The sequence below is a fragment of the Oncorhynchus kisutch genome, linkage group LG28, assembly GCF_002021735.2.
Source record: "Oncorhynchus kisutch isolate 150728-3 linkage group LG28, Okis_V2, whole genome shotgun sequence".
Lineage (NCBI taxonomy): Eukaryota > Metazoa > Chordata > Actinopteri > Salmoniformes > Salmonidae > Oncorhynchus > Oncorhynchus kisutch.
In genome coordinates, this window is record NC_034201.2 from 27,174,876 (window position 1) to 27,235,823 (window position 60,948).

At 42.1% G+C, this 60,948-nt stretch overlaps 2 protein-coding genes across 4 annotated transcripts; one reads left to right on the forward strand and one right to left on the reverse strand.

The window, feature by feature from the left end:
- Nucleotides 1-28,947: 28,947 nt before the first annotated feature.
- On the reverse strand, nucleotides 28,948-41,009 carry LOC109872817 (E3 ubiquitin-protein ligase rififylin-like). Its single transcript, XM_031807960.1, has 6 exons — nucleotides 40,837-41,009; nucleotides 37,376-37,554; nucleotides 36,517-36,654; nucleotides 33,899-34,216; nucleotides 33,388-33,598; nucleotides 28,948-31,271 (listed from the first exon to the last, which is right to left on the reverse strand). The coding sequence occupies exons 2-6, from the start codon at nucleotides 37,544-37,546 to the stop codon at nucleotides 31,090-31,092; spliced, it is 1,020 nt and encodes a 339-aa protein (XP_031663820.1). The 5' UTR covers nucleotides 37,547-37,554; nucleotides 40,837-41,009; the 3' UTR covers nucleotides 28,948-31,089.
- On the forward strand, nucleotides 40,824-48,097 carry rfc2 (replication factor C (activator 1) 2). 3 transcript variants are annotated; one of them, XM_031807959.1, is made up of 11 exons: nucleotides 40,824-40,929; nucleotides 41,861-41,930; nucleotides 42,035-42,076; nucleotides 42,202-42,308; nucleotides 42,461-42,562; nucleotides 42,648-42,748; nucleotides 43,016-43,173; nucleotides 43,426-43,491; nucleotides 43,591-43,671; nucleotides 47,324-47,437; nucleotides 47,594-48,097. In XM_031807959.1, the coding sequence occupies exons 1-11, from the start codon at nucleotides 40,901-40,903 to the stop codon at nucleotides 47,702-47,704; spliced, it is 981 nt and encodes a 326-aa protein (XP_031663819.1). In that variant the 5' UTR covers nucleotides 40,824-40,900; the 3' UTR covers nucleotides 47,705-48,097. The 3 variants fall into 3 exon arrangements, with proteins under 3 accessions (XP_031663819.1, XP_020319757.1, XP_031663818.1); XM_020464168.2 differs by lacking the exon at nucleotides 40,824-40,929 and adding an exon at nucleotides 40,977-41,207; XM_031807958.1 differs by lacking the exon at nucleotides 40,824-40,929 and adding an exon at nucleotides 41,243-41,425.
- Nucleotides 48,098-60,948: the final 12,851 nt, after the last annotated feature.

Sequence of the window (60,948 nt, forward strand, 5' to 3'; positions counted from 1 at the left end):
CCCGCCAGAGTGGGAGAGATCGAGAGGTATGGAGGTGGGGGGTTTTATGACACCTCACGCCCATTGTAAATCTTAAAGCAGCAGACAAAATCCCTTTGTTCTCTCACTGTGGAGGAATTGAATGAATGATTGGCCTATGGAGAACCTACCTCCGAACAGTAACATGCAATAAATTAACTTTCACACAATATGTTTCGTCAGCCAAAATGGGAGTAATGACGATAGATGGCATATGAAAATGAATGTCGTTTTTGTTATGTTATTAAAAGTTAAATGATGACGTTATAACGAAAATATTGTAACTTGGAAGAGTTTTCACAATATACACCTGATGTTTGCATAATGTACTTTGTGTGAAAATGTCCAGATCAAATAGGAAGTTTTTGTAAAGATGAAATGTCATGTTAGTTGTCTAAATTGGATCTGAGTAAAATCCAGACCTTGCCTCGTAACTAGTTACGCCCAGAGAACTTGCCATAAAGGCAGAAACGCCAATTTCTGACCCGAGGGTACAAAACATGCGAGTTAATCATTAACGTTATGACAAGGTGACCACGAGCTGCAGTCAAGGTCTGATTATTTGTAACCCCAAAACATGGTTGAAGAAGACAAAGGAACCTTTTAACAATCTATGCTATGGATGAGTAGCTGTGTCTAAGACGGTGAATTCAAGCAGGACCACCCTGTTATTCTCTCCAAGGTATCGTGTGTCTACACTGCTTTCATTCCCATGCTGGAACCACCTATATGGCTGATTAGCTGTCCTCAGAAGACCCCTCTTTCAGAACAAGGGCGAAGAAACAGGCCACTAAGACAAAGGACACTGACATCGTGAGGACAATCAGAGAGTTAGACCCAGTAACCAAAGAAGTGCCGTCATCAGAGGAGAAGGCGAACCCGGTCCACGAAGAGATACCCCATCAGAGACCTTCGACACGTAATTACATCATTATATTCTGACCCATAAGAGCGCCAGTTCAGGGCAAGGTTAGGGCTAAACTAAACATAGTTTTAAAATGTACCCAAGTGTGCTTTTCTCTCTTTTGAAATCACCATTTTGTGTAAGATGTGTCATATTGTGTTGGCCTGCTAGGGACCTGTTTCATTGTACTAAGTTCTAATCAATAGCCCAGACTGTGTGTTTGTGTATCTTATATTATCATTTTAGCTTGTTAGTAAATAAATAATCAACTCAATTGGTGTGCTACGGACTTATTTAATGGGACTCGCGTTTGTGCAGATTCCCAGATTATGAGACGTTCAGAATGAGACTGTAGAGGAAATTAATTAATTAGCGGCTGTTGTAAAATTGATATTCTGATATTCTTTGAGTTAATTTGGGAAATAGAAACTCAATAAAGCCAAACTTTCCCATGGTGCCGTAGTTTACTGAGTTAATAATTACCTGATTCATTTAACCATGTAATTATAAACAGTTAATCATTCGATGAACAGCAGTCGTCACAATCAATCCAACGTCACTACGTGGTTTACAAACATTGGAGTAAAACAAGCTAATATTTTGGGTTCTGATGGGGTATGACAGTTGAACTAAGCTCATGAGGCATTTATAAGTTATATTCTTCAAGAATCAATGGGTAGCCTACACAGTATATCATTAATTTAAAAGTCAAAACATTGATGTAGCAACTAAGGATTCTAGCTAGAATGGAAATTTTAAAAATCCTACATCTACACTCCATAAATTCACAGTGTCCGAATATTTTGTAATTTTTTAGGAGTAGCAGTTGGAACCATAACTTTTTTTAAGCCTAGAAAAATGTGACATTCTAATTGGTTGACACCCATGGTAGCCACTAGGATTTCAAAGGTTAATCTTTTCACCACCCCATTACCCATCTGCCAGCTGTCATACTCTCAAACACTAAAACACAACTGTACTCACAGCAGAGCACAATGCTGCCCTCACAAAAGACCTACTGTCTCGTCATAATAGGTGGAATTAGTTACAAGACAGGTAATTGGTCAGATTCATGAGGTAGACATAAGAACAATGTACTATTCTATACCAAAGCTTGGTGAAACAAGGCTATAATGTTGTATCAGAGCTTAGCTTTAGGGTGCATACATGAATATGAATGAAGAGAATCGATAGTAGCCCAGTCATTTAACTTCTTTCAGTAAAATTAAAACTACTTGGTTGGAGATTCAAAGCCAGATTTGCACAATTAGCGCTGACCACATTTTGTCCAGGTTTCAGAAGATGAAGGTTTCACACAGTTTCAAGGAAAAACAATTTCAAACCAAGAACATACAGGAAATATTTTGACAAAGGCTAATTGATCTGTTCAGAACCTATTTAGGAAGACTGCTCCACCCAGAGACAAAGTTTAAACAAGATAGTTTCCATCTTGGCTCAGTGAAAACTCAATACCGGTATACTGACTTGAAAAAAACATATTACTTTTACATTGTGTCTCCAGACAGACCTGCCTTTTACAACATTTGTGGTGTCTTTCCCCTGGCACTTATTTTCATTAAGGACGAGCGTATTTGTGTAGCGTCTCGCTCTAAATGCTTTGCACATAAGTCATCAATTTTCCTAATGAGTGACAGGCCACAAAAGCGTCCAATTCTTTTGCTTGGAAAACACATCTGTCTTCTCAATCAAACCTGGTGTGGTACCACAGTGACCTGTATGCCTTTAGGGGCAGATGAAGTAGAGAGATGGTGAATATGCCTATTTCAACCACAGGCCAAGACGACATGGTGTTTGCGGTCTTCTGTTGGCTTCTGCCCTGAAATAGAGCAAACCTGGCAGTAGCTGCACGCGTTTGGCCTCCTTAGAACTATGAACAGAATGCAGGATGCCAAGGAAAGCAAATATTTTGGGAAATTTGAACAGAAATTGTCAGAAGGAGTCTGGGCTCTAGATGCAGCAGACTCCATTAAATAGTCTCCCTCTTGTTACTAGAGAAATCAGACATGGGAGGGAAAAAATCTTAAAATGTGAGACTTATACCAGCACAGTGTGGAATATAGGCCTACAGCCTCCTTCTTCTTCCCCTTTGCTACAAACTCAGTTTAGGTAAAGGAGGAGGCAAAACATCTCAGCCCAAGAGGTCTCTACTAAGCAAACAGACACTCACTCTCATGTCCCACTAGGACCTGAGGGATGGAAACATACGTATGTGGCAGCAGGAGTTAATGCGTCCATAGTTTCCCAGACTAAACTGTTCGGGAAACAGGTTGTGCATACTGTATATTATGACTACATTTTGTGACATTTTTGTTTGTTTTGGTCTTCGGCAAGTTTTTTTTTGCTTGTTCGTGCACAAATGTTTCTCGCGGCATTCTCAAGTCTACGGCCCTTCGTCGGTGATTGGTCAACAGTAGGGATTCTTCAACAAAGTGTTTCTTGTCATTCAATGTGAGACGAATAATTTATGTACATTTCTTCACTTAAGAAATACTTCCCCAAACATCTTAGTTAGATTTAAAATTGCACGACTAAGATCTCATCTGCAGAAGCGGGAAAAATACCTGGAAGGGGTGCTTCCGCCTCACTTGTCACCGCCTCTGGGGCCGCCTCTTTACTCAAGGGCAGTGTCTTTACGGGACACAAACACACACACACAGTCCCGTCTCTCATGCCTGAACAGACAGCAGATATTTATATCACAGCCACGGGAATACATTTAGAGCATGAGCCTGGCTTGTCGACTCCCTAGAGGGGCTAGACGTGTGAGCTGTAAGCTCTTGAGCAGTGCACAGCAAAATAGTTCTTGAGAACAACCTAAAAGAAAGAAACAGTGTAGACAGCTGACTGAGCATGCCCGTGCATAGATTATAAAAGTATTCCGATAATTATCCTAATTTCTAAAGTGTAGTCTTGCCCACAATGATAAAAAATAAGCCACTTCCCACCATCAATGTTGAGACTATCAGTAAACCACAGCTATAAACCCTATAGACCTATATTGCTATTCAAATAAAGTCAATTGATTGGACATGATTTGGAAAGGCACACACCTGTCTATATAAAGTTCCCAGAGCATGTCAGAGCAAAATCCAAGCCATGAGGTCGAAGGAATTGTCCGTAGAGCTCAGAGATTTGTTTCGAGGCACAGATCTGGGGAAGAGTACAAAAACATGTATGCAGCATTGAAGTTCCCCAAGAACACAGTGGCCTCCATCATCCTTAAATGGAAGAAGTTTGGAACCACCAAGACTCTTCCTAGAGCTGGACTGCTTGGCCAAACTGAGCAATCGAGGGAGAAGGGCCTTGGTCAGGGAGGTGACCAAGAACCCAATGGTCACTCTGACAGAGCTCTAGAGTTCCTCTGTGGAGATGGGAGAACCTTCTAGAAGGACAACCATCTCTGCAGCACTCCACCAATCAGGAATTTATGGTAGAGTGGCCAGACGGAAGCCACTCCTCAGTAAAAGGCACATGACAGCCCGCTTTGAGTTTTCCAAAAGGCACCGAAAGACTCTCAGACCATGAGAAATGAGATTCTCTGGTCTGATGAAACCAAGATTGAAGTCTTTGGCCTGAATGCCAAGTGTCACGTCTGAATCATGGTGGTAGCAGCATTATGCCATAGTGATGTTTTTCAGCGGCAAGGACTGGGAGACTAGTCAGGTTCGAGGGAAAGATGAGCAGAGCAAAGTACAGAGAGATCCTTGATGAAAACTTGCTCCAGAGCGCTCAGGAGCTCAGAATGGGGCGAAGGTTCACCTTCCAACAGGACAACGACCCTAAGCACACAGCCAAGACAATGCAGGAGTGGCTTCGGGACAAGTCTCTAAATGTCCTTGAGTGGGCCAGCCAGAGCCCGGATTTGAACCCGATCAAACATCTCTAGAGAGACCTGAAAAAAACTTTGCAGCGACCCTCCCCATCCAACCTGACAGAGCTTGAGAGGATCTGCAGTGAAGAATGGGAGAAACTCCCCAAATACAGATGTGCCAAGCTTGTAGCGTCATACGCAATAATGCTTGATGATGTAATCGCTGCTACAGGTGTTTCAACAAAGTACTGAGTAAAGGTTTGACTACTTATCTAAATGTGATACTTCAGTTTTTTAAAATAAATTAGCAAACATTTATAAAAACCTGTTTTTGCTTTGTCATTATGGGGAATTGTGTGTAACGTAACAAAATGTGGAAAAAGTCAAGGGGTCTGGATACTTTCCGAAGGCACTGTACATGTACGTAAGGGTAAAAGTGTCTAGGCAATCAGGATATATAATAACCAGAGTAGCAGCAGCATGTGTAAAGAGTGTGAAAGTGTGTCAATATGCATGTGTGTGTGTCTGTATTGCTGTGTCAGTATGGTATGTGTGTGTGAGTAGAGTCCAGTGAGTGTGCATTCAGCCAGTGCAAGAGAGTCCATGCAACAACAAAAAAAGCGGGTCAATGGAAACAGTCCGGAAAGCCATTTGATTAATTGTTCAGCAGTCTTATGGCTTGGGGGTAAAAGCTGTTCAGGAGCCTTTTGGTCCCAGACTTGGCACTCCAGTACCACGTGCCCTGCGGTAGCAGAGAGAACAGTCTATTTGTATTTGCATTTATTATGGATCCCCATTAGCTGCTGCCAAAGCAGAGGGTAGTGCGGGCCGTACGCACTACCCTCTGTAGCTCCTTGTGGTTGGCCAAGCAGTTGCCATACCATGCGGTGATGCAGCCAGTCAAGAGGCTCTCAATGGTGCAGGTGTATAACTTTTAGAGGATTTGAGGGCCCATGCCAAATCTTTTCAGTCTCCTGAGGGGGAAGAGGTGTTGTCGTGCCCTCTTCACGACTGTGTTGGTGTGTTTGGGCCATGATGTGTCCTTAGTGATGTGGACACCGAGGAACTTCAACCTCTCGACCGGCTCCACTACAGCCCAGTCGATGTGAATGGGGGGGTGCTCAGCCCTCCATTTCCTGTAGTCCATAATCAGCTATTTTGTCTTGCTGACGTTGAGGGAGAGGTTGTTGCACTGGCATCACACTGCCAGGTCTCTGACCTCCTCCCTGTAGGCTGTCTCATCATCGTCGGTGATCAGGCCAACCACAGTTGTGTCATCGGCAAACGTAATGATTGTGTTGGAGTCATGCACGGCCACGCAGTCGTGGGTGTACAGGGAGTACAGGAGGGGACTAAGCATGCACTCATGAGGGGGCCCCCTTGTTGGCGGTTGTGTTGTTCTCTACCCTCACCACTTACGGTCGGCCCATCAGGAAGTCCAGGATCCAGGTGGAGAGGGAAGTGTTTAATCCCAGGGTGCTTAGCTTAGTGATGAGGGCACTGTGGTGTTGAACGCTGAGCTGTAGTCAAGCTGTAGACAGCATTCTCAGGTTCCTTTTGTCCAGGTGGGAAAGGGCAGTGTGGAGTAGATTGGTTGGGGATGATATGATTTTCACAGATCTCAGGTATGTGTCATTTTAACTGACTTGTCCGAAAGGGCCGTACACATTCAAAGGCAACTGCTGCAGTTGAGAAATATATATTTGAACATTTATGCTGGTGCTAATGCTTTTCACAAGAATGGAGAGTAGCTTGTTGTTGGCCAATCATAAGTCATCAAAGCGGCAATAGGCTACAGTCATAGAGACTCCATGTGTGGCAAAAGTTAGAATACCAGCAGCATACCACCTTGCATCCCACTGCTGGCTTGCTACTGATGCTTAGCAGGGTAAGCCCTGGCTGGTCCTGGGATGGGAGACCAGATGCTGCTGGAAGTAGTGTTGGAGGGCCAGTAGGAGGCACTCTTTCCTTTAGTCTAAAAAAAGATCTCAATGCCCCAGGACAGTGATTGGGGACATTGCCCTTTGGGGCTGTCTTTCAGCTCGGACGTTAAACGGGTGTCCTGACTCTCTTTGGTAACTAAATGATCCCAAGGCATTTATTGTAGGGGTGTTAACCTTGGTGTCCTGGCTAAATTCCCAGTCTGGCCCTCATTCCATCATGGCCACCTAATCATCCCCAGCTTCCAATTGGTTTACTCACCTCCTCTCCCCTGTCACTATTCCCCCTGTTGTTGCTGTAAATGAGAATGTGTTCTCAGTCAACTTACATGTTAAAATAAAAAAGGTGATATCTAATAGATGGAATGAGAAGGGTAGGCTAAAACGACCAATAGCTAATAGGTAGGCTGTTACTTAATACTCTGAATGGAGTTGTTATCTGTAACTGTAGAATGAGGAAGTGCATGCACTGTAGCCTAACTAGCTTCTCCCGGTTTGATGCAGTCAAGACAGGTACTACCTAATCATATTTGATGATAAATAACCTAGATATTGCAGCTATTAGTCCACTCTAGTGTGAGTCGGCTTGGTTGGTTGCTGTCCCTGCTCACAGTATTGCCCCTCCCCCACCTGCTAGAGCTGCACCTCTCTCCTCAACCTGGTCTCAGAGCATTTTGAATTATTCTTTCCTTAATCCATGACACTGCATTTAGCATGATATCTTACATTTTGTATGGTATGTATTAATTTGTGTATCTCCAGCACCCATTTTGTATGATATGTTACAAATTACAATTCATATTATATGTTACTAATTTTAAAAAAGTATAAAAGTAGTAAGTAGTTGAAAAGTTACTAGTTTGCTAAAATGATAAAGTCCATGATGAGATTCGAACTTGCAACCTTTAGGTGGCAAGACGTCCGCATTATACACCCACCAATCACCCTTCTTTCGTTTTTGCCTTAAGTAACCATCTGTCTCATGTAACCACACCAGACGTAACATAGCATACTAATTTGAGTGTCCCGGATTTACATGTACTATGTTATGTCTGCTCTCCCTCATCTTGCGCTTTATCAGCTCCAGTTAATAAAGTAGCTTACTTTAACCCTCCAGTTAATAAAGTAGCTTACTTTAACCCTCCAGTTAATAAAGTAACTTACTTCAACCCTCCAGTTAATAAAGTAGCTTACTTTAACCCTCCAGTTAATAAAGTAGCTTACTTTAACCCTCCAGTTAATAAAGTAACTTACTTCAACCCTCCAGTTAATAAAGTAACTTACTTCAACCCTCCAGTTAATTAACCCTCCAGTTTATTAACCCTCCAGTTAATAAAGTAGCTTACTTTAACCCTCCAGTTAATAAAGTAGCTTACTTTAACCCTCCAGTTAATAAAGTAACTTACTTCAACCCTCCAGTTAATTAACCCTCCAGTTTATTAACCCTCCAGTTAATAAAGTAGCTTACTTTAACCCTCCAGTTAATAAAGTAGCTTACTTTAACCCTCCAGTTAATAAAGTAACTTACTTTAACCCTCCAGTTAATTAACACTCCAGTTAATAAAGTAGCTTACTTTAACCCTCCAGTTAATTAACCCTCCAGTTTATTAACCCTCCAGTTAATTAACACTCCAGTTAATAAAGTAGCTTACTTTAACCCTCCAGTTAATAAAGTAGCTTACTTTAACCCTCCAGTTAATAAAGTAACTTACTTGAACCCTCCAGTTAATTAACCCTCCAGTTTATTAACCCTCCAGTTAATTAACACTCCAGTTAATAAAGTAGCTTACTTTAACCCTCCAGTTAATAAAGTAGCTTACTTTAACCCTCCAGTTAATTAACCCTCCAGTTTATTAACCCTCCAGTTAATAAAGTAGCTTACTTTAACCCTTCAGTTAATTAACCCTCCAGTTTATTAACCCTCCAGTTAATTAACCCTCCAGTTAATGAAGTAGATTACTTTAACCCTCCAGTTAATAAAGTAGATTACTTTAACCCTCCAGTTAATAAAGTAGCTTACTTTAACCCTCCAGTTAATAAAGTAGATTACTTTAACCCTCCAGTTAATAAAGTAGCTTACTTTAACCCTCCAGTTAATAAAGTAGCTTACTTTAACCCTCCAGTTAATAAAGTAGCTTAGTTTAACCCTCCAGTTAATAAAGTAGATTACTTTAACCCTCCAGTTAATAAAGTAGATTACTTTAACCCTCCAGTTAATAAAGTAGCTTACTTTAACCCTCCAGTTAATAAAGTAGCTTACTTTAACCCTCCAGTTAATAAAGTAGCTTAATTTAACCCTCCAGTTAATTAACCCTCCTGTTTATTAACCCTCCAGTTAATTAACCCTTCAGTTAATAAAGTAGCTTACTTTAACCCTCCAGTTAATTAACCCTCCAGTGTATTAACCCTCCAGTTAATAAAGTAGCTTACTTTAACCCTTCAGTTAAATAACCCTCCAGTTTATTAACCCTCCAGTTAATTAACCCTCCAGTTAATAAAGTAGCTTACTTTAACCCTCCAGTTAATAAAGTAGCTTACTTCAACCCTCCAGTTAATAAAGTAGCTTACTTTAACCCTCCAGTTAATACAGTAGCTTACTTTAACCCTCAGTTAGTTAACCCTCCAGTTAATTAACCCTCCAGTTAATTAACCCTCCAGTTAATAAAGTAGCTTACTTTAACCCTCCAGTTAATAAATTAGCTTACTTTAACCCTCCAGTTAATTAACCCTCCAATTTATTAACCCTCCAGTTTATTAACCTTCCAGTTAATAAAGTAGCTTACTTTAACCCTCCAGTTAATTAACCCTTCAGTTAATAAAGTAGCTTACTTTAACCCTCCAGTTAATTAACCCTCCAGTTTATTAACCCTCCAGTTAATAAAGTAGATGACTTTAACCCTCCAGTTAATAAAGTAGCTTACTTTAACCCTCCAGTTAATAAAGTAGCATAAATCAACATTTATGCATATTGAGTTTGGGTGAGAAAGTCCCAGGTACATTTCGTTCCAACTTTTTGGACCCGTGAAGACCTCTAGTGTGGAGTGCAGTAGAGATTGCGTCATCTGTGGATTTGTTGGGGCACTCGTCCTATTGTTTTATTCAGCTTGGGGCCCAGCAGGGGATAAAGATGGGAGCAGAGGTGAGAACAGGGGTTGTGGAGACAGGGGGGCTTATATTAGCCCCAGCTGAAGGAAAGGCCACTGGCACATGAGACTAACTGCTGGAGGACAAGAGAAGCCTGACGCGACAGTGGCAGATTAAGATATACTGTATCACCCGCCTCTTCCTCCCATTTACTCTCTCCTTCTCCCTCCCCCTCTGCTCTGGTTCTCCCTTTTTCTCCCCCTCCTAACCCTATCACCTCCCTCCCCGGCTTGGGTTACCAGCAAGGCAGGCATGCCAAACAAGTCCTATTAATACAGTGTGGACGGACAGAGGGGCCAGGTGGCATCTCCATGACCGGCAGTGAGTGGCTGGTTTTGACTAGATGGTATACAGCTTACAATTCTGTATGTCAGAATTGACTTTTCAGGTAAGGAGAGGAGAACGGGTAAGGAGAACATACACAGCAGGATAGAAAAATTAGGTTAAGGTTAGGAAAAGGGTAAGGGTTAGGTACAACAACAAAAAATTGGACATTGGACAACTGTATGTCATCGAGACATGACCGGAGTGGCTGGGCCAGGGCGTGGCAGGCAGCAGGGCCCACTAAGGGGGCAGATGGTAACAGGGGGGCCAGATATGTGTCACAGAGGACACGCACAGCTCAGGCCAGACGGACTGTCACTGGGATGTGACATTTATGAGAGAGTTGTAAATGGGTATAGGCCTAGACTCACATGAAGCGGGGAGACACAAACACAAGTCCACAGCCCAATATCAACTCCATCTCAATGTGTTGTCCAAACTAACAGATTCATTCAAATTAGAAAGCTAAATATCAATCATGTAAAGCTCAGTTCACATGGATTAATTTTCAACTGATAAAATTGTGCAAAATCAAACTCAATCTATCAATTCAAAAACTTTCAGATCATGTGATGAATGTTTTATATTATCTACACATAGAAAGACTGATGGACACACATGCACACACTGTACACACACACACCAATGCACAGAGTACAGTAGAACCAGTGTCTGTTTCCTACCCCTACTACAGTGTTCCTCTCAATGATGTCTTTGACTTGAGCCTCGGCGCCATCACCCCTGCTCTCACGTTTTTTTCCTTGGAGCTACAGGCTCCAACACACCGCTCCAGGTTCCCAATGTCCTGTCACTCAAAGAGGTATTTCTCTCCCACGTCCTCTCTCTTTTTCGTCCCTTCCTAAACGCTGTCCCTTTTTCTCACCTTCCTTCCTCTCCTAATGCTGTCCCATTTGTTCCCCCTCTACCAGTGATTTGCATAAACACCAGGCCCTCACTAGCATAAAGTTCTGATCCTTCTCCTCCGTATTGAAAATAGGGGGTACAATGAGGAAAAAGAAAACATAAACTGTGGTCAAAAGTATGTGGACACTGCTCGTCGAAAATCTCATTCCAAAATCATGGGCATTAATAGTGAGTTGGTCCCCCCATTGCTGCTATAACAGCCTTCACTCTTCTGGGAAGACTTTCCACTAGATGTTGGAACATTGCTATGGGGACTTGCTTCCATTCAGCCACAAGAGCATTAGTGAGGTCAGGCACTGATGTTGGGCGATTAGGGCTGGCTCGCAGTCGGCATTAAAATTCCTCCCAAAGGGGTTTGATGGAGTTGAGGTCAGGACTCTGTGCTGGCCTGTCAAGTTCTTCCACACCGATCTCGACAAAACATTTCTGCATGGACCTCGCTTTGGGCTTCCGAGCCATTGGACTCTGGCACAGTGGAAACACGTTCTCTGGAATGATGGATCACTCTTCACTATCCGGCAGTCCGATGGATGAATCTGGGTTTGACGGATGCCAGGAGAACGCTACCTGTAACCAATGCATAGTGCCAACTGTAAAGTTTGGTGTAGGAGGAATAATGATCTGGGGCTGTTTTTCATGGTTTGGGCTATGCCCCTTAGTTCCAGTGAAGGGAAATCTTAACGTTACAGCATACAATGACATTCTAGACGATTCTGTGCTTCTAACTTTGTGGCAACAGTTTGTGGAAGGCCCTATCCTGTTTCAGCATGACAATGCCCCCATGCACAAAGCGAGGTCCATACAGAAATGGTTTATCAAGATCGGTGTGGAAGAACTTGACTGGCCTGCACAGAGACCTGACCTCAACCCCATCGAACCCTTTGGGATGAATTGGAATGCTGACTGTGAGCCAGGCCTAATAACCCAACCTCACTAGTGCTCTTGTGGCTAAATGGAAGCAAGTCCCAGCAGCAATGTTCCAACATATAGTGGAAAGCCTTCCCAGAAGAGAGGAGGCTGTTATAGCAGCAAAGAGAGAACAACTCCAAATGAATGCCCATGATTTTGGGATTAGATGTTTGATGAGCAGGTGTCCACATACTTTTGGTCATGTAGTGTAACTTAGTTAAAGTAACTTAGTTAAAGATATTTACCTAAACAACTTATGGTGCTCTTAGTTATTGTGTATGGTTCAAATCTTACATTTCTGACCAACTATCATTTGTGTGGGGGTTTAAAAACACTGATGCCAAGAAAGGTCATTTAAACATAAAACCACAGCCTTGCAGGTCACTACAACTGGACATGTGATTGGAACAATTATTTCTCTTTTTATTAAGTGGCCCCTTTTTATAGGTCTATTGAAAACAAAAAGGTTCTATTCAGTTGGAGCCAGCAGAAATGGGGCATTTATGCTGCAGGGGGCATGTAAAATCATAAACTTGTGTTTCTCTTTTAATTGTTCTAAATACTGGGGACTAGAGTGGGCATTTAAGGGAGAACGGAGGCGCAAACATCGGAAACAGACCTGGGGCTATGTTTCGCCATGCTGTTTGCTACATATCCCATGAGAAAATGTTGCATTTTGATGTCTCCACACAGAGGCTGGAGCTGCATCAAGTGGTCTCAGAGGGCCAGTGGGAAAATGACCTCTCTGTAGGCCAATCAAAGGTTGATTGAGATGAGGACCATATACAATATTTTTCCTGCCTTGAAGGGTACATTCAACCCCCCTGATTCATTGTTTTACTTAAAACCAACCTCTTAGCCTTAGGACAAATATAAATTCAAATGCAGCATATTGTATCATTATTCGCAATTTCTCAACAACAAAACAATTAAACTCCTTGATAATATTGGTGATATTAAAATTGACAGTAGGATTTCAAAATCGACCCAGCAACAACCTTTATTTGTTTTATCCTTTCTGCCCATCTCATCCATCAACCTTCTCCTCCTTCTGTATCACTCCATCCATCCACAGGCTGACAAGGGCCTGTGCCATTTAACCCTGCTCTGCAAGACCAAATAGCTCACCACACCAGAGAAAGCAGGAAGCATAATATTTACATCAACAATGACCCTCTGTGCCCAACAAGGTAACCATGTCGGCATTAGACTACCCAAAAACCAATCACCCATTTGAAAAATAATGTTCAAGATGAAAAGGTTGTAGTCTTTGGAAGAACTCGCTTCAGCTCCATTTGAAATCCTTCAAGAAAAACATTGGGGGAAAAGCTGAGCTGTCAAGTCTGCAAGTAATTATACAGAGGGTCCGAGAGAAAAAAAAAGGCCCCTCCGCTTTATATGCAAGGAAAGAGGCCTGAACAAAAACACCACTGTTTTTATGACGTCCCCTTGTAGGTTTCTCCGCCCCTCGACATATAAGCCTCCATATACTTGACCCCCAACAGAGAGAGGAGCTCTCATACCCTGAGGAGGAGCCCTCATACACTGCTTATGGTGGCAGGAACCGAATCTCCAAGATATGGTGATAAGTAATCAGCTCCTTGACAAAGCCACTTCTGTATTGGTGGGGAAAAGAAAGGAAACATCCTCCTTCTCTCTATCTTCAGAGTGCTGCAATTCCAAACAGCAGGGAGTGTGTTTAATCAGAGGGAGAGCAGCGAGAGGAAAAGAAAACACAACCTTTCCTAAACCTGAGAAAAATGGGGGGATGGCGGCACCACTTTAGATGTTATGAATAGGACATTGATCCACCAAATGGGGCTGAGAGGAGGGGATCGAATGTACGCAAACGGCCTAGGAGTGTTTTCATAAATTATTACTCTACGAATCATAATAATGCCAGGCAGAGTTGATTTAAGAGTAGGGTGTGTTTCTTCTTTCTCCTCAGCATGTTCCCTATGTGCCTGGTTAGACATGTTTCAGAGGCTTCTCTATAGCGTGGCTTTCGTCTTGGCCCTGATGCTGGCTGGGGCTGAATTGGCTAGCTGACTTGGCTGGTTCTCTCACCCAGTGTGTGCCGCAGCCATAATGCTCTCTATGGCTCATTGACTCCTGGGGAGTGAGGGCTGACACACACACACACACACACACACACACACACACACACACACACACACACACACACACACACACACACACACGCCAGTGAGCGCTTGCGCATCTCAAAGGCCATGTTTCTGTCAGCACCACTGGTATATTAAAGTAGACCCAGCAGAACAGGCATGGTAGTGAGACCGTGCCCCTCTGGTCATCCAACTCCCAGGACACAACTAATCTTAGACGTTTCTTGGAGCTCCATTTGATGTGCCATCATCACCTGAGTGATTTTGACCGTACCTCCACCTACCCCAAGAGAGCATTGGCACCCATGGGCTGTGTAACTAAAAGCATAGGCCAACAATTACTTCTGATGTTGCTGTAGGTTTGGGAGTGTTTTTAACCCACTGCATCCTCTTCATCTTTAAGTACATACAAACTGTCAAGTGTGTCAAGCCCCTAACGTCATCGTCTCAGCTCGGTGTGGTCTACCTCACCCAGAGAGTAAATGGTATCACAGTTTCTGATAATATCTTCGTTGTTGCTGGGTGGCTCCGTTGGTCCTGCCTCTCTGCAGACTCCATGGCAGCGCTATCTTATCTGGTTGGCCTTCCTCTATGGATCCTCATTGAGTTCCATCGTCTCCTCCTCAGGAACAAACTACAGCTCAGGCATAGAGCTGATCCCTTTGTGTTGACCTTATCGGCTTGTTCCATCTGAAGGCGCTATCTGCTCAGAGTTTGCACGAAGGCCTGTGTACACAAACATAACTGCAATGGGCTTGTACTGTCTAGACATGCAATGGGCTTGCATTGTGGTAGGTCGAAAACTTCAGTAGGCATTTGAGCATCTTCATTCTTAAAACCTTTTTACACTGTTCTGTGTAGGGTGCCGTCTTTCGGATGGGACGTTAAACGGGGGTCCTGACTCTCTGAGGTCATTAAAGATCCCATGGCACTTATCGTAAGAGTAGGGGTGTTAACCCCGGTGTCCTGGCTAAATTCCCAAGCTGTCCCTCATACCATCATGGCCACCTAATCATCCCCAGCTTACAATTTGCTCATTCATCCCCCTCCTCTCCCCTGTAACTATTCCCCAGGTCGTTGCTGTAAATGAGAATGTGTTCTCAGTCAACTTACCTGATAAAAAAATATATATATAAATAAATAACTTGAATGTAAGCACAATGAGTGGATAAAACATGCTTGATAGACTGACCAACCCTTTGACAGGGTGTCAGCCTGGAGAGAACTACTGTATCAAGACAAAAACACACTGCTCTTTGCTGCCAACCGTTGGCACGAAAAAAGAAGACAAAAAGAGGACAAAACTTTGGGACCGAGTTATATGGATGTGGTGAGAGTTCAGACGCACTCTCCAGCGGGCTTAACATACAAACCCTCAGTGTATCTAACTCATATGATTGGCAGTCTGCTTCTCAACTTAAAGGGGAACTTATTAGGGGACTAATTGACTTTGACAAATCTTGGATGATAGGTTGATAGGTTAGATGGAGCGTCTCAAAAGTTTGAAAAGGAACGTAGCCAGCGGTTGGGTATACATAGGCACTGAGCCTTTTGCACAGGAGGAAGTCTTCAGAGAAAGGGGGGGTGACAGGTGAAAACTGCCTTTGTACAACATTACATTAGGTTATTTTATCATCTTAAACTAGAATGTGTATTTACAGGAAAATATATCAAAATATGGAGAATATCAGAAGTGAAATCATCTGAAAAGGAGCACATTCTGAATGTTGCTGATACTGATATTGTGGGTGTGCAGTTATGCCTTTAATGTGGACAGGGTGAGAGGGCACAAAAAGTGGAGGGGTACGCATTTTACCTTCGTATGATGCCAACAAAGAAAACTAAACCGCTCCATTCATTCAGCAAGCCTAAAATATCCAGTATTTATTTTGAATCAATTGCAATTATGACCCCAAGGAAAACAGGGTTAAGTTTACCTCAGCTTCAAAACCTTGGGTAGGATAAGCATTTTCTTCAGCCCTCTGCAAAACAGCCTCAGGGAACCCCAAGGAACTGAAGAGGGGCTTGTCTGACTGGGTTTACAACGATGACCTCCAATGCTGTGCTTTGCGTGAGTGAGAGTGTCCAGTTTATAAAGGCAGCATTATATGGTCTGACCTTTGCTGAATGTGTCAGAAAGGACATCGTCACACACCATACATGACTGTAGAGCAACCTAAATGAGAGGTTTCACACCCGCACTGGCTAATGTAATGGATGCAAATATATTCACACCAGACTAAAAACTCTCCACGCACAAAATACCTAAATCCAAGCCTTTCAAGTCCCAAAGACGAGAGTACAAAGCCTAGTGTTCTGTCTTTATCACTCAAAGACAAGCACTTCAGATACTTTAGAGGAAATGTTAATGGTTAATGACTTCCCAAATCCTAACTAATTCCCCAAACCCTACCTCAACAACACTCCTCAGCCATTCATTACTCAATATATATTCTCAATAAATATAATGTAGTCATCAACCCCAAATAATTACTCTAAACCCATTACTTGGAAGTGATATTTCAGATTCCATCCTGTATCTTCATAAATGAACAATAACAAGTCCAAATATTGCACTTTCAATACAAGGTAAATGGATACTCTTAGCAAAAAGGGTTCCAAAAGGGTTCTTTGGCTGTCCCCGTAGGAGAACCCTTTTTGGTTCCAGGTAGAATCCTTTTGGGTTCCATGTAGAACCAAAAATAGTTATTCAGAAGGTTCTCCTATGGGGACAGCTGAAGAATCCTTTTAGGTTCTAAATATATATTTTTTTCAAGGGGGTAGATTCAGTGCAATCCACAGCACTTTAGATGCTGACTGAATCACGCTCAAAACATGTTTTATTTTATTACAGACTATACTGTAAACATAATTACTCAACAGCATTCATGGATTCTAAACAAATGTGGTTGCTCACCCTCTAGCATAAACAAATCTTAAAATAACATAACTTTGCAATTGGACAAACTTTTGAAAGTCATAGTAAAAGGAATTTGGATGTCCTGATTCAAATATAAGCCTGCACTCATTCATTTAAAGTCAAGAGGACAGGATCACAGAGGGAATGACAACTAAAACGAGAGGCAGAGTACATACCTGTGGACCAGAGCAGTAGTCTCGGTCTTGCATCTGTGTATGATGGAAATACATAAATACCCACACCCATTCCACATTTAGCCAGAAGTGCACAATTTACACAGCAACAACCACGTTTAAATTATTGCTACTGATTTTCTTACTGGGGCTCAAAAGGAACCGGGCATGCCCTGCAAACACAAACTTCCAAATTAACACCTAAAATTACAAATGCTCGAGCTGCTGCCTTTGATGATGTGTTAGACGAGTAGCTGTCTTTTCTACTTGCAATATGAAGATGGCCATTTTGTGTGTACTGAACATGACCAGAATAGTTGAAATATGAAGCATAATAGCCAGCGATAGCATTAGCACCAGACACTTAGTCTGCAAAGCCTCAAACAGCCAGAGCATGGAATGGCGACATCAGCAAAACGGCATCAACCAAAGCCACTCAACCCATCTGTCACGTTCTGACCTTAGTTCTTTTATTTTGTCTTTGTTTTAGTATGGCCAGGGCGTGAGTTGGGTGGGTTGTCTATGTTCCTTTTTCTATGTTTGGGGATTTCTGTGTTTGGCCTGGTATGGTTCTCAATCAGAGGCAGCTGTTTATCATTGTCCCTGATTGAGAACCATATTTAGGTAGCCTGGTTTCACTTTTGAGTTGTGTGTGATTATTTTCCGTGTCAGTGTTTGTTACCACACGGGACCGGTTTGTTTGTGTCACTTTGTTATCTTGTATTTTTGTAGTGTTCAGTATGTCTTATTAAAATGGACACTTACAATGCTGCAAATTGGTCCGACCTCTCTTACTCCTCATCAGAGGAAGACGACGAACGTTACATCATCTTAACTTAGATTTTTTTTTATCTCACAAAGCTAACTCTGACTGATGCTTCTCAATTGCACAACATTGACCGAAACCACTATTTCTAAAGGGCATCTGGTTTGGATTAATTGTATTTGACCATAAAATAATGTCAGTTATTGTGGGTTGAAAACTAAATCAAAACACATGCCAATACAAAAAGGATGAAACGTTCAACATGACTGGATAGACAATGTAGGAACCACCAAATTATTTGGAACAATTGCATATTTGTTCCCCTTTATTAAAGCATTTTGCACCAGATATTTTTTTTTAATCTGACAATTAAATCCATTTGAAACCCATTTTAACACAATGTGAAGAAATCAAAGGGGGTGAATACTTATGATAGGCTCTGTCATTGATATTGACAATGTACGAAATATAAACATGCTCGATTGAATACTATGGAAAAACAAATTTATTGTGCCCTGTAAATGGAAATGTTAGGGAAGGAGGTCCTTCCTTTTCTAACATTTCCATTTACAGGGCACAATAAATTTGTTTTTCCATAGTATTCAATCGAGCATGTTTATATTTCGTACATTGTCAATATCACGATCTTGTCACAATCTTGGAAATGAGCAGACCAAGGCACAGCGTGAGTGTAGTTCCACATAATTAAGACAAAATAACAAAACATACAAAGGCCATAGTACCCAAACACACTAACAACCAATCCATATCCCACAAAACACAGGTGGGGAAATAGCTACCTAAATATGATCCCCAATCAGAGGCAACGATAAACAGCTGCCTCTAATTGGGAACCACATTATCACCAACATAGAAATAGATATACTAGATCACCCCCTAGTCACGCCCTGACCATAGAGAACCAAGGGCTCTCTATGGTCAGGGCGTGACAGCAACTGCACTGGGTGTGGGCCACACCATTGAAAAGGCCTGAAAACCTACAGAAAGGTAAACTGTAGTACGCAGTAATGACAGAAAATGAACCAAGTTAAGACCTAGATGTGATAAAGCCTGAAAATGATTTGCAAAGCATGATCTTTTAGCCATATACAATCCCATCAAAACATGTTTTAGAACGTTTTGCAACAGAAAACAAAAATAAGCCTTTCTTATTGAACAGATAGGCGTACACAACTTCCCGGCTTGTTTTTCTGTCAGGTCAGGTGTTCTCCGCTGGGAATGATCTAATTGTAGTTAGTGTTGTTGTGGATGTAACAGTCAGAGAGGAGAGTTGCTCAGAGAGGCGGCAAGGAGTGTGAAAGTAGACAAAAATGCGCTTGTATGAAAGGACTACTCCAATCACGTGTTACAGGGTGGAATCCCAAAATAATTCTAAAGTGATTAAAAACTAAATGTGCAAGACATTTTATAGAGAAAGGGATAAGTAACATAGTTTTTAGCCAATGTTTGCAATGATGATGAAAGAAATAACATTAAATTGCTAATTAGATTGCGAGGCTGTCTTGCTTGTGTTTGATATGCTGCCTAGATAGCTGCATGTAACTCCCCACTTGAGTATTGCACTGGGGCAAAAAACTATCTGCGAGTTTGTACAAACATGATGACCATGTCTTTTGTGTACAACATGAAGTTTATAGGCTGCACCAGACAAAGTGTTCATTGCTGATCAAGGAGGGGGAAGCTGCAGTGTAACACTGAGCAGCAGGTACGTAGGCAGCAGCTACGTGAAAAAAACCCTGCAAATGTCTTTAGCCATGGCAAATCGGGTTTACAGAAAATCCGGAACCACAGCCAATCCGTACATAATAATGGGTTGCCTCCAACCTGCACCAATGACTATAGACCTAGACATTGAAAAATGAGTGTCTCTAGCCAATTAGACTAAATTGACTAACTCCTTTAGCAGTAAAAACATGGTTTCCCTTCCAATCATAATACAGAGTAATTGGAATGGCTCTGCGTCCGCTATAATGAGCGAGCTATCTCGTGATCATCTACCACTTTAAACAGACACCGGGTGGGAGAGTTTCTCTGCCTCACTTGTGGTTAAAAGCCAAACACTGTTTAGCTGAGGGTCTCCGACAAAGATCTTTGGTGAGGCACACTCGCTAAACACACATGCAAGGCTCACTCCTGGACAATGATGGTAGGCGGAAACCACATTGCCTGCAGAGTACCCGGCAAGCATGCCCCACGGTCAGCTAAGCAGAACAGGTGAACATTTAGGATAGATCTCGGGTGTAATTTGGCTTCTTCCCCTTCTTTCCTACTCCATCTACACACATCTGAAAACACAGGTAAAAGCAATATGGCAGACACCCTACAGGAATTTACGTTCACTTGTCCATTTCTTTCACACCAGTCTAAATAAAGGAAACAAGATGAAGGGATGAAGGTAGGGAGCCACTTAGACTATTCAGATGCACCTTTCAAGTTCCTCCATTGAATTCCTCAGTGCTTGGGGAGCGGGCACCGCAAAGGCAAAACTGTGTGGCAGGAAACAGAGGCAGTAAAAGCAGTCCTTGTGAAAGGACTAGCCCTAGGCTATAGGATTTGGTAAGGTGAAGGGCTAAATAACCGTAGACATGGCTTGCACTCTACACTGCACGCACAGCTTACCTCAAAGAACCACCTAGGCTCTTTAGGTTGGTCAGTGTTGAAAGAAAATATCCACCGGACCACCGTCAAATCAAGCTCACAGCTCTTTCCAAAACCTGATATGATCTTAGAAATAGGCCCACAAGTAAATTATAGTCAGCTTGAAGCAATTCCTCGATTATGGCTTCTGAAACCATAATGCTAGGCATAGAATCCAAATATGGTCATAAGCAAAGAGATTGATTTAATATTGCTGTCTGCATAATGAAACAGAAAATCTATCATTTTAACATTCATTTACTGAACAACTCCTAAAAGCTACTCCTGGTGCAGCTGAAACTGCAACGCCCATGCCCCTTCCCATCTGAGAATCTGTCTTTTTCAGCCATCTATTTCCCTTTGAGGGGTGGAAAATCCACTTGTCACTTAAATCTCACTGGATTGACTGCTTCAATTTGACTCTTTTATACTCTTGCTTTTGCCTGTCGTTTTTTCCAGTTAACGTTACAACCACGGAAATGTTTGCAATGAACTGTCATGAACCTGGTAATTGCTGAATTGGCTCAATGGAATACATCGTCTTTCTTGTTGCATTTCTAAGAACGGTAAAGCTTCATAAGGGATTTAACACACTCTTGACATTTATATCACAAGATATAAAGATACATCATTTTGATGTTCAAACGTGTTGATTTTTAAATCGAGGGTATCTGCTTTTAACACACTTGTTGAATTATGCAATAGAAACGTGACAACAGTAAAAAATGAAGCAGTATAGACAGAGCAGGTGAGTGTTTGTAGGGTAGACCGAGCAGGTGAGTGCTGGTAGGGTAAACAGAGCAGGTGAGTGCTTGTAGGGTAGACCGAGCAGGTGAGTGCAGGTAGGGTAGACCGAGCAGGTGAGTGCAGGTAGGGTAGACCGAGCAGGTGAGTGCTGGTAGGGTAGACAGAGCAGGTGAGTGCTGGCAGGGTAGACAGAGCAGGTGAGTACTGGCAGGGTAGACAGAGCAGGTGAGTACTGGCAGGGTAGACAGAGCAGGTGATGGCGGGCAGGGTGGACAGAGCAGGTGAGTGCTGGCAGGGTAGACAGAGCAGGTGAGTGCTGGTAGGGTAGACAGAGCAGGTGAGTGCTGGTAGGGTAGACAGAGCAGGTGAGTGCTGGTAGGGTAGACAGAGCAGGTGAGTGCTAGTAGGGTAGACAGCAGGTGAGTGCTGGCAGGTTAGACAGAGCAGGTGAATTCTGGTAGGGTAGACAGAACAGGTGAGTTCTGGTAGGGTAGACAGCAGGTGAGTGCTGGTAGGGTAGACAGAGCAGGTGAGTTCTGGTAGGGTAGACAGAGCAGGTGAGTGCTAGTAGGGTAGACAGAGCAGGTGAGTGCTGGCAGGGTAGACAGAGCAGGTGAATTCTGGTAGGGTAGACAGAACAGGTGAGTTCTGGTAGGGTAGACAGAGCAAGTGAGTGCTGGTAGGGTAGACAGAGCAGGTGAGTGCTGACAGGGTAGACAGAGCAAGTGAGTGCTGGTAGGGTAGACAGAACAGGTGTTTGGTGGTTGCAGCCCTGTTCCACCCTTTTATGTTGATGTGTTAATATATGCAAATACACCCGGTGTATTTTTGTACAATAGTTCAGTCAATATCTGATGAATTACAACAATTCTAAAAGTTTGGAGTATCTACGTCCAGTTTCTAACTGCTGCATTTATTTTAGTTGTTTTTAAAGCCTTAACAATTTCAATGTCCGTTGCTACTTAGTTTGTCAATGGTATCAAGACATTTAAACAAAGAGAAGTATATCAACTCCCTTGTAAAACCAGCATGTTATGGTATTCCAACTGGCTTCCATGAAATGTCCTTCAATACAGGTTTCCCCAGGAATGCTTTATCTGAAAGTTGCTTGAATCACTGGAAAATATGTTTATTCAGACAAGACAATGGTATGTTTTGGAGAGGCTTTACCTCTTGAATATATCTCAATAAACAACAATGGCCCTTGAAAATATTGTAACAAGATTAACACAAACACATTTTTTTATTATTAAGACATTTCACTGTGTCCCAACTGCAGTTGGATTTAGTGTACAGAATAGCTTTGTAAATGTTGGTACATGATGAACAAAAACTCTTGAAATCAAAGTGAACATATTTACATAATGTAGTAAGGCTTGTGTGAGTCTTCGGTGTTGACTTTAAGTTCTCCTTACACCATCACCTGCAACAGAATGTGAGTCCAAAATTTAGCTTCAGACATTGCTCCTCTCTCTCTCACTCTCTCTCCTGGCAGGCAAACAGGGCAGATCCCACCTTGTGATACAGGGAGGATACCTCAGCAGAACTGGAGTGTCCTAATGCTCTGTAGAACGCCCAGAGCATGTAGGCAACATGATTCCCAAATTACACTCAGAAGCCTTTGATCTTGAGAGAGCGCTGCCATTTGAAGATGAGAGTCTGGAGTTTGGATCCTTGCATAGGCAAATATTTATGTACCTCTGGAAAAAAACAGGTTCTGACAAATCACACTCAAGTTTTGGTTGGTCATCCATTTGGGAACAGATGACTGCAATATCTCTGTGAGCTGCCTGTGGATATAATATTGCATCTTCCAATTCCACATGAAAACATGACTATACAAATATGCTAGATGATTGCATTGTCTTAGATGGGCACTGATGGCACTGCCTATCTTATTAAAACAAAGTGAAAAGGGCAACTATCTGAACTGGATACAGATAGTTAGCAATGTATGTGGCAAACATCAATCAATGCTTTGAATCTGTTCATATAGCGCCCTCCTGTGGCTAGCACAGAAATACAAGGTTACCATCCGGCCTTTTTATGTGAGTAAAGCACATGCTGGATTAAAAAAAGTCCCGACAGGCCTGATGGAAACAGAAAATGTGTCCGTAAACGTTCCAAATGTCGACAAAACAAAATACACTAGACAAGGTGGGCTCCCCGTGTTGGTAAAATTAATTATGTGAGAATTTTTCAAATGGTGGTGGAAATGTCTTTATGCGCAATGGACTTCTGTGGGCAAATGTTCACCTTTGACGGCCACTGGCACGCTGGAGAAGTGTGCTCTTCACAGATTAATCCCAGTTTTAACTGTACCGGACAGATGGCAGACAGTGTAGTGTGTATGGCGTCATGTGGGCAAGCGGTTTGCTGATGTTAATGTTGTGAACAGAGTGCCCCATGGTGGCGGTGGGGTTATGGTATGGGCAGACATAAGCTATGGACAACGAAACCGATGGCAATTTGAATACACAGAGATACCATGACGAGATCCTGAGGCCCATTGTCATGCCACTCATCTGTTGCCATCACCTCATGTTTCAGCATGATAATGCACGCAAAGATCTGTACACAATTCCTGGAAATGAAAATGTCCCAGCTCTTCCATGGCCTGCATACTCAGACATGTCACCCATTGAGCATGTTTGGGATGCTCTGGATCAACGTGTACGACAGCGCGTTCCAGTTCCAGCCAATATCCATCAACTTCACACGGCCATTGAAGACGAGTGGGACAACATGCCACAGGCCACAATCAACATCCTGATCACCTCTATGTGAAGGAAATGTGTTGTGCTGCATGAGGCATATCGTGCTCACACCAGATACTGACTGGTTTTCTGATCTAAGCCCCTAACCTTTTAAGGTATATGTGACCAACAGACACATATCTGTATTCCCAGTCATGTGAAATCCATAGATTAGGGCCTAATGAATTTATTTCAATTGACGGACTTCCATATATGAACTGTAACTCAGTAAAATATTTGAAATTGTTGCTTGTTGCGTTGAGTGTATTTGGGATTTGATTAAATCATGGTGAATCAAATCATGTGAATCAAAATAATATTTTGTGAAACACAGTCATTTTCATAGACTTCCTTTGGGATTATGTGGCTGCAAAACTTGTTTTGTAGATACTTCAAATTGATTTGGACATTTCATTTATGGGACATTGAAACTCAATAGATGCTAGTCAGCCTGCAAAGTAACTTCTAAGGTAAGATAAATATGACTAAACTAGAAAAGGTACATTTCCCGAAGAAAATCTGTGTGCTTGCCTGTCTAAAGATATTTGTTCAAATGTAGAATTCAAGCTGAAAAGAAAGTGAAATGGTTCGTCATAGTAAGAATAGGTCTGATTACTTAAGTATATACTCAGTGGCCAGTTTATTAGGTACAACAGACTAGTACTAAGTTGTACCCCCCTTTGCCTCCAGAACAGGCGGAAATTCTTTGGGGCATGGAAACCTAACGTGTGCCAGGAAAACATTCCCCACACCATTACACCACCGCCACCAGCCTGTACCGGCTGAACCAGGCAGGACGGGGCCATGGACTCATGCTGCTTATGCCAAATCCTGACTCTGCCATCAGCATGACATAAGCCTGTAATGCTGGAACCGGGACGCAACAGGAACCGGGATTCGTCGGACCAGGTCAATTTTTTCCACTCCAAAATTGTCCAATGTTGGTGATCGCATGCCAACTGAAGCTGCTTCTTGTTTTTAGATGAGGAGTAGAACCCAGTATGGTCGTCTGCTGCAATAGCCCATCCGTGACAAGGACTGGCGAGTTGTGCGTTCCAAAATGCCGTTCTGCACACCACGGTTGTACTGCGCCGTTATTTGCCTGTTTGTGGCCCGACTATTAGCTTGCACGATTCTTGCCATTCTCCTTCGACCTCTCATCAATGAGCTGTTTTTGCCCACCACACTCAAAGTTGCATAGGTCACTAATTCTTCCAATTCTAATCGAATCGAAGAGTAACAGAATGCCTCGATGCCTGTCTGCCTGCTTTATATAGCAAGCCACGGCCACGTGATACAGTCTGTAGGGGCGAACCATTTTTGTGAACAGGGTGGTGTACCTAATAAACAGCCACTGAGTGTATTTCAGCTAGCAAAGTTTTAGGCAATTAACTGTGCCTAAAACTCAGCTGAGACAGGCTTTCAAACTGTGGTCCCTGTGTCTGTCATTCTAAAACCATTATAACATCTCTTGGCACTGGTGGGCCTTCTCCAGGTTGGACCACTTCCTTCTTGATCCCGCCATCGCCCAAGAGGTCCTGCATCTGCTGGCCCAGGCGGTGGAAAGGGCTCTGAGAAGGATATAGAAAAGTTATGTTAACACTTACCTCATTTTTTTCAAACCTTTTTAAATGTGTTTGCAGTCTTGCCAAAACACCGTTTTATATCTTAGTTAGATATCTAGTAAGTTGAAACGAAATTCTGCAAGGTGGGACGCGAAGCAAAAATATTTTGCGTGACAGGATCAAGCTCGCGAGGCTGAAGCAGTGTCTTGGCTAGTTAGCTAGCTATCTAGCAAATGAGCAAATTATGCACAAAAATGTGTATACATTGTAACCAGTGAGCAATACATTTTGGTTTATGAAACAACCCTATGAATATGGTATAAAGTTGAGCAAATAATAGTTGTGTTAAAATGTTGACATCACATGTAACGTTATGTTAACTAGGGAACGTTAACTCGCTGCTGGCAAGACAGCCTCCCATCCACCTCTTTACCGGAGTACCTGCCATTAGCCGCTCGCGGGGATCCAAAAACTGCTGAATTCTGGTCGACAGTCCATTTCCTGACATAATGTTGTCGAAAGATGATTGCAAATTTCAATTGCACTAGCTAGCTATGATAATGTAATGAGCCTGGGTTTATAAGCGCGAAAATCGACCTTGCCGCACGAGCATGCTTTTGCGGCACAGTCGATAGCCGCATTACAATAATAAATTATATGAATAATGTGTGTTGCTAGTTAGCTTGCGTTAACAGATTTCCCGTGGCGAACGTAGTTCAATCGAACGTTTGCTACTTTGCGTTACGACTTTTACACGTTTCCCCAAAACGTTCAGGTCGTTACAATACTTTGAGGTACGTTCTCTACGTTTGGCGGGTGTGTCCTTTTAGCAATGAGTGACGTTTTAAAGGGCAGCGGTGCATTTTAGAACCCACAACCCAACCAAAGTGGTCCTTCAGAACAGCACCGTTCGTACTATTTCCCCTTTTGCACAATTCTTATTTTTCATGTTTGTCATTGGCATAACAGTCTATGGACATAGATACGCCTACTGTACACATTTAGTTTGTAAGTCTGTTGGAGTACTTTGACATTTTTATATTGATACAAATATAAACAAAACATGTGCACAAGAACATCAATAGCATAATACATTTTCAAAAATACGTTTTTCTGAAAAATAAATGCTATTAGCTTCCGTTATATTTTAAGAACTGATCCAGCATTTAGCCAATACCACTGAACACATTTTTTTAATGTTTAAACTACAAAAGGCAATAGTCCATGCTAGTAATTTGACAAATGTACAACACACTCAAACATATTTAAAATTATACTGTGGCATGGGACTATTTTATAAAATTTCACAGTTTAAGATAAAGTTAAATCCTCAGCGTATACCAAACACAAACAAAGAATTTCACACATACGTGTCACGGTCGTTCGTATAATTAAGGGACCAAGGCGCAGCGTGCATAGAGTTCCACATGTTTAATTAAAGAAACTCACCAAAACAATTTAGAACCAAAACGAAACGTGAAGTCAAATGCAGTGCACACTGGCTACTACACACAAACAAGATCCCACAAAAGCCCAGTGGAAAAAGGCTGCCTAAATATGATCCCCAGAGACAATGATAAACAGCTGCCTCTGATTGGGAACCATACCCGGCCAACATAGATATATAATAACCTAGATAACACACTCTAGTTACACCCTGACCTAACCAACATAGAGAATAAAAGGAGATATATAATAACCTAGATAATCCACTCTAGTTACACCCTGACCTAACCAACATAGAGAATAAAAGGCTATCTATGGTCAGGGCGTGATAGTACCCCTCCCCAAAGGACCCTCCCCAAACCTGACTCAATAGGGGAGGGTCCGGGTGGGCATCTAACGTCGGGGGCGGCTCCGGTGCAGGGCGAAGTACCCACTCCGCTCGCGGAAACGTCCGCTTCGGTGGCAGCTCTGGTCCCGCGCCAGAGGAACCGGACCGTGGGTCGTCGCCGGAGGAACCGGACCGTGGGTCGTCGCCAGGGACTCCGGACCGTGGATCATCATTGGAGGCTCCGGACCGGGAACCCTCGCTGGAGGCTCTGGACCGGGAACCCTTGCAGGAGGCTCCGGACCGCGAACCCTCGCTGGAGGCTCCGGACCGGGAACCCTCACTGGAGGCTCCGGACTGGGAACCCTCGCTGGAGGCTCCTGCCTTGGCACGGGACTGGACACTGTGCCTTGACTGGATATCGGCTCAGAGGAAGGCTCCAGCCTTGGAGATGGAGGTTCCGGACCGTGAACCGTCGCAGGAGGTTCCGGACCGTGGACTGTCTCAGGAGGTTCTGGACCGTGGACTGTCGCCGGAAGCTCTGGACTGGGGAGGCGCATTTATTTTGTGAAGTGTTCTTTGGCTTTCAAGCCTCCCCCTTTTTCCTCCATACATAATAACGGTCATTATGGCTAAACAGTTCTATTTTTTTTTCATCAGACTGGAGGACATTTCTCCAAAAGTACGATCTTCGTCCCCATGTGCAGTTGCAAACCGTAGTCTGGCTTTTTTAATGGCGGGTTTGGAGCAGTGGCTCCTTTCTTGCTGAGTGGCCTTTCAGGTTATGTCGATATAAGACTCGTTTTATAGATACTTTTGTACCGGTTTCCTCCAGCATCTTCACAAGGTCCTTTGCTATTGTTATTATTCTGGGAATGATTTGCACTTTTCGCACCAAAGTACATTCATCTCTAGGAGACAGAACACGTCTCCTTCCTGAGCGGTATGGCGGCTGCATGGTCCCATGGTGTTAATACTTGCGTACTATTGTTTGTACAGATGAACGTGGTACCTTCAGGCATTTGGAAATTGCTCCCAAGGATGAACCAGACTTGTGGAGGTCTACAATTTTATTTCTGAGGTCTTGGCTGATTTCTTTTGATTTTCCCATGATGTCAAGCAGAGGCACTGAGTTTGAAGGTAGGCCTTGAAATACATTCACAGGTACACCTCCAATTGACTCAAATGATGTAAATTAGCCTATCGGAAGCCATGACGTCCTTTTCTGGAATTTTCCAAGCTGTTTAAAGGCACTTCTGACCCACTGGAATTGTGATACTGTGAATTATAAGTGAAATAATCTGTCTGTAAACAATTGTTGGAAAAATTACTTGTGTCATGCACAAAGTAGATGTCCTAACTGACTTGCCAAAACTATGGTTTAACAAAAAAATTGTGGAGTGGTTGAAAAACGAGTTGTGACTCCAACATCATACGTGTATGTAAACTTCAGACTTCAACTGCACACACCACTTTCCCGTTTTTATCAGTTTTATTTTTCAAACAAGTTCTTTTTTTCCATTTCACTTGACCAATTTGGACTATTTTGTGTATGTCCATTACATGAAATCAAAAAATAAAATTCCATTTCAATTCCAAGTTGTAATGCAACAAAATAGGAAAACGCCAAGGGGGATGAATACTTTTGCAAGGCACTGTATGTTATCATTTGTGCAGAAAACACTCCTCAGAAAGAAGGAGTGACTTGACTGACAACCTGGCTTGTATAAACTGATATCCAGGATAAAAACGAGAAGATTGTAAAAAAAAAAAAAGATCCAGTTGTCTCATGACACTGACATATCTTATTTCACCTGCTCTCTGCAAATTACACATGAGATTGTTAATATTGTTGCATGATATTATAATAGTTATTGACAACAGGCATATCAAACAGACTGGTGTAAAAATCTATTTGCGATATTGGCAGTCACAGTAAGAAATGGTTTTGTTATTGTAGCTAAACAACTTAAAACCAGTACATTCATTTCAGACAGACTGGGTATCTGGGATGAACTGAGTCTATCCCAGCGGACATGAATTCACTAAAACAGACATTAATTAGTTTAAGTGCATTTTCCTTATATGAGCAGTTTTATGGTACATTCATTACCTATAAAACAAGATGTACAGTAGAAAGACCATTTAAAAGTGAACCGTTATGTTTCTCTATGATTTTAAAACAACATGTTCCATAAATGTTAGTTGCAGAGAGGGCTGGCAAACCATTTCAATTACAGGAAATTAGACAAATGCATTCCAATTAACATTTAAAAAAAATCTATCTCAATAAATTTACTGAATTGCCTAGTTGGAATAGAATGAACCCCTCCTAAAAAACACTCAACACAAACAAAAGTACATTTTCAGAAAACATATGTTTTGATAAACTAGAAGTTAACATAATACATCAACTTGTCATTAGGAAACGAGTGCATTCAGTGCACTGCGTAGTCAATGAGCATTCCATTCTGGGGCACTTGCTGATAAGAGGGGGATGGTGAGAGCCTTAGAATGTAGACATGCTGCCAAACGAGGTCAGCTCTATTTATTTACCTCAAATCTAATTTGGGGTAAGGTCACAGAACCAACCTCAAACAGCAGCAAACAATTGACAACATCTAGAGAATTTGTATAAATGCATATCTACCGTACTGTGCATGGTTTACATTTCAGAAAATGTTCCCATTGTGGCTCATTTACAGAACTGTATATTAACTGTCAAGTCTGATCAACTGATAAAATATCAACAAGTTAATGGGTATTTTGACCATAAAAGGGCAAATGAACCCAAGCTGTATGCCTCCTTGACCCTCAAGTACTTTCGGTGAGCTACATGCAGACAATTGCATTTAAAGGGCTGTTTCCACTCCTAGGATGCTATGTTCAACCACCACACATCTCTGTGTCTGAAGGATCGCCAATAAGACAAATAAGGCCTGGGTTCTATGCTTAGCAAGTGCACTGCAACCTAAAGATAGCTCTGGACCACAAAACCAATTAACAGATCAGCTGGGTTGCAGGTACTGAAGTCAGAGTGTGTCATTTGGAGGATCTTAGCACTTCATATATTCTGTGCGCCACTTATTGCACCAATTACACAACTACTGCATTGCCTGCATTAAATATCCACACCGTCATATCCAAGCCTGCTTTTTCCAAGCCTTGCTTGAGGCGATAAGGTTGGAAATAAACTGTTTTGAGGTTTTCCAAATTTTGGTCTCTTACATTACCGCCGCTTATTCGCATTGTCAAAATGGGGCCCTGAGTGTTGTTCACCATTGGTCAAATAGCACCATTCTGGCCACTCTCTCTGTTTTGCTATTGATATGAACAACAGAGTAAAACTAGTTCAATAACAAAGTTATTGTACTGAAATCTTGAGTTCTTGTAAGACGCTGAAAGATCAGAAACAATAGGTTCCGGTGGAGTAGAAAAACTGAGAACCCAGAAAAGTGGAGTCAGGTTATTTCTCTGGAACACCAGTATGAAGAAGACTGTTTGAATGAGTGAGTGTGCACATTTATATAGTGTATTCTTGTAAGCTATGCGATCACTGAGCAGTGGTGGCAGCAATGCCATTTTGTCCATTGTGTCCCTCGCTGTGGCAATGCATCAGGACCTGAAGACATGCACCGCCCGTACCACGTACTGCCTACAGATGGGGCACTCGCTCATGCGTTTGCCGCACTTGCTGCAGGTGACCATGTGGCCGCATTCCAGCAGAACACAGTCAATGGGAGAGTCCATGCAGATCCGACAGAGGTTCTCCTCCTGGCTCTTGGGAGCCGCAGGGTCTATGGTACAACGACAGGGGAAAGAGGAGAGAAGAGAGGTCTCTAATTAAGTGTATTCTAAATAACTACTTGGGTCATCTTTCATTGTTTCATATTTGTCAGGTTGCCCATAAAAGGATACATTTAAGCAGTGGGAACAAATATTTCCATTTGGATTAGTGGATGATTTAGGTGATCTTCAAGTACTTCTCAAAATGCTTTTGAGCATGCTTCTCTTGTCTTTAGAACTTGATACAATACCCTTACCTTTACTTCTTGTATTTGAAACTGGAAAAATGAAAAAAAGAATTGAACTGAATTGAACTAATATATATATACACAGTGCCTTGCGAAAGTATTCGGCCCCCTTGAACTTTGCGACCTTTTGCCACATTTCAGGCTTCAAACAAAGATATAAAACTATTTTTTTGCGAAGAATCAACAACAAGTGGGACACAATCATGAAGTGGAACGACATTTATTGGATATTTCAAACTTTTTTAACAAATCAAAAACTGAAAAATTGGGCGTGCAAAATTATTCAGCCCCCTTAAGTTAATACTTTGTAGCGCCACCTCTTGCTGCGATTACAGCTGTAAGTCGCTTGGGGTATGTCTCTATCAGTTTTGCACATCGAGAGACTGACATTTTTTCCCATTCCTCCTTGCAAAACAGCTCGAGCTCAGTGAGGTTGGATGGAGAGCATTTGTGAACAGCAGTTTTCAGTTCTTTCCACAGATTCTCGATTGGATTCAGGTCTGGACTTTGACTTGGCCATTCTAACACCTGGATATGTTTATTTTTGAACCATTCCATTGTAGATTTAGCTTTATGTTTTGGATCATTGTCTTGTTGGAAGACAAATCTCCGTCCCAGTCTCAGGTCTTTTGCAGACTCCATCAGGTTTTCTTCCAGAATGGTCCTGTATTTGGCTCCATCCATCTTCCCATCAATTTTAACCATCTTCCCTGTCCCTGCTGAAGAAAAGCAGGCCCAAACCATGATGCTGCCACCACCATGTTTGACAGTGGGGATGGTGTGTTCAGGGTGATGAGCTGTGTTGCTTTTACGCCAAACATAACATTTTGCATTGTTGCCAAAAAGTTCAATTTTGGTTTCATCTGACCAGAGCACCTTCTTCCACATGTTTGGTGTGTCTCCCAGGTGGCGTTTGGCAAACTTTAAACGACACTTTTTATGGATATCTTTAAGAAATGGCTTTCTTCTTGCCACTCTTCCATAAAAAGGCCAGATTTGTGCAATATACGACTGATTGTTGTCCTATGGACAGAGTCTCCCACCTCAGCTGTAGATCTCTGCAGTTCATCCAGAGTGATCATGGGCCTCTTGGCTGCATCTCTGATCAGTCTTCTCCTTGTATGAGCTGAAAGTTTAGAGGGACGGCCAGGTCTTGGTAGATTTGCAGTGGTCTGATACTCCTTCCATTTCAATATTACCGCTTGCACAGTGCTCCTTGGGATGTTTAAAGCTTGGGAAATCTTTTTGCATCCAAATCCGGCTTTAAACTTCTTCACAACAGTATCTCGGACCTGCCTGGTGTGTTCTTTGTTCTTCATGATGCTCTCTGCGCTTTTAACGGACCTCTGAGACTATCACAGTGCAGGTGCATTTATACGGAGACTTGATTACACACAGGTGGATTGTATTTATCATCATTAGTCATTTAGGTCAACATTGGATCATTCAGAGATCCTCACTGAACTTCTGGAGAGAGTTTGCTGCACTGAAAGTAAAGGGGCTGAATAATTTTGCACGCCCAATTTTTCAGTTTTTGAAATGTTAAAAAAGTTTGAAATATCCAATAAATGTCGTTCCACTTCATGATTGTGTCCCACTTGTTGTTGATTCTTCACAAAAAAATACAGTTTTATATCTTTATGTTTGAAGCCTGAAATGTGGCAAAAGGTCGCAAAGTTCAAGGGGGCCGAATACTTTCGCAAGGCACTGTATATATATATATATTTTTTTTTTACGGGCTAAAATTCCATACCAGTCATCCCCAGATATAATATATGCCATTTAGCAGACATTTGGAGTAGTCTACAGTTCCCTGGGATTGCTAGCGCCACGCTATTACCAACGTAGCCTAACAGGACCACACACTGGAAATGCTCACCTTGGTTCTGGAGGTCCTTCTGGTTGTTGTAGAGGCGGGTGACCCTCTCCATCAGCTCCCACTTCTCGCAGCAGCCCTTGTAGTTGACAAAGTTGCGGGCCAAGATCTCCTTCAGCTGGCGCACGCTCAGGCCCTCGATGTCCTCAACGCAGCTCAGGTCAGACAGAGAGGCCCTCCGGCCGGGGATCAGGGTCTCCTCGTTGTCTGATGACTGCAGCAACAGGACAATCATGGAGGTGGGTAAAAATAATAATGTATATTTTGTCTGGTCTGTTTTTTGGGGTTTGGCCAGTATGTATTTTGTCTTGTCTTTGTCAACAACAGTGGTTTGCTAAACAAAAAACAACAACCTTTATGAATTTTATTTTGTCTGGTCTACGTGTATTTTGTCTGGTCTTTGAGTCTGTCTCTGCTGCTGTCTGACATTGATTATCCCCTTGGTGGTGATAGGTATCCATTTATCTAACAGCTACTGATTAATCAATCCCAAAACCTTGAACTTAGCAGTTACCTCTTCACCTTCGTCCTCCTCTTCTTCATCATCCTCCTCATCATCATCAGATATCTGCTCTGACTCTGGCTCTGCCTCAGGGGCTGATTGTTCTGGCCTCAATGTGTCGGGGCTGATAGGGCCCTGTGTCTGGGGAGGGGATGGTGTGCCTGGGGAAGGGACGTTGTTGTGAGCCCTGGGCTGGGAGGACACGGTCTCACTGCTGGTGCTGGTGCTGGGGGTCTGCTGGCCCAAGACCAGCTCAACCAGCTCCTCCTTTTCCCGGCACGTCTGGGTGGGCACCTCATGCAGGTGGAGGTAGTCGCGCAGCTGCCGCACCTAGTTTTTGGGGTTATTGTTGAATTCCATCTAACACCATTTAGATATTCCCTATTCGTCTGTATAATTACAACAACAAAAAAACTCCATTACTATGCACCTATAATGCAGTTACTAAAACATCATGTCATCTTGACATCTTAGTACAATGTCTAACTAATGTAATTAGTGTTATTACACAGATATACAAATAACAGAATGAAATGTGTTATTGCTTTAGCTTTCTCTTGACTTAGCTACAATATACACTACTCAAAAAAAATAAAGGGAACACTAAAATAACACATCCTAGATCTGAATGAATGAAATATTCTTATTAAATACTTTTTTCTTTACATAGTTGAATGTGCTAACAACAAAATCACACAAATTATCAATGGAAATCAAATGTATCAACCCATGGAGGTCTGGATTTGGAGTCACACTCAAAATTAAAGTGGAAAACCACACTACAGGCTGATCCAACTTTGATGTAATGTCCTTAAAACAAGTCAAAATGAGGCTCAGTAGTGTGTGTGGCCTCCCCGTGCCTGTATGACCTCCCTACAACGCCTGGGCATGCTCCTGATGAGGTGGCGGATGGTCTCCTGAGGGATCTCCTCCCAGACCTGGACTAAAGCATCTGCCAACTCCTGGACAGTCTGTGGTTTAACGTGGCGTTGATGGATGGAGCGAGACATGATGTCCCAGATGTGCTCAATTGGATTCAGGTCTGGGGAACGGGCGGGTCAGTCCATAGCATCAATACCTTCCTCTTGCAGGAACTGCTGACACACTCCAGCCACATGAGGTCTAGCATTGTCTTGCATTGTCTTGCATTAGGAGGAACCCAGGGCCAACCGCACCAGCATATGGTCTCACAAGGGATCTGAGGATCTCATCTCGGTACCTAATGGCAGTCAGGCTACCTCTGGCGAGCACATGAAGGGCTGTGCGGCCCCCCCAAAGAAATGCCACCCCACACCATGACTGACCCACCGCCAAACCGGTCATGCTGGAGGATGTTGCAGGCAGCAGAACGTTCTCCACGGAGTCTCCAGACTCAGTCACATCTGTCACGTGCTCATTGTGAACCTGCTTTCATCTGTGAAGAGCACAGGGCGCCAGTGGCGAATTTGCCAATCTTGGTGTTCTCTGGCAAATGCCAAACGTCCTGCACGGTGTGGGGCTGTAAGCACAACCCCCACCTGTGGACGTCGGGCCCTCATACCACCCTCATGGAGTCTGTTTCTGACCGTTTGAGCAGACACATGCACATTTGTGGCCTGCTGGAGGTCATTTTACAGGGCTCTGGCAGTGCTCCTCCTGCTCCTCCTTGCACAAAGGCGGAGGCAGCGGTCCTGCTGCTGGGTTGTTGCCCTCCTACGGCCTCCTCCACGTCTCCTGATGTACTGGCCTGTCTCCTGGTAGCGCCTCCATGCTCTGGACACTACACTGACAGACACAGCAAAACCTTCTTGCCACAGCTCGCAATGATGTGCCATCCTGGATGATCTGCACTACCTGAGCCACTTGTGTGGGTTGTAGACTCCGTCTCATGCTACCACTACAGTGAAAGCACCGCCATCATTCAAAAGTGACCAAAACATCAGCCAGGAAGCATAGAAACTGAGAAGTGGTCTGTGGTCACCACCTGCAGAACCACTCCTTTATTGGGGGTGTCTTGCTAATTGCCTATAATTTCCACCTGTTGCCTATTCCATTTGCACAACAGCATGTGAAATGTATTGTTAATCAGTGTTGCTTCCTAAGTGGACAGTTTGATTTCACAGAAGTGTGATTGACTTGGAGTTACATTGTGTTGTTTAAGTGTTCCCTTTATTTTTTTGAGCAGTGTATATAGTTAGACATGTAACTTAACCTAATGCATTTGTCCTTGTTTATTTGCCATCAACTGTTTTAAAAAAAGAGCAGTGGGCCTCCCGGGTGGCGCAGTGGTTAAGGGCGCTGTACTGTGGTCAGGGGTCACGCCCAGGCTCTGTCGTAACCAGCCGCGACCGGGAGGTCCGTGGGGCGATGCACAATTGGCCTAGCGTCGTCCGGGTTAGGGAGGGCTTGGCCGGTAGGGAAATCCTTGTCTCATCGCGCACCAGCGACTCCTGTGGCGGGCTGGGCGCAGTGCGCGCTAACCAAGGTTGCCAGTTGCACGGTGTTTCCTCCGACACATTGGTGCGGCTGGCTTCCGGGAGACAAGATAGTAGCCACTAAACAATTGGATACCACGAAATTGGGGAGAAAAAAGGGGTAAAATTCAAATTAAAAATTACATTAAAATAAATTTAAAAAGAGCAGCGGCACACCTTGAGTCGCATCAACTGGGCGCGGTCGAATAGGGTTCCGTGAAAGTGCTGGCATGTGTGGCAGAGGCGCGGGCGCGGCGGCTCCAGCTGCACAGAGCAGTGGCCGCAGTAGTTCTTCTTGCAGTCCACGCAGACATGCTGGGTTAATGAGAGAGGACAGGACACAGTGAGGGTGAAACTCTTACCAAGGAATGAACAGTCACAGTAAGGGGTGTGAAAGAATAACAGTGCGTGTGGAATGTGCAGGCTACCTGAGCTCTAGACTAGAACCTTATTGATGGGTATTTGAGTAGTTGAATCAAGTATGATAGCCATACTGTACAAAAACTGTACAAAAAAGATGATAAGATCTTACTTCCATGCACGTTCAGTAATAACTAATATAAAATGCAATTTGCTGTTTACTTTGCAGGTGAGATTGTGTGTGGCAACTGGCAGGCAAACATGTCAGGAGGGCAAGGCCTGTTGGAGAAATAACTGACCTACATTTGCAAGTGATTTAAACAGCCTTCTAAAAAATAGTCACTATTCTAGAGGTGTAGCCTACTGTTTAGGATTTTCCAGAACATGAGCATCTCTGTGTTGTAAGATTGACGAGTACAGGGTCAGTTACTGTCAGCTACTAATTAATTACTTACCGACATAGTGAATCTAAGAATTGTAGTGAATCACAGAAGTCTAAATTCTAGTAACTCTGTTGACAATCAAATCTGTTACTTTGGAGTCTGTAGCAGCTCATCTGTATCAAATCCTCTTGGATCTGTTTCAAGTCACACTCTGTTACCCAAATTTCAGATGAGAGCTGACCAGCCAGCCCTCCTTTACAATATTTATCAAGGTATTACCAAGTGCCTCTTACCTTCCTAGCGATGGTGTCGAATTGGCCTCCGCAGGCCTTGCACATATGTTCGGGAGAGGTCAGGGATTGGCTGTAGCCCGAGTTTGTGTAGGCCTGGCGCCAGGAGCTGACGTTTTCTTCCACTGTGGCGGTGGGTTCTAAACAACACCAGCTACAACAGGATGTCCACATGCTCCTGCCTGTTCACACAAAATACATACACAGGAAATTACATCACTTTCTCATGGAAAGACTTGCACATGGAATTAGAATCTTAATTCTAGTTCTATGGACTTACATCACAAAGGTGCATAGAAAAACAGAGTTGCCTAGTAAGGAAATGTGATTGCAGAATAGTGAAGCATGGCTTTCAGATTAATTGTATAGATATTAGTGATGGGGGGGGGGGGGGGGGGGGGGGATTGAAACAGTTACATATCGGGATATTATTTGACAATATATTGTATCGTATTGACAATATCGCAATATTATTTTGTTCACTAATACCGGACCCAAAACTTTTCCTTCATAGCTTGTTCTCTGTTTTCAGCACCTTTATTTCCCTGAACTGATCAAAGCTAATTTTCTCATAGCTCTCTCTCGTCCCTCGGCAGCAGACATATGGTGACATATGGTGAGCAATATGTTTGGATCATCGAAACACAACAAAATCACAGTATCGAATCACAATACATATAGAATAGCGAGAATCGCAAAACATATCGTATCGGCACCTAAGTATTGTGATAATATAGTATTGCGAGTTCCCTGGCAATTCCCAGCCCTTGTACATACAGTTGAAGTCGGAAGTTTACATACACCTTAGCCAAGTAAATTTAAACTCAGTTTTTCACCATTCTTGACATTTAATCCAAGTAAAAATTCCCTGTCTTAGGTCAGTTAGGATCACCACTTTATTTTAAGAATGTGAAATAGAATAATAGCAGTGATTTATTACACATTCCCAGAGGCTCAGAAGTTAACATACACTCAATTAGTATTTGGTAGCATTGCCTTTAAATTGTTTAACTTGGGTCAAATGTTTTGGGTAGCCTTCCACAATAAGTTGGGTGAATTTTGGCCCATTCCTCCTAACAGAGCTGGTGTAATTGAGTCAGGTTTGTAGGACTCCTTGCTCGCACACGCTTTTTCAGTTCTGCCCACAAATTTTCTATAGGATTGAGGTCAGGGCTTTGTGATGGCTACTCCAATACCTTGACTTTGTTGTCCTTGAGCCATTTTGCCACAACTTTGCTTGCAAGTAAGATTGGGGTCATTGTCCATTTGGAAGACCCATTTGCGACCGAGCTTTAACTTCCTGACTGATGTCTTGAGATGTTGCTTCAATATATTCACATAATTTTCCTTCCTCATGTAACCATCTATTTTGTGAAGTGCACCAGTCCCTCCTGCAGCAAAGCACCCCCACAACATGATGCTGCCAACCCCGTGCATCACAGTTGGGATGGTGTTCTTCAGCTTGCAAGCCTCACCCTTTTCCTCCAAACATAACAATGGTTATTATGGCCAAACAGTTCTATTTTTGTGTCACCAGGCCAGAGGACAAACCAGAGGACAAAAGTACAATCTTTGTCCCCATGTGCAGTTGCAAACCGTAGTCTGGCTTTTTTTATGGCGGTTTTGGAGCAGTGGCTTCTTCCTTGCTGAGCGGCCTTTCAGGTTATGTCGATATAGGACTCGTTTTACTGTGGATATACAGTGGGGTAAAAAAGTATTTAGTCAGCCACCAATTGTGCAAGTTCTCCCACTTAAAAATATGAGAGAGGCCTGTAATTTTCATCATTAGGTACACTTAGACAAAATGAGAACTTTTAAAAAATCCAGAAAATCACATTGTAGGATTTTTTATGAATTTATTAGCAAATTATGGTGGAAAATAAGTATTTGGTCACCTACAAACAAGCAAGATTTCAGACTCTCACAGACCTGTAACTTCTTCTTTAAGAGTTGAAGTGTACCTATGATGAAAATTACAGGTCTCTCTCATCTTTTTAAGGGGGAGAACTTGCACAATTGGTGGCTGACTAAATACTTTTTTGCCCCACTGTAGATACTTTTGTACCCTTGTTTCCCCCAGCAGCTTCACAAGGTCCTTTGCTGTTGTTCTGGGATTGATTTGCACTTTTTGCACCAAAGTACATTCTTCTCTAGGAGACAGAACGCATCTCCTTCCTGAGCGGTATGACGGCTGCGTGGTCCCATGGTGTTTATACTTGCGTACTGTTGTTTGTACAGATGAACGTTGTACCTTCAGGCATTTGGAAATTGCTCCCAAGGATGAACCAGACTTGTGGAGGTCTTGGCTGATCTCTTTTGATTTTCCCATGATGTCAAGCAAAGAGGCACTGAGTTTGAAGGTAGGCCTTGAAATACATTCACAGGTACTTGACTCAAATGATGTCAATTAGCCTATAAGAAGCTTATAAAGCCATGACATCATTGTCTCGAATTTTCCAAGCTGTTTAAAAGGCACAGTCAACTTAATGAATGTAAACTTCTGACCCATTGGAATTGTGATACAGTGAAATAATCTGTCTATAAACAATTGTTGGAAAAATTGCTTGTGTCATGCACAAAGTAGATGTCCTAACCGACTTGCCAAAACAATAGTTTGTTAACAAGAAATGTGTGGAGTGGTTGAAAAACTAGTTTTAATGACTCCAACCTAAGTGTATGGAAACTTCCGACTTCAACTGTATGCATGTTATGAAATCCTGAATCACCTGAAAATGTTGGGGGGGGGGAACAAGCAACATTGAAGGATCAATATTCCATTCTCTAAAGAAGTAATACACTGAGTATATAAAACATAAGAAACACCTTCCTAATACAGTGGGTCATTCTGACTGTTTTCTATATAGGTGCCTACCGATGTCTGGTGCACACGGCATCTTATTGAGAGAAGCTCCAATTAAATATTATAACAGCACAGCAATGAATGACTATGTCTTGTCTAGGCCAACAGCGGGTGCTAGGTGTAATACAATCGATACTAATTGCTGTTTTAATTAGCCCACAACGTGCCTCTGTGGTGGTCACGCCTAGAATAACGTGGACATTGCATGGGAGGGGCACCTTGCAAAATGCAAATCAAACAATCATCAGTTGATTTTTGGATTCCAAAAGAATGGATAAATAAATCAAGGCATGCACAATACAGAGATATTTAGCCTACATTAAACTATCCCTGTGATTGACGCAAGGGCGTGTGATCGAATGGCCTTGATGCTGCATGATGTTTCATTCCACCCAGCCATTTCGAATGGGATATCCCAGATCCTTGCCAAGAGGACAGGAAAAAATTAAGGATGGCATCTTCGAACAATAAAGGGGATAAGCCTCCATTTTGAAATTATTTGACATCATGCAACTACTAACTGAGATTTGGACATAAACTACCTCACTCTAATTTCTTAGACCCGCCGGCTTGTCTGATCACACTGATGCGCAAGCGACCTTACCTGGGTGACCCGGAGCAAATCCTCTTTGTAACGGCCATCTCGGATTGCTGAAACAATCACACACATGCAAGGTCTCAAAGCCAGGATTTTGTCGTAAGCATAAACTTGGTTCACTGTGTTGTTCAATGTCTGGCCATACAACCAACTGGCTGGTATGAAAATCTACTGTTGGTAGACTGTTCGCATCTTCAAGGAAATGACGTCAGTTTAGCGCCAGCTGTTTGGTTCCTGTCTTGGCGGGAATTTTGTGCACCCGAAAACATGGACGTGGCGATGAATGAGGTAGATTCTGAGCAAATTCAAACAGAAGTTCAACTGAAGAAAGATGAGGCCCCTGCGAAGTTGTCTAGTAGTAGATATGAGCTGCCATGGTAAGGTTTACTAGCTAGACTAGTTGGCTAATTGCAATATTTCTGTATTTCTTAGCGGACTGAAATCGCTCAGCACATCTAGTAGTGCTAATGGCTAATTAGCTAGCTAACATTAGCTAGCCAGCACAAGCATGAGTACAGATGCTAGCATTGTACTTAACTACGCAAGGCATACTATTAGCTATGAAAACAAACCCATTCTGCGTGCCTTTCAAAAAGTAAGTAGATAGCTTGCTATGTAATGTTATGTCAAATATACTGGTAACTAGCTATCTTTTAAGCATCTCATAGAGCAACAGCTAGCTAGTGCAAGTTATAGAAATAATAATTTGATGGGTGCTAATTTGTCCTGTTTTGCACATGTACACGTGTTTTATACACATACGTGAATTGGAAATGTGTGTTTTTATTGCATATCCCAACTCTGCCTGACACCCTCGCGGAGAGTACGGTCACAGCCCGGCCCTGCTAAAGGGACAATGACAGATTGTCACCTTGTCGTCTCGGGGATTTGAAATGGCAATCTTTCAGTACTGGCCCAACGATCCAACCACTAGACTACCTGCCGCCCATATCTACCCTCCATATATATCGTGTGAATCACTATGAATTGCTTGTTGCTGATAGCTATGCGTGTTCTGAATATCTCACAGGGTTGAAAAATACAGACCCTTGAAGTTGAATGAAATAGTAGGCAACGAGGAGACTGTTAGCAGATTGGAGGTAAAGTATCCTCAATATTTTATTACAGTAGTTTGACAGTTTCAATACATTTGATACTAAATAATAGCTACTTGTATGAATTATTGTTCCATTCTTTCTTACAGGTGTTTGCCAGAGAGGGAAATGTGCCAAACATCATTATTGCAGTGAGTGACTGAAATGATTCATTCTTAAATCATAACTATATGATATTACATACTGAGATGTTGGCGCAGAGTAATAGTATGCAAGTTATGCCATCTCTTTTTAAACACAATTATCAATATTATAGGGTCCCCCCGGTACAGGAAAGACCACCAGTATTCTGTGTTTGGCGCGAGCTCTTCTGGGCCCAGCCATGAAAGATGCTGTCCTGGAACTGAACGCCTCTAATGACAGGTGAGTAAGTGAAGTCTACCATGAAAAATGTTACACTGGAATACTTAAGTGCACAACATGTGAGTCCAGGAGCTGCATTTTGAGTTAAAATCACGTTGTGTTTCTTTAGAAAGTGAAGCCTACACTAACAAATTGTCATCCACCTTCCTCAGAGGCATCGATGTAGTTCGAAACAAGATCAAGATGTTTGCCCAGCAGAAAGTCACCCTCCCTAAAGGGAGACACAAGATCATCATCCTGGATGAGGCTGACAGGTAAGTCAACTGAGGGTCACGACATCTAAGCTGAAAGCTGATCTAGTGTACCTGTACCTATAAACGGCTGTGCTTGTGCCATCAGTATGACAGACGGAGCCCAGCAGGCCTTGAGGAGGACCATGGAGATATACTCTAAAACCACACGCTTCGCTCTGGCATGCAACGCCTCCGACAAGATCATTGGTGACTGTCCTTTTTAATTTATTTTTGAGAAAATATTTAACATTTCTGCATTGTTGGTTAAGGACTTGTAAGTAAGCATTTCATGTTAAGGTCTACTCCGGGTTGTATTCGGTGCATGTAACAAATAACATTTGATTTAACAGTTTAACACCGGTGCTGTCGTATTGAATAGAGACCCTAGTGTAAGCGACAGTCGCATTACAAAACCAACCTGGCTTTTTCACTGTTGTGATGGTCTTCCATGTTGCTGTGCCCCATCCTCCACAGAGCCCATCCAGTCACGTTGTGCAGTCCTGCGCTACACCAAGCTGAGGGACGAGCAGATCATGATGCGTCTGCTGGAGGTGGTGGAGAGGGAGAACCTGGTCACCAGCAATGACGGCCTGGAGGCCATCATCTTCACCGCCCAGGGAGACATGAGACAGGTGGGGAAAGGGGCCAACTGTCCTCAACCTCCATGTTGGCTCTAAGGGTTCCATGAGAATAGCATTCTTGTTACCATTGACTAGATTGGGAATGTCTTAGGCGGTTTGGGTGTAAACATGGCACCCTTTAAAAATCTGAAGTTTGTTGAACAATGTATATCCATGGCTCCTCATAGTGCCTTGTACTTTTGGGCCAAGTCTGGTTGAGACGTGTGAAACTATAACTTAAGCTGTCTTTTTTTGCATCATCAGGCGCTGAATAACCTACAGTCCACAAACTCTGGGTTTGGCTACATTAACAGTGAGAATGTGTTCAAGGTACAGTTCTGTTTCCAAACCTGTCATTTTAGAACACAAAGTTGACAAATGCCTAGCTCTGTTTCGAATGAAAGAAAAGTAAAGAATTGTTTTTCTCAGGTGTGTGATGAGCCACATCCCCTGTTGGTGAAAAGCATGCTCGAACACTGTGTCAATGCAAACATTGATGAGGCTTACAAGGTATTGCAATCCACATTCAATAACAGTAGACATAAATATAATCATATGGCTCTCAATGAATAACCCTAATTTCTGTAGCCTTTAAGCATGGTTCTTGAAGTGACCAATAACTGATTAGTTAGAATATAGTATGAGCATATAGCTGATATACAGTGGGGCAAAGTATTTAGTCAGCCACCAATTGTGCAAGTTCTCCCACTTAAGATGAGAGGCCTGTAATTTATCATAGGTACACTTAGACAAAATGAGAGAGAGGAAAAAATCCAGAAAATCACGTTGAATTTTTAACAAATTTATTTGCAAATTATGGTGGAAACTAAGTATTTGGTCACCTACAAACAAGCAAGATTTCTGGCTCACAGACCTGTAACTTACTTCTTCTTTAAGAGGCTCCTCTGTCCTCCACTCGTTACCTGTATTAATGGCACCTGTTTGAACTTGTTATCAGTATAAAAGACACCTGTCCACAACCTCAAACAGTCACACTCCAAACTCCACTATGGCCAAGACCAAAGAGCTGTCAAAGGACACCAGAAACAAAATTGTAGACCTGCACCAGGCTGGGAAGACTGAATCTGCAATAGGTAATCAGCTTGGTTTGAAGAAATTGACTGTGGGAGCAATTATTAGGAAATGGAAGACATACAAGACCACTGATAATCTCCCTCGATCTGGGGCTTCACGCAAGATCTCACCCCGTGGGGTCAAAATGATCACAAGAACGGTGAGCAAATATCCCAGAACCACACGGGGGGACCTAGTGAATGACCTGCAGAGAGCTGGGACCAAAGTAACAAAGCCTACCATCAGTAACACACTACACCACCAGGGACTCAAATCCTGCAGTGCCAGACGTGTCCCCCTGCTTAAGCCAGTACATGTCCAGGCCCGTCTGAAGTTTGCTAGAGAGCATTTGGATGATCCAGAAGAAGATTGGGAGAATGTCATATGGTCAGATGAAACCAAAATATAACTTTTTGGTAAAAACTCAATTCGTTGTGTTTGGAGGACAAAGAATGCTGAGTTGCATCCAAAGAACACCATACCTACTGTGAAGCATGGGGGTGGAAACATCATGCTTTGGGGCTGTTTTTCTTCAAAGGGACCAGGACGACTGATCCGTGTAAAGGAAAGAATGAATGGGGCCATGTATCGTGAGATTGAGTGAAAACCTCCTTCCACCAGCAAGGGCATTGAAGATGAAACGTGGCTGGGTATTTCAGCATGACAATGATCCCAAACACACCGCCCGGGCAATGGAGTGGCTTCGTAAGAAGCATTTCAAGGTCCTGGAGTGGCCTAGCCAGTCTCCAGATCTCAACCCCATAGAAAATCTTGAGGGAGTTGAAAGTCCATGTTGCCGAGCAACAGCCCCAAAACATCACTGCTCTAGAGGAGATCTGCATGGAGGAATGGGCCAAAATACCAGCAGTGTGTGTGAACCTTGTGAAGACTTACAGAAAACATTTGACCTCTGTCATTGCCAACAAAGGGTATATAAAAGTATTGAGAAACTTTTGACCAAATACTTATTTTCCACCATAATTTGCAAATAAATTCCTACAATGTGATTTTCTGGATTTTTTTCTCTATAATTTTGTCTGTCATAGTTGAAGTCTACCTATGATGAAAATTACAGGCCTCATCTTTAAGTGGGAGAACTTGCACAATTGGTGGCTAACTAAATACTTTTTTGCCCCACTGTATAATACACACACACACACAGTACCAGTCAAAAGTTGACACCTACTCATTCAAGGGTTTTTCTTTATTTGCACTGTTTTCTACATTGTGGAATAAGAGTGAAGACAGAAAAACACATGGAATTATATAACCAAAAGTGTAAAACAAATCAAAATAGATTGTCTTCAAAGTAGCCACGCTTTTCCTTGACCGCTTTGCATTCTCTCAACCAGCTTCACCTGGAATGCTTTTCCTTCACTCTGCGGTCCAACTCATCCCAAACCATCTCAATTTGGTTGAGGTTGGGAAATTGTGGAGGCCAGGTCATCTGATGTAGCATTCTATCACTCTCCTTCTTGGTCAAATAGCCCTTACACAGCCTGGAGGTGTGTGTTGGGTCATTGTCCTGTTGAAAAACAAATGATAGTGGGACAAAGTGCAAACCAGATGGGATGACTAATCGTTGCAGAATGCTGTGGTAGCCGTGCTGGTTAAGCATGCTTCGAATTCTAAATGAAAAACAAACAACAAAATCACCAGCAAGGCACCCCCACACCACCATGTAACACGGTGAGAAATTTGGGCTGCAATCGGAGGTGCACACCTCCGATTGCAGCCCAAATATCCCACCGTGTTACATGGAGGTGTGGGGGTGCCTTGCTGGTGATTATTTTTTTAAATTTAGAATTCGAATCACGCTTAACCAGCACGGCTACTTCAGCATTCTGCAACGATATGTCATCCCATCTGGTTTGCACTTGGTCCCACTAGCATTTGTTTTTCAACAGGACAATGACCCAAAACACACTTCCAGGCTGTGTAAGGGGTATTTTACCAAGAAGGAGGATGGAGTGCTGCATCAGATGACCTGACCTCCACAATCACCCAACCTCAACCCAATTGAGATGGTTTGGGATGAGTTGGACCGAAGAGTGAAGGATAAGCAGCCAAAAAGCGCAAATATTTAATGATTTTTTTTATTTATTTTTTTACAATTGGTTACATGATTCCATGTGTTATTTCATAGTTGATGTCTTAACTATTCTACAATGTAAAAAATAAAGAAAACCCCTTGAATGAGTAGGTGTCCTAACTTGACTGGTACTGTATATGTATGTACACTACCGTTCAAAAGTTTGGGGTCACTTAGAAATGTCCTTGTGCTTTAGTTGTTTTGTCCATTAAAATATCAAATTGATCAGAAATACAGTGTAGATATTGTTAATGTTGTAAATGACTATTGTAGCTGGAAACGGCTGATAAAAAAATATATATACCTACAGAGGCCCATTATCAGCAACCATCACTCCTGTTTTACAATGGCATGTTGTGCTAGCTAATCCAAGTTTATAATTTAAAAGGCTAATTGATCATTAGAAAACCCTTTTGCATTTGTTAGCACAGCTGAAAGCTGCTATGAATAAAGAAGCAATATAACTGGCCTTCTTTAGACTAGTGGAGTATTTGGAGCATCAGCATTTGTGGGTTCGATTATAGGCTCAAAATGGCCAGAAACAAAGACATTTCTTCTGAAACTCGTCAGTCTATTCTTGTTCTGAGAAATGAAGGCTATTCCATGCGAGAAATTGCCAAGAAACTGAAGATCTCGTACAACGCTGTGTACTACTCCCATCACAGAACAGCGCAAACTGGGTTTAACCAGAATAGAAAGAGTGGGAGGCCCCAGGGCACAACTGAGCAAGAGGACAAGTACATTAGTGTCTAGTTTGAGAAACTGGCAGCTTCATTAAATAATACCCGCAAAACACCAGTCTCATTGTCGACAGCGAAGAGGTGACTCCGGGATGCTGGCCTTTTAATGGACACAAAAAAGTGATTCTTTCAAAAAACAAGGACATTTCACAAGGGACCGCAAACTTGTGTGTGATATAAATTAGTCACACTTTATTTGGATAGTCACCTATAGATTTACAGATGGTCAAAATAATCTATGCAATTGCTTGTTTAGATTATTGAGCAGCTGTGGGCCCTGGGTTACTCCCCTGAGGACATCATCGGTAACATCTTCAGAGTGTGTAAGACCTTCCAGATGCCGGAGTATCTCAAGCTGGAGTTCATAAAGGTAAGAGATGAAAAACAAGTCGGCAGTTGTATATTGTCTCATGTCAGATCCTTTCCTGTGTTTTCTTTTCTGAAAGGATTTAGTTGGGTGAAACAGAATGGCTGAAGTGCCAAAATGTAAGCCATATCACCTCTTCATTACTGTCCCTTTTCTCAGGAGATAGGCTACACACACATGAAGGTGGCAGAGGGCGTGAACTCCCTGCTGCAGATGGCAGGCCTCCTGGGTCGACTGTGCAGCAAGACGGCCACCCCGGATACCAGCTAACACCCCACCCACGCTGCCACCCATCTCAGCACTGTCTCTCCTCCCACCTGTCTGTCTCGCCGGGGTTGTGTTCATTAGGGGAAACACTTTCTACGAAATGCACATTTACATTTTTTGTTATTGTCCTTCCATGTTTGGCTGGTTTCTTCTGTTTCGTTCATAATGTACACGACTTTGCTTCAAAACGCTGACTAAGAGTCCTGGGGAGTTCTGTTTAGACATTTCTGGATGAAATACATTTTGTATTTTATACAAGTTAATGTAAATACTATTGTAAGTCACTTCTGTAATAAATCAGTGTTGTAATTACGACTTATTGGAATATAAAGAGGTTGTAAACTTAAGTTTTGAATTAAGGATTTATTATTACAGACTGACATGTTATCTACATTTTAACTGTTTGAGCTCTTTTATTCATTTTGTAACACTCCAACAATCAAAGTACTGTACATGGTTCCCCTACATTTTTAGACTCAAGGGAATTCATTATGAAGTAACACTGTTTGGGTGTTTACCCTTATGGCATTGCTCTGGTATAGCACATTGAAATTTGTATCACTTAGCATTTATCCAAGCATCTCAACAAAGATGGTAAGAACATTCCATTCCCATAGTCATCTACTCGTTGAGCATGTAGTTTCCATATCATGCCGTTTTGTTCACATAAACTGGTTCATCTGTGACAAATAAAAGTAAATTCCTAGTTAATTACATGTAAGCAATCATTTAGCACAGTGTTTCCCCAACTCCAGCCCTTGAGCATCTCCAACAGTACACATTTTGTTGTAGCCCCAGCCAAAAACACTTGATTTAACAAGTAGAATCAGGTGTGCTTGTCTGGGGCCACAACAAATATGTACTTTTGGGGGTACTGGAGGACCGGAGTTGTGGAAATGTGGATTTAGCAGACAATCTTACCCAAAGTGACTTACAATTAGTGCATTCATCCTACGTTCATAGCAATTATTATAAAGCACTATGGTGACTTACCGTCCCCTGACCCCATTTTCATTTGGTCCAGGAATTCAGTGTTCTGGTAATCTGATCCATCTGTTAGTTGTAAGGTGTGGGGAGAATAATCTTAGTTAAATATCAAATGTAACTCCAAGATCAAAACTAAACTTTTCCAAAATAAATCTTCATAAATATGACTTAATTCAAGGGAAGGATAGGCCTGTATTCCTTTTAATGTGCATACCAGAGTCATGGCTGATTGTATCACTAGATGGAAAAACATTCTCATATGAACATTGATCATCATCTAGAAAGAAAGACATTTAATCAAATTACATTGACATCCAAATAAGGCAAGTGACAATCAAATAAGTGTGTTAGTCACATGCAAAGGGGTGCAGATGTAATTGCAAGGAACAGTGACATTTTTATGCTCTTGTGCTCCAACAGTGCAAGTCAAAGAGCAGTGAGTTGCAATTACTAATTGGATATCATGAAATTGGGCAGAAAACAAAAAAGAAAAGTGAGTGAAACAAAAATAAAATACTAAGTAAGAATAGAAAAAGATCACAAGACATACACACGTGTAATATATATATACACACAAAATATACAGAGTGTACAAAACATTAAGAACATTTTCTTACTATTGAGTTGCACCCCCTTTTGCCCCCAGAACAATCTAAATTTGTCATGGCATGGACTCCACATGAGGTCAAAGGGATTCTGGCCCACGCTGACTCCAATGCTTGCCACAGTTGTGTCAATTGTGCTGGATGTCCTTTGGGTGGTGGACCATTATTTGATACACAAGAAAATGTTGAGTGGAAAACCCAGCAGTGTTGCAGTTCTTGACACAAACCAGTGCACCTTGAATGTCCTTGTCTCAATTGTGTCAAGGCTTAAAAATCCTTCTTTAACCAGTCCTCTCCTCTTCATCTACACTGATTGAAGTGGATTTAACAGGTGACATCAATAAGGGATTATAGCTTTCACCTGGTCAGTCTGTCATGGATAAAGCAGGTGTCCTTAATGTTTTGTATGCTCAGGGTATATATACATATTTTCAACAAGTTTGCTGCAGTTAAGTGGCAAAATATGTAAACAAGGATACTTGTCCATAGAGTGATGAGTGAGCAACAAGGATAAATATCCTTTGGGGGGTGGGGGGAGGGCTGATAGTCTGGGGGAATAAGCTATTGGCCAGTCTGCCTATACTGTGCTCTGAGCACATCAGAGCACATACAAAGAAGTTATCGAGAATGTTTTAGTCCAGTGTAGGTAGACTGCCATGTATTGTTGCCTGTACCTATTGATGTGGTTTTTACTGAAGCTTGACATTACTTTTAACTGCAGCAGACTACATTATCTGCGAGGATATCACCTGACCCACCCACTTGCCTCCCCTCCTTTAGGTGTTGCATGTTCTTTCCATTAGCCTTACAATAAATGGCTCTACTGATCAAAATGCATAAATGGTGGGCCGCCCAACTTTCTTTTCAGTATGTTTTGGATTCATAAAAAGGCCCAGGGAGTGGGCGAGAGGAAGGGGGTTGTTTATTTGTTCCTTTTGAGTGTTTTTTCCCCCTCATTCCACCTGGTTCCATCTGATAAAACCGTAGGCATACAAATTGTATTCATGTCATTGGATAAATCATACTTACCACTTTCAGAATGTCTGGTCTCTGCATTTGTACTCTCATCAACATTCTGGTACACTAACACTGGGATTGGATCACTGTAAAAACAATAGGCACGTGTATTATTATTCACAGAAAAAAAATACAGATTAATTGTAAGTATATAACGTTTTACATGGAAATCAAAACATTAGCAGATAGATACTTACACATATGTTGCTTCAAAGTTTCCCATCGGAGCTAAAATGACACAATTGAAAAGGCAGTTAGTGCTGAGGAATTTGGTAGTGTGAATTAGCCTATTAATAGTGTTACCACACTAACCACGTTTCCATCCACAGTTTTTATGAGATGTAAAGTCATAATGTATATACAAAAAAGTCACAACAGCTGTGATGGAAACAGGAAGTTTCAGTACAATTTTATGAATGCCAACAGATCATTGAGATCTTGTGTTGGTGAAATACATTATGAGAGAAATGGTGGTGGAAACGCTTTTATGCGCAAATATTGATATAACAACCATCATATCGAGGTAAACTTGGAGTCATGCGACAATATTGTGTGTGGTCCTCTTTACTACTGTGGAAAGCTTTACAACCATTTAAAAAAGAATAATTATGGAGTTGGTCCCCCTTTGCTGCTATAACAGCCTCCACTCTTCTGGGAAGGCTTTCCATTAGATGTTGGAACGTTGCTGCAGGGACTTGCTTCCAATCAGCCACAAGAGCATTAGGGAGGTCAGGCACTGATGTTGGGCAATTAGACCTGGCTCGCAGTCTGCGTTCTAATTGATCCCAAAGGTGTTCGATGGAGTTGAGGTCAGGGCTCTGTGCAGGCCAGTCAAGCTCTTCCACACCGATCTCGACAAACCATTTCTGTATGGACCTCACTTTGTGCATGGGGGCATTGTCATGCTGAAACAGTAAAGGATCTTCACCAAACTGTTGCCACAAAGTTGGAAGCACAGAATCATATAGAATGTCATTGTATGCTGTAGTGTTAAGATGTCCCGTCATTGGAACTAAGGGGCCTAGCCCGAACCATGAAACACAGCCCCAGACCATTATTCCTCCACCAAACTTTACAGTTGACATTATGCATTGAGTCAGGAAATATTCTCCTGGCATCCGCCAAACCCTGACTTGTCAGCTGGACTGCAAGATTGTGAAGCGTGATCCATCACTCCAGAGAACGCGTTTACACTGCTCCAGAGTCCAATGTCGGTGAGCTGAGCTCTTCGGTAAAGCCATTCTACTGCCAATTTTTGTCTATTGAGATTGCATGGCTGTGTGCTCGATTTTATACACCTGTCAGCAACGGGTGTGGCTAAAATAGGTGATCAACTAATTCTATCGGGTGTCCACACACTTTGTATATATATACAGTACCAGTCAAAGGTTTGGACACCTACTCATGCAAGGGTTTTTCATTATTTTTTACTATTTTCTACATTGTAGAATAATAGTGAAGACATCAAAACTATGAAATAACACATATGGAATCATGTAGTAACCAAAAAACAGTTAAACAAAGAGCCCTAGGAACATGCCTCAGGACTACCTGGCATGATAACTCCTTGCTGTCCCCAGTCCACCTGGCCGTGCTGCTGCTCCAGTTTCAACTGTTCTGCCTGCGGCTATGGAATCCTGACCTGTTCACCGGACGTGCTACCTGTCCCAGACCTGCTGTTTTCAACTCTCTAGAGACTTACAGGAGTGGAAGAGATACTCTTAATGATTGGCTATGAAAAGCCAACTGACATTTACTCCTGAGGTGCTGACTTGCTGCACCCTCGACAACTACTGTGATTATTATTATTTGACCATGCTGGTCATTTATGAACATTTGAACATCTTGGCCATGTTCTGCTATAATCTCCACCCGGCACAGCCAGAAGAGGACTGGCCACCCCTCATAGCCTGGTTCCTCTCTAGGTTTCTTCCTAGGTTTTGGCCTTTCTAGGGAGTTTTTCCTAGCCACCGTGATTCAACACCTGCATTGCTTGCTGTTTGGGGTTTTAGGCTGGGTTTCTGTACAGCACTTTGAGATATCAGCTGTTGTACGAAAAGGCTATATAAATACATTTGATTTGATTTTGCTATTTTGAAGAATGAGTAAACTTTACAAAGGGGGGATATTTTTGTGTCATAAAATTATCTATCCAAGACATTTAGGTGGAAACGCTTTTATGAGGAAATATTGATATAAAAAACAATCATATAGAAGTAAACTTGCTATATAAAGCAAAACGTTTTTTGTGAGAAACCCATCAGTCGAGTTGAAAATGTCATGGAAGCCCATATAACTTGTATTTTTTTATTTGGTACATAGGAATTTAACAGGAAAATGTATTTTTATGTGCACTATGTCATCATAGCGGTCATCCCCCTCTTCAAAGGGGGGGACACTCCCAAACTGCTACAGACCTATATCTATCCTACCGTGCCTTTCTAAGGTCTTCGAAAGCCAAGTCAACAAACAGATTACCGACCATTTCGAATCTCACCATACCTTCTCTGCTATGCAATCCGGTTTCAGAGCTGGTCATGGGTGCACCTCAGCCACGCTCAAGGTCCTAAACGATATCTTAACCGCCATCGATAAGAAACATTACTGTGCAGCCGTATTCATTGATCTGGCCAAGGCTTTCGACTCTGTCAATCACCATATCCTCATCGGCAGACTCGACAGCCTTGGTTTCTCAAATGATTGCCTCGCCTGGTTCACCAACTACTTCTCTGATAGAGTTCAGTGTGTCAAATCGGAGGGTCTGCTGTCCGGACCTCTGGCAGTCTCTATGGGGGTGCCACAGGGTTCAATTCTTGGACCGACTCTCTTCTCTGTATACATCAATGAGGTCGCTCTTGCTGCTGGTGAGTCCCTGATCCACCTCTACGCAGACGACACCATTCTGTATACTTCCGGCCCTTCTTTGGACACTGTGTTAACAACCCTCCAGGCAAGCTTCAATGCCATACAACTCTCCTTCCGTGGCCTCCAATTGCTCTTAAATACAAGTAAAACTAAATGCATGCTCTTCAACCGATCGCTACCTGCACCTACCCGCCTGTCCAACATCACTACTCTGGACGGCTCTGACTTAGAATACGTGGACAACTACAAATACTTAGGTGTCTGGTTAGACTGTAAACTCTCCTTCCAGACCCATATCAAACATCTCCAATCCAAAGTTAAATCTAGAATTGGCTTCCTATTTCGCAATAAAGCATCCTTCACTCATGCTGCCAAACATACCCTTGTAAAACTGACCATCCTACCAATCCTCGACTTTGGCGATGTCATTTACAAAATAGCCTCCAATACCCTTCTCAACAAATTGGATGCAGTCTATCACAGTGCAATCCGTTTTATCACCAAAGCCCCATATACTACCCACCATTGCGACCTGTACGCTCTCGTTGGCTGGCCCTCGCTTCATACTCGTCGCCAAACCCACTGGCTCCATGTCATCTACAAGACCCTGCTAGGTAAAGTCCCCCCTTATCTCAGCTCGCTGGTCACCATAGCATCTCCCACCTGTAGCACACGCTCCAGCAGGTATATCTCTCTAGTCACCCCCAAAACCAATTCTTTCTTTGGCCGCCTCTCCTTCCAGTTCTCTGCTGCCAATGACTGGAACGAACTACAAAAATCTCTGAAACTGGAAACACTTATCTCCCTCACTAGCTTTAAGCACCAACTGTCAGAGCAGCTCACAGATTACTGCACCTGTACATAGCCCACCTATAATTTAGCCCAAACAACTACCTCTTTCCCAACTGTATTTAATTTAAATTTATTTATTTATTTTGCTCCTTTGCACCCCATAATTTTTTTATTTCTACTTTGCACATTCTTCCATTGCAAAACTACCATTCCAGTATTTTACTTGCTATATTGTATTTACTTTGCCATCATGGCCTTTTTTGCCTTTACCTCCCTTCTCACCTCATTTGCTCACATTGTATATAGACTTGTTTATACTGCATTATTGACTGTATGTTTGTTTTTACTCCATGTGTAACTCTGTGTCGTTTTATCTGTCGAACTGCTTTGCTTTATCTTGGCCAGGTCGCAATTGTAAATGAGAACTTGTTCTCAACTTGCCTACCTGGTTAAATAAAGGTAAATAAATAAATAAATCAGGCACAGCCTTTTACGCACAGCATATGTTTGTATGTAGAATTTTGAATATTTGCATGAAAATCTGTCTCCAATTAGATGGAAACCTAGTGTTTCCTAAATTGAAATGTTTGCATTCATATATACCTAATACAACTACTAACAGATAGTGTTTATCATTTACAATGTTTTGATACTTGTGTTGCTCCTCATTCACAGCTGTACATATTACAAGATAGTATTACACACATACCATGTTGAAATATATGTAATGGTAGTAATCTTGAATGACTGTTCATATTCTGGGTCCAGTTGTTTCAGTTTTGTCAACAAGTTTTGTCTACAGACTCTTTAGACACTGACACCATAGAAGTCAATGGAAAGGTCTTCATTGTACATGAACAAATACATACAACGTACCTTGTGGTATTGGTTCCCTGTAAAATAAAATACATTAAAGTATTTATTGTGAGTGTAGAGTATCTGTTTTCTGTTACTAGCATATCTGGTAACAATGATAAAGTGCTGAGAGGCCACCGAAGGTAAAACAGACCATAGCTAATATGTGGTCAGAAGTAAATCTGTAGTCATTACATGTAAGAACCAAAAGGGGTGAGCTGGAAGGTGAAAAACTGAACTCCAATCTTTTTTTTAGATTTTCTCCAATTTATTTGAAGCTATTGTTTGCTTGTATTCATATTTGTACAGGTATATATTTTGCCACCCATCCGGTTTTAAGGAACATTTCAATTGTCATGTTGAAACAAGACAAATGCAGGGTGAGCATAAGACCTTCATGTATGAGTAAAGTTACTTACACTGGTGTTGGCGGCAGCTCTCTTTTAATCTGGTTGGATCGTGTGACTACAAAAGACCAAGACATTCAATAGAGAACGATTCAGTAGTGAGAACATGTCATTTACTGTTGATCAGCACAAAAGCCACATATATGAATTAGATTCATTCAATCATTCAATATGAGACGAGATATCACAATAATTGAGGACAATTGTGAAATGCATTTTTTTTAATTCTGGATTATTTTAAGTAGAATAAGGCTACTCCTGCAGGTGAAACTGACTCAAAGGGTATGATGAATCAAAATGTCAGTTTACCTGTTTGAGATCGCATTACTGCAAATCTGTTACCTTCGCTTTGGCTGTGGAGTGGGTAGAGTTACGGGATGTAAAATCATATTGTAATATATTAGCCAATAATGAGGTTAAATTGTTTTACAACATGTATTTAAACTGTAATGTTAGAATAGAAACAGCTCTTTTATGAATGATAGAAAATTCCTATTTTATGAATTTCACATTAGAAAATACATTTCTCACTCATTTTCATGTAATATTGACCATATCCATATCCATAATATCACAATCGGTCCTACAGTGCATCAATTATTTCATATCTATGTTTATGTTATACTTACAATGTTTGAGGGTCATAAATTTGATTCTCTTCATGTATTATTTCTACAGATGAGGAAAAGCAGGACAATTGTATTTAATGGCACATACACTACACTGACTGATTCTGTACAATTATTTCACAAATCAAAGTGGCAAATTAAGTAAGTTAGGTACATTGATTTAGCTTTAGTGCTACATGACAAATTGATTTAATGACATTGTACAGGTTGATTAGTGTAACATGTAATACATTGTAATACATTTCATAATATTTAATACAGTGCTACTCACTGGTTTTCCTCCTGCACCACAGGCAGAAAGCGGAGAAAACACTGAGCGATGCCACAGACACAACTGTGAGGACAGATCCTTGTAGGCTGAAGATGGCTATCATACTTAAAGGGGAAAAGTAGCACAACAATGCATTTTTCTTTGGGATAATCTAATGTATTTCCTTCATAGTTTTCATCTGTATAAGTAATTCACCAAGAACAGTTGCTTACTGCTGTTTTTCACTTTACTAAAAAGAACTTAGAATATTTGTTTGGTATATCCCTATTAGAATGTATTACTGCTTTCTCTCTTCCACAGGTGTTGGCCAAACTTGTTCCTTATTCAGCTGAAATGGCACAAATCTCCTGCACACCCAATTTTGTCTTAAAAAGAATGTAGAAAATCCCTCACTTGGTATAAATGGTTGTGTTCATGTGTTCCTTGTGTTCCTGTAAAGAACCTAATCCTACAGATAACCACAGCACTATAGCCAAATGCAATTGTGTCAAGTCTTGACAGTTTTCAAGAACAAATGATGATGGAATTATATTCAATACATCCCTGTTAGTTCAGTGATACAGTATCTGCATCAGAAGATGAGAACACTTTCAGCTTTAAAACATTTAGGCTTATGTATACAGTTAAACAGAAATAGTTACATTGTTTTAATTGCACTAAACTTTAACATCATACTGTTTTTCACACATTCAGCTGAACATCATCCATGATTGCTGGTTGATCTTTTTGACATTTCAAAACTGAAGTGGTACATTATTGAAAGCTATAATTAAATCAGGATGAAGAGGATGAAAATAACACAACATAATGCGTCTAAAATTGAAGCCCTTCAAATCATCTATCTTTCTCCAACCAAGTTGCTCCTACACTCTTAAACATGAGACAATAGAAGTACATGTATTGTGTTGTTCTCACCTTCAGTAAAGCCTCTTCAGGCCACCTCCATCTCACTGACAGCTCCACTTACAGACAGGCTGCTGTGACAGAGCTGTTAAGGGGGAGAGTAGAACGAGCTTCCTGTTTCTAACTGAACTCCACACCACATCCGTTCTGATCAACAGGCTGGACAGAGAGTCTGGTGGACAACCTCTGAAGGGTGCCCTACATCACTGTAGTTCAATGAAGGTGCGAGAAATGATACCGTTCAGCGAGGTGCTTTAGTGACAGTGCCCTGATGCACATAGAACATGGCCCTGATGCACATAGAACATGGCCCTGATGCACATAGAACATGGCCCTGATGCACATAGAACATGGCCCTGATGCACATAGAACATGGCCCTGATGCACATAGAACATGGCCCTGATGCACATAGAACATGGCCCTGATGCACATAGAACATGGTTTTTAAATGGACTTTGGAATTTGCTTTGTCGTAACTGTAGAAATATTTCAATGCTCTTCTCTACTGGTCCTAGGGGTCCTCACATTGCAGGTGCTGTAGTGTGGCCCTCTGGGACCAGGGATGAAAACCACTATGCAATGCAATACAGCTTGAAGTAAAAAGTATGTTCTTCATGGAAAACAATGCTAAAGACTGTGGCAGAAAAACACTTGTCGCTGTAGTTTATGAAGAAGTCTGTGGAGGCCTCCCGGGTGGCGCAGTGGTTAAGGTGTGTGCCACCAGAGACCCTGGGTTCGCTCCCAGGCTCTGTCATAACAGGCCGCGACCGGGAGGTCCGTGGGGCGACGCACAATTGGCCTAGCGTTGTCCGGGTTAGGGAGGGCTTGGCCGGTAGGGATATCCTTGTCTCATTGCGCACCAGCGACTCCTGTGGTGGGCTGGGCACAGTGCACGCTAATCAAGCGTGCACGGTGTTTCCTCCGTGCAGTGCGGCTTGGTTGGGTTGTGTATTGGAGGACGCATGACTTTCAACTCACGTCTCTCCCGATCCCGTACGGGAGTTGTAGCAATGAGACAAGATAGTACCACGAAATTGGGGAGAAAAAGGGGTAAAAAATTAAACAAAAAAAACACACACAACAAAAAAAAGAAGTCTGTGGAGAAAACGTCCAGTTATAAAGAGAAATGTTTCCAAACAGATGCCCTTATTATGTGATGTATATAAACCCTGGATTGCTGTTTATATGGTCGCCATATTGGTACTACTCAGAAAGAGCAGTCCTCAATAGGAATTAATGTCATTCTACAGTATTTCAATAAAATGTTTCAAGGACAAAATGACATGTGGGGACAGTAACATTCAGGGCTAAAGCCCCTGGGCCCTGGCCCATAAGGGACCTAAGAGGAAAAAATATTGACGTCACTTGTTAAATCCATTTCAATCAGTGTAGACGGACGGGAGACAGGTTAAAGAACGATTTTTAAGCCTTGATACAATTGTGGCCTTGTGTGCTATTCAGAGGGTTAATGAAAAAGACAAAATATTTAAGTGCCTTTGAACGTGGTATGGTACTAGGTGCCAGACGCAGCAGTTTGTCAAGAACTGCAACACTGCTGGGGTTTTCACACTCAGCAGTTTCCGATGTGTATTAAGAATAGTCCACCACCCAAAGGACATCCAGCCAACTTGACACAACTGTGGGAAGCATTGGAGTCAACATGGGCCAGGAAGTATGGGGGGGGGGGGGCTCTGAGCGCATCAGAGCACATACGAAGAAGTTACCACGCTTGTCTTGAGAGGATGTGTTAGATTGTGTTAGTGTATGTAGATGTATTGTTGCCTGTCTTGACACTACTTTTAACTGCAGCAGACTACATTATCTGAGAGGATATCACCACTTGCTTCCCCTCCTTTAGGTGTTACATATTTTTTCCATTAGCCTTACAATAAATGTCTCTACTGATCAAAATGCATAAATGCAAAATGCAACTTTCTTTTCATTATGTTTTTGTTTTGGATTCATAAAAAGGCCCAGGGAGTGGGCGAGAGGTAGGGGGTTGTTTGTTTGTTCCTTTTGAGTGTTTTTTTCCCCTCATTCCACCTGGTTCCATCTGATAAAACCATAGGCATACAAATTGTATTCATGTCATTGGATAAATCATACTTACCAGTTTCAGAATGTCTGGTCTCTGCATTTATACTCTCATCAACATTCTGGTACACTAATACTGGGATTGGATACACCCACCAGTTGAAACTAATTTACTGTACTTCTACACAATTTTAAAACTCTAAAATGAAATAACAAACAAAGATGTCCCCCGGACATCATACGTTTATATTAGGTTTAAAGGTCTGTGGAATGGCGTGTAAAATGTACTACTCAACTTCATCATATATAGGCTACATTGACCGATTTAGCCTTCTTGTGGAACACTGCATACAGTGCAACAGGAAATAGATTCATAATACAGCTATCAAGGCCAACTTCATATACCGACATCAATGTGAAAGTAACCGGAGCATCATCATGGTTTGGGTTTGGCAGGTGTAGGCTGTCATTGTAAATAATCATTTGTTCTTACTTAACTGGCTGCCTAGTTAAATAAGGGTTAACATTTTTTTATATATAAAACAGCTGACTGCGAATGCAAACTATGCCAGATAAATCGTACACATGCATTTAAATAAAAGGCATACATTAAAGAAATGACTTAGGCCTACAATCGACAAGGACGCATAAAGAGAAACAAACTCGACCAAGGAATCTCCAAATTAAAGCCGAGCCTGTGTCCATTCAGCGGTTCTGAATCACAGGCTCGGCTTTAATTTGGAGATTCCTTGGTCGAGTTTGTTTGTCTTTATGCGTCCTTGTCGATTGTAGGCCTAAGTCATTTCTTTAATGTATGCCTTTTATACAGGTACGCATAGTGGAGCTCCGTGGGGTGTGGCAACGTCTCAGTCTAGTAGCCAGCTAGAATTAGGCAATTCAGTTTGTGGGCTTTTAGATATTCTAAAATTTTGGGGGGGACTGAGCAAATTTTAGGTCTTGTGAGTGGAAACTTGAACATTGTGAGAATTTTGTGCAACTTCGGCGTGTGTTTACAGTGAACACTGAGGCTGTACACTTACTGTTTTAGACAGTAGCCAATAGGCTATTGTGGCAATTTGATCATAATGTAGGCCTTTCAACAACACCAATGGAGCAATTCCCATAACATTTTCACATGGAAATAGCTTTTGATTTGTATGATATAGCCTACAGTAGCCTACATGTGGTGTTCAATGCAGGCCTACATTACATTAGACTTTTAAAAACGTTTTTACATTATGAAGGGCTTGACATTAATGATGTTTTACTTGGTCTGTAACACCATAGGCCAAATATGTGACTAAATTGCATTGTATTGTGTTGTATGATGCAAGAAACCACTTTACAAAATAGAATGAATTATTACCATACAGAGAATTAGATAATGTTGGCTTCCCCTCGGCCTATTGGCTTATTTGCATATTCAAGCCTGTCTCAAAACACAACACTGCCCCTTTAATTAAGACATAAGCTTTTTTTTCTAACGGGTTTTTCAATGATCAGCTTGAAAAGTACCCTACACGTTTTGTCCTCTTGTAGAAAACAGTAGCTCCCCATTGCTGACCTATAATTATCTATAACTGAGATCATAATTTGCTCACTTGCAAAGAATACCAACAAATGTGCACATGCGCGGTTCTGCGTTCTTATCTGAAAAGGGCATTCACTCGCCGGTGATTGAAAGACCGCTCTAGGACGAGCCCCGCCAATAGAATTCTACTCCATTGCGCTCTGTGCTCTGGTTCTGCATACAACAAAACCGCAAAGTTAGATCTATTTTGGTTTGTTGCATTGAAAAGTGGCTGATAATATGTTGATTTGATCTCAGAAAAAAACGTTGATCTATATAGTGCAAACTAATGGGAGAACTCAGTGAAGTTC

Excerpts from the sequence above, each read along its gene's own strand:
- LOC109872817 (XM_031807960.1), bottom strand. The coding sequence starts at position 37,546 with ATGTGGACATCCTGTTGTAGCTGGTGTTGTTTAGAACCCACCGCCACA. Across the intron at positions 36,655-37,375 it reads TCGACACCATCGCTAGGAAG|CATGTCTGCGTGGACTGCAA; the intron begins GTAAGAGGCACT and ends TCATTAACCCAG. Across the intron at positions 34,217-36,516 it reads CCCAGTTGATGCGACTCAAG|GTGCGGCAGCTGCGCGACTA; the intron begins GTGTGCCGCTGC and ends CCCAAAAACTAG.
- rfc2 (XM_020464168.2), top strand. The coding sequence starts at position 41,098 with ATGGACGTGGCGATGAATGAGGTAGATTCTGAGCAAATTCAAACAGAA. Across the intron at positions 41,208-41,860 it reads AGTAGATATGAGCTGCCATG|GGTTGAAAAATACAGACCCT; the intron begins GTAAGGTTTACT and ends AATATCTCACAG. Across the intron at positions 42,309-42,460 it reads CTGAACGCCTCTAATGACAG|AGGCATCGATGTAGTTCGAA; the intron begins GTGAGTAAGTGA and ends CACCTTCCTCAG.